This window comes from Dermochelys coriacea, chromosome 9 (genome assembly GCF_009764565.3).
Source record: "Dermochelys coriacea isolate rDerCor1 chromosome 9, rDerCor1.pri.v4, whole genome shotgun sequence".
NCBI classification, from domain to species: Eukaryota; Metazoa; Chordata; order Testudines; family Dermochelyidae; genus Dermochelys; species Dermochelys coriacea.
Window position 1 is genome coordinate 27196067 of NC_050076.1, and position 72089 is coordinate 27268155.

General features: G+C 45.8%; 1 protein-coding gene and 1 long non-coding RNA gene across 2 annotated transcripts; one reads left to right on the plus strand and one right to left on the minus strand.

Moving 5' to 3' along the window:
- Nucleotides 1–39800: 39800 nt before the first annotated feature.
- On the minus strand, nt 39801–45614 carry SUCNR1 (succinate receptor 1). The gene is made up of 2 exons (XM_038416320.2): nt 45474–45614; nt 39801–41861 (listed from the first exon to the last, which is right to left on the minus strand). Exons 1-2 carry the CDS (start codon nt 45474–45476, stop codon nt 40878–40880), a joined length of 987 nt encoding a protein of 328 aa, XP_038272248.1. The 5' UTR covers nt 45477–45614; the 3' UTR covers nt 39801–40877.
- Nucleotides 45615–58411: 12797 nt separating this feature from the next.
- On the plus strand, nt 58412–71728 carry LOC119861311. The gene is made up of 3 exons (XR_005294866.2): nt 58412–58658; nt 69597–69783; nt 70866–71728. It is a non-coding gene; the product is annotated as an uncharacterized LOC119861311 (long non-coding RNA).
- Nucleotides 71729–72089: the final 361 nt, after the last annotated feature.

Sequence of the window (72089 nt, forward strand, 5' to 3'; positions counted from 1 at the left end):
AGCTTTCATGAGCTACAGCTCACTTCATTTGCATTGCATCCGATGAAGTGAGCTGTAGCTCACAAAAGCTTATGCTCTAATAAATTTGTTAGTCTCTAAGGTGCCACAAGTACTCCTTTTCTTTTTGCAATACAGACTAACATGGCTGCTACTCTGAAACCTTACAGGATTGGTGTTTCTGTTCTTTTATCTATTACAGTAAAAGGTCTTTTTTTGTGTGTGTGGAAACATGATTGTTCTAACTGTGTCCTCTAGATCTGGTGCAAAGAAGATCCAAAAGTCTTTTTGTGAAAAATTACAAACATGTTTTCATTTCAAATGGTTCTAAAGAGAATCTAAATTTCACAGAGTCTGTTGTGACAAAGCTCTGTCCTTGCCTCCGTGGGTCCCACGTTTCCTGGCAGGTTTTGCTAGCCTCAGAGGCTCACTGTGACCCTCCACATAACCCTTCTTTCTCTAGAGACAAGGGTCACAGTCTACTGAGCCATTTTCATCATAAGCCAGCAAGGGAAAGGAGACATTATCCTTCCTTGCACAGTCTCTGTTGTCTCCCAGTCTCAGTGATTAATTGGGGGGGCAAAGGTGGGGGGGAGCCCAGGCCCACCCTCTACTCCAGGCCAGACACCCTAATAGTATTAGCTGTGATAGCTGACCTTTTAGAAACATGACATGTACAATTCCCTGGGCTACTCCCCCACAGCAGCCCTCACTTCCTCAAGCTCCACTTCACCCTTACCTCAGGGCCTCCTTCCTTGTGCCTGATATGGTGTGTACTACTCAGTCTCTCCAACAGTGCAATTTCCTCCCACAGCTCCTGACATGCACACCCACCTGACTAACTGGGAGGCTTTTAACTACTTTCAGCCAGCCCCTGATTAGCTTCAGGTGTCCCAATCAACATAGCCTTCTCCTTGCCTTCTGGAAAGTTCTTAATTGGCCCAGGTCTTAATTGACCTGGAGCAGCTGCCATTTCACTGATCCTGGTACCAGGGATTGGTGTAGCCTAAAACGAATCTCTCTCCTCCTGCTGCTCTCTCATAGCCTTCTAGCTTGGAGGGAGGTGGGAAGCTGCTACTCCTGCTAGGCCCTAAGCTCCCTGCTACTCCAGCTGTCCCCTGGCTGGGCCAGACACCCACCCCCCCATTCTCTGCTACTTAGCTGCTGGACCCCCCACTCTTGGGTGCTACTACTGCTCCAACTGCAGCCCTGGAGTAGGGGGGCTACTAGCCCACTCCCCAGAGAGGAAGAGTGAGGGACCCCAGCCACTGCTGTTGTGGACACCACCACCACCACCTGAGAGGGGTCCTTTCTGCCTGCCTGGACTACAACCTGGAGTTCCTGGAGCTCCTGCTGCTGCAGAGGCTGCTGTCTGGAGCTGCTGGAGCCCAAGGAGGAGAAGAAGAGGACCATCTACCAGTGGGGGAGCACCTAGAGACTTTGCAGACCACCGTGGAGGGGGCCCTAAGACTGAGTAATTTTCAAACTGTGCTCTTGTGGTGGGGGTTTTGACTGTGTTTGTAGAGACACAGGGGGTGTGGCGTGGAGCTGCCCCCCGATCCATCTGAGTGTGCCCCCCAACCCCCACCACTACTACCACCACCGCTGCCCCCTCCACCACCCCACTGGCTGTATACCACCTGCCTCAGCTCCTGCCTCTGGACTCAGCTGCTTGCTTGGCTTGCCACACCCTATTTCCACCCTTTGGGCCAGAAACAGCAGCCAGCTTAAAAAAAGACTTGTGCAAGTGCACGTGGGCACATGTGCCCCCCCGGAATGCCTACCCCCAGCTTGCCCTTTACTACCTGCCCCATTTGGCACTTGTAGCTTTGCCCTCCCTTTTGTCCCAGACCCCTTACTAGCTTCAGTTTGTTTGCCTGCCCCCCCATTTCCTTCTGCAGCCTTGTTCATTTGCCCCGCCCCAGCCTCTGAAGCTAGCCCCTTGGTTTCCCTGCCCTAACTCCAGACCGCTTAGCCCCTCGCTCCCTGTGCCCATGCCCCCTCCCATGCGCTTGTGCAACTCCCCATTTTAGTTTCAACTCCTTTCACTGCACCCCTAATGTTGTTGTATCCCCCCCTCCCCTAGTGCACCAAGAGGAGCCGGAATTCCACCTGTGTCGGTGACTGACCCCTAACCCGATTGTCCCCCATCTAGCCCACCCCTTTTGGCGCCTCCTCCCTGCCTGCAGCCTAGTGGGGAGGAGTGGTCGACCTGCTTCCCTCTCCATCCTCCTTTTGGTGTCCCCCCCTTTCTCCTTGCTCATGATGGCGGGGGATGAGACGGGTGGGACCCCTCCAGCAGCCCGAGCTCCCCCTCCCCGCCTGCCGCTAGGTCATTTCTCCAGCCCACCACCTCCGCTACCATCTATAGCGGCCGGGGCCCCTTTCCCACCATGACCAGGAAGCATGGCGTTCGTTGCCTCCTGGTGCCCACCTCGCCCCACGTGGAGACCTATGTGGGCGTTGGCGAGGGTGGTGGGGCCCACGGCCATTGTGGCGGCCTCCAAAATGTATGGCAAGGTCGTCGTCTTCTTAACATCGGAGGCCGCCGCCCAGGAGGCGGTGGAGAATGGCCTGGCGGTAGGGGGCGTTTTTGTCCCCCTAGAGCCGCTAGAGGACCTGGGCATCCGCCTGGTCCTGACCTCCGTTTCTCCCTAATGCCGCCCTGTTACCCGCCCTTTCTACCTTGGGGAAGCCCATCTCTGTCATCAGCCCTCTGTCGTTGGGCTGCAAAGACCCCGCCCTCCATCACGTCCTCTCATTCCGCCGGCAAGTGCAGCTTCAACTGCCGCGGCGGCACGTGATGGAGAGGCGCTGGAGGGGTCCTTCCTAGTCCCCTACCAAGGGGCCCGTTACCGGTTGCATTACTCCACGGGGGAGGCCCGGTGCTACCTCTGCAGGACGATGGGGCACGTCCGGAGGGACTGCTCCCTGGCCCGGGAAGGAGGGGCATCCAGGACCCTCGAGCCCCGGCAGGGCACCGGCCCCGTCATCGCCGACACCCCTGGCTGCCCAGTGCCCGAAACCACCCTTCTCCTTCCCAGTCCACCATTGCTCCCGCTCGGGCCCAAGGGGCACCTCCCCAACTATGCCCAGACGAGGGGAGAACCCCGCCCCCGCTGTTTGCAATCTGGCGGGGCCTGTGAAGGAGGGTGGGGCAGGGACACCGCCAAGCATGGGAGAGGGCCCGCCCCAAGGGGAATCTTCCCTCCCTTGTGCTGCTCCACCGTTACCCCTCGAGTCCCTGAGCCATCGCCTCTGCCCCCTGACACAACCCCTGCTAGCCAGCCCCTGGATGATGCCATGGAGGGCTGGGCTCTAGTCCAGGGGAAGTGGGGCAAGCGGAAGGCTCGAGCTCCGCTCCTCCCATCTGATGCGGAGGCCCCCCGGAAGACCAGGAAGGGGGGCACTGATGCCGAGCCTTCCGCTCTACCCACGGGTGTGTTCCATCCCCCAGAGCCGGCTGGGGAAGACGTGTCAGCACTGGAAGGCAGTATCTCCCTCCATGGGAGTCCCTCCCCTCCAAGACCCCGAGGCACCATGTGAAATCCCAGTGTGCCCTGAAGTAACCGTCGTGTCAGGTGCCGGGGGAGAATCCCAGGGTAGCGGAAAACAATTTCCCGTCTATATATGAGGAGATCGAGGCCCTGGGTCTGACCCTGGTCACCCAGGGGGAGGACGATCCTATGCCAGGGGCCTCGATCTGGGCGACTTCACTCCAGCCCCCCTTTCCCCATGTTCTCTCCCCTAACCGTTGCTTCTCCTCCCACCTCCGAGGAGCCCCTGGATCCTCTCAACCCGGCTGCAGAGGGCACACCGCTGAGAGCCGCCGAGCCAGTTGAGGCAACGGCCAGTGCCACGCGGCTGGAACCTGAGCCACCAGGTGCATCCTCGCTGGTGAGGAGCATTCGCCCTTCTTCCGGGAGAGGACCCTACAGAAGAGAGTCCACCTCCTGATGCCGTGGCTGCCAAATCCACGAGAGAGCTTGCGCCCGGCATCAGTGAGAGCCCTCTCGACCCAGACTTTCACCTCTACCCCTGCCATGCCCTTATCCCGCCACCTCCCGAGATATTATTGCCACCCCTGGGACTGTCTCCTTCCCCTTTCCAACAGATGACTCCCAGGGAGTGGCCTTTGTGTTTACCTGTCCCGACCCACCAGGGGCTGCTATCCTCCCTCCGCCGCCCCTATTGCCCCAGCATTCAGGTCAACCCATCAGGAGCCCCGTGGGGAGTCCGCACCCTGTCTGCCCGTCTCGGTGGGCCACGGGGCCGTACCAAGGGCCCCGTCGGGGAGTAACCAGACCATAACCCCAGCCCCCATGAGCTGCGAGAGGAGTTGCGGGAGTTTCTAGAAGACATCCGTGGCTCCCGCAGCCCTCCAGCGATAGGGGGACTTAAATCAAATCCTCCGGGCCGCAAGGGCCCTCCTGGGGAGGGGGAAAAGGACGGGAGGCAGGGCGCCGCGGCCTACCAGCGGGTCCGCCACTTCCGTGACTCCTTACTCACCTACAGGGTGGGTCACGGACTGCTGCGCGGCCTGCCGGGAGCCACGAGCATCCTGCCGGCGAGGATCCCCCCCAGCCCTCTCATGGCACCCTTTACCATCGCAACATTGAACACCCGGGGCTGTAGGATGGGTCTCCGCAGGTCCCAGGTGCTCTCCTTCCTTCGAGAGGGGAGGTACTCTGTGGTTTTCCTGCAGGAGACCATACGGATCCGACCGCTGAAGACAACTGGTGGCTGGATTGCGGGGACAGGGTCTACTTTAGCCATCTCACAGTTCGTATGGCTGGAGTGGTGACCCTGTTCTCCCCGACCTACGGCCCGAGGTGCTGGGGGTCACCGAGGCTGTGCCGGGTCACCTGCTGCACCTCCGGGTCCGCATGGAGGGGCTCGTAGTCAACCTTGTCAACATCTAGTCCCAGCAGCGAGCCGGAGCGGCTGCAATTCTATCAGCAGGCATCCGCCTTCCTTGGCACCTTGGATCCTCAGGAGTGCCTGGTCCTGGGAGGGGACTTTAACATCACCCTTGAGGAGCGGGACTGCTCGGGGACCGAGCAGAGCCCAGCTGCCATCGCCGTCCTCCAGGAGATAGTTGAACACCACTCCCTGGTGGACGTCTGGCGGACACCACCCGGATGACACTTCCACGTTCACCTTTGTCCGGGTGGAGGCCATCGGTCGCGCCACTCCCGGTTGGACCACATTTATTTATCACGCTTTCTTTCACGAGCCCACTCTCCAGCATCCGGCCCCATTTTCTGACCATCATATAGCCACTGTGACAGCCTCCCTCTGCGCGGAGAGGCCGGGGCCGGCCTATTGGCATTTTAACAACAGCTTGCTGGAGGATGCGGGCTTCGTGGCGTCCTTCCGGGAGTTCTGGCTGGCTGGTGAGGGCAGCGGCGTGCCTTTCCCAGCGGTGGTGGGACTTAGGGAAGGTGCGCGCCCGGCTCTTCTGCCGTGACTACACCCGGGGCACCAGCTGACGGAGGGATGCAGCGATAGAGCAGTTGGAACAGGAGGTCTTAGAGCTGGAGAGGCGTCTGGCTGCCAGCCCCGAGGATCCACCCTCTGCGGAGCGTGCCGGGAGAAGCGGGAGGAGCTCCGGACCCTCGAGGACCATCGGACCGGGGGCCTTTGTTCGATCCCGCATCCGTCTCCTTCGGGAGATGGATTGCGGATCCCGCGCTTCTACGCCCTGGAGAAAAAGAGGGGGGCTAAGAAACGTATCATCTGCCTACTGGCAGAAGATGGCACCCCCCTCACGGATCCGGTGGAGATGTGCGGGAGGCGAGAGCCTTCTACGCAAGCCTATTCTCCCCGGATCCGACCGATCCTAACGCTTGCAGAGTGCTTTGGGAGGAGCTCCCGACGGTCAGTGTGGGCGACCGAGACTGGCTAGAGCTGCCTCTTACTCTGGCCGAGTTCTCGGAAGTCCTCCGTCGCATGCCCACCAATAAATCTCTGGGCATGGAAGGGCTGACCGTGGAGGTCTACCGCGTGTTCTGGGATGTCCTGGGCCCAGACCTAGTCACTGTCTGGGCCGAGTCTTTGCAGAGCGGGGTCCTCCCCCTTTCGAGCAGGCGAGCCGTGCTGGCCTTATTGCCGTAGAAGGGGGACCGCCGCAATTTACGAAATTGGCGTCCCATCTCGCTCCTAAGCACAGACTACAAAGTCGTGGCAAAAGCCATCTCACTGCGGCTAGGGTCCGTGCTGGCGGACGTGGTCCACCCAGACCAGACCTACGCCATCCAGAGCCGCAGCATCTTCGACAACCTATGTCTGGTCCAGGACCTATTGGAACTTGGTGTAGGGATGGTCTGTCGTTCGCCCTCCTGTCCTTAGATCAGGAGAAGGCGTTCGACAAGATGGATCACGGGTATCTCCTGAGCACTCTGCAGGCATTTGGCTTCGGACCCAGGTTTGTGAATTTTTCCAGGTGCTGTACGCTTCCGCAGAGTGTCTGCTCAGGCTCAACTGGACCCTGACCGAAACCGGTCAGCTTCGGGCGAGGAGTATGGCGGGGATGCCCCCTCTCAGGCCAGCTGTACGCTGGCGATCGAGCCCTTCCTCTGTCTCCTCCGAAGGAGGTTGACAGGGTTGGTGCTGCGGGAGCCGGAGCTGCGGCTGGTCCTGTCGGCGTACGCTGATGACGTGCTCCTCGTGTCCAGGACCCGGGCGACTTGGTGCGGGTGGAGGCTTGCCAGGCCATCTATTCGGCAGGCTCCTCTGCGCAGGTCAACTGGGTCAAGAGCTCTGGCTTGGTGGTAGGGGACTGGCGGCAGGCGAGCTCCTCCCACCCGCGCTTCAGGCCATCGGTGGAGCACGGGTCCGCTGCTCTATCTGGGCGTTTACCTTTCTGCCACGCATCCCTCTCTGCCGGAGAGAACTGGCAGAATTTAGAGGGCGGGGTGATAGAGCAGCTCCGGAAATGGACAGGACTATCCGGTGCCTCTCCCTTTGAGGGAGAGCGCTAGTGCTTAATCAACTAGTCCTGTCCATGCCCTGGTACCGGCTCAACACCCTCGTCCTGGCCGGGTTTCCTGGCCAACCTCCGGACATCAATTCTGGAGTTTTTTGGTCAGGACTGCACGGGTCCCTGCAGGGGTTCTTCATCTACCTCTGGAGGAGGGAGGGCAGGGCCTAAAATGTCTGCTTACCCAGTCTTATGTCTTCCGCCTCCAGACCCTGCAGAGGCTCCTTTATGGTGCAGGTAGTCCAGCGGGAGCATATGGCGCACGCCTTCCTGCGCCACTTCCGAGGGCTCCGATACGACCGGCAGCTCCTTTATCTCCATCCGAGAGGTCTTCCGCGGAGACCTTCCGGGCTGACGGTCTTCTACCAAGGCCTCCTCTGGACCTGGAAACTCTTACAACGACCAGGTCCGTGGCGGCCACCGAGGGGGCAGATCTTCGCTGGAGCCCCGCTACACAACCCCAGCTCCGTTGCAGGTGGCGGAGTCCCGCTCGTGTGCCAGAGGTTGGTCTGGCAGAAGTCACAGAGTCAGAGACTCCGGACTATGACCGGGGAGACTGGCTGGATCCCTGATGCGTCAGTGCATGGGCTTTCCGACCTTGTACTCCCGGAGATACTTCAGGAGGTGAAGGCCGCTTTGCGCCCGCTGCTCGGGTTATCTCAACCGGGCACGAGGGCACACCCCCCCCCCCCGCTACCCCAGGCCCGCCGGACCTTTTAATTGGACCCCTGCCCCGCGGACCCAACCGACCCCTTCACTAGAAGCCGGCTGCACGAGATGCAGCCGGTCTGCTTTCAAACCGCGCCAAGAAAACATCTCTACACGCTCGTGCTCCACACCCTTCATGCCCGCACCCTCGTGTCCTGCCCCGATACAAAATGGCGGGACCTCCTGCCACCTTTGGAGGGTGAGGAGCCCCGGTGGGCCAGCCTATATTGCACCTTAGTCCCAAGGCCCGCCGGGGATGTCAGTTGGCGGCTCCTTCACGGAGCCATGAGCACTTGGCTCTCCCAGACACCTGCCCCTTTTGCGGCGTGAGGGATACTCTGGCACATGTATACCTGGAGTGTGCCAGGCTGCAGCCCCTATTCTGGCTCCTCACCAATATTTTATTATGTTTTTGGTTGCACTTCTCCCCTCACCTTCTCATTTATGCACTCCCTATCCGTGGCCCCACAAAGTCACAGGATCTCCTGGTCAACCTCCTCCTGGCCTTAGCTAAAATGGCCATCTACAAAACCAGAGTAAGGAGGTTGGCCGATGGAGTCTCCTGCGACTGTGGGGCCTATTTCCGATCCTCGGTCCGTTCACGTATCCGGGCAGAGTTCCTCTGGGCGGCGTCCTCTGACTCCCTGGATGCCTTTGAGGAGCAGTGGGTACTGTCCGGGGTTCTCTGCTCAGTGTCCCCGTCCGGTTCCCTTCGTTTGACCCTTTGACCGCACTCCTATCCCTGTTGTTTTATTAGTTGTCCCCCGGAATTTTTTGGGCATCTAGGTCCTATGGATCCCTTTTTTAGGCTGGGGGGATCCTTTAGCAGTGGACAGGTTTCGCCCGCCCACTTCCCGGATCCCAATAAGACCAGGGATTTGTTTAGCCTGGAGCTAATATATCTATTTCCCACTACTTTTCTATAGCCGTCTGGCCTTGCCCCGTCACACTGTTTTTACTGTAAGCAATATCAAACACTGTTTTTTGTTTAACAAATTTATTAGAGCATGAGCTTTTGTGAGCTTCGAAGTGAGCTGTAGCTCACAAAAGCTTATGCTCAAATAAATGTTAGTCTCTAAGGTGCCACAAGTCCTCCTCTTCTTTTTGCGATATAGACTAACACAGCTGCTACTCTGAAACCTGAGGTTTGTTTGTTTGTTTGTTTAATGAAAACCAGGGATTTCAGTTTACCCCAAAACCTAGGTTTTGGAAAAATACGAATGTCCATATTTTTGGTAATGTTTTAAATAGCCAAAACTGGAAATAAGTCACATTTTCTATAAAGTATTATAGAATCATAGAAGATTAGGTTTGGAAGAGACCTCAGGACGTCATCTAGTCCAACCCCTGCTAAAAGCAGGTCCAACCCCAACTACTGTAGTTACATACAAAAGACTGTTTAATAAAAACAAAAACAAAACAAAAAATTGCTCACAAACTTTCAACCAGCTACAGTGGTCTCTAATCCTGGGTGCCCAAATTAAGACTACTTGGGCCTCATTTTAAAGAGTGCTGATTCACAGGTCCCTTTAAATTTTATAGTTAGTTCTGTGGTTCCTTGGTTCTTCAGAATGGGGGAACAAAAAAACAAAAAGCATAGGCATAGGTATTTTACACTGAGCACCCAAAAAATTAAGACATCCAAAAGCTTAGATAAACATGCAACTTATCAGACATAACGAAGAAATAGCTTTAAAGTGAGGACCACACCTTTTAGTTTTGGTGAGTTAGTTTCAAGTTGTACAACTCACTCTAGCCAGCATTACTAACTCAAAGTGAAGTTTATTTTTAGAACAGTTGCTACCATTCAAACATAGTTGGATCCTTTCCATGGTTGACTCAGAAATGCATCTATTCCTATTCCTGTTCCTGTTCTAAGTACTTTGTCCCCACCCAAAATGAAACAAAGGCTGTATTGGAAGCAAAGCCCTGTAACTATGCTTCCAGATGTCTGTGCTAGTGTGTCTGATTATGTTAAACATCTCATGATGTAGTCCTGTAAGCCAAAAAAGGGAAACATAGATGTGGTAGGGATTAGGCAAGTCAGGAGTAAAAGCTGATATGGCAGGAGCTGTAGCAGTACCCAGCTGACTCTGCTGGACAAGATGCAGTAACTTTGGTCATGTTTTTTTCACACTCACTCTGGCCAGTAATTCATAATTCAGCCTGTTTAAGATCCAAACAAATGCTATTTGGACTGTGTTTAATTTAATGTGAAAAAATTCAAATAAGCTATCTCAAATATTCAAAGCCTGTTTGCAGATAGTTCATTTATAGAAAAGACCAAAATTCAAATACATTTTTGCTTCCAACAGTTCTAATCACCACTGATCCACTTTCAGCTGCCCAACCTGCTAACAGGATGAAGTTATTTGAAGGAAGAGTCTCCCCACCTCCCTTTTTGCAATATACAATTGTCACAGGATAATCTATACACAGAAAAGACAGAAAAATTGAAGAGTTTCCATTGCACCGCCTCTTGAACAATCAAGATCAAAAGCTGCTACATATCTCAGAATATTTCAACTGTCATAATAATGCAATCAATTACATTTCCCCTTTAATGGATCAGAACCTTATTCAATGTGACAGGTATACTACAGCCTCTCCTGAATTGAAAAAACAAAACAAAATTACTTTTGCATCCTAATGCAATAAAACATATTCATGAAGAGGAGAGTCAGATTTAGTTTACTATGAATTAAGAAGTGATACACTGGCAAACTATGTGACCTTCTTTACATCTGAAATCACGTCCAGCATCAGTACAAAGACCAATACTGAGCTGAGTTTGTTTGATATTTGGCAGCCCATGAAGGGATAGTTTATATACTAAATCACTTAAATTACAATACATACTATTGTTCAAGTAAAATAAAAATTAGGATGGTTTAACTTTAATATAATTTAAAGCAAAGTAATGACAGGGTGTAGTAATATTTCTAATATAAGCACACATACGGTGTGTTTTCAGAAACAAAGCCCATGCCCTACAGTACTAGAGGTTTGGTGATACCAGACCAGTGGTTCTTAACCTGGGGTGCAAGATGCCCTTTCTGGGGGTGTGACACATGCCACTAGACAGTAAGGCCATGCCCTGCATATAGCAACCTTGGCATCCTGATACTTCCTGAAAGCAATATGGATTCAGTTTCTAAATTGGCATAGACTCATAGCCAATTCATCCATAGATAAATCAGATGTCAATAAGCTTTACATTACACTGGAAAACAAAATTAGAGCAGCCTAATCAAAGTAATCTCAATGGAAAGCAAAATGCTAAAGCAATTTGAGAATTGGTAGTAGTTTCTGAATACCAATTTCCTTCAGAAAGCAACTGATCTACTTGTCCATTATAATACTATGGACCTAGTTCTTCCTTTCAAGATAATTTTCATTAGGGTCTCCCATTTTTGTCTTTCCTCAGCACTGCCTCCTTGAAGATGTGTTATTTGGTACTAGCCTTCTGGTATTTCCACTATAGAGATGTCTGATGTTCACAGCCCTTGTCAATAAGGTTTCCGAAACACAAGTAGCAAAAATGGCAATGGATTTGGGTCTTATAGAGATTGCTGGTAAGCCAAATTTATGCTCTTTGATCACAACAAAAGAGTGATTGGAAACAATGCCCATCTGGCCATAAAATAGTGTCTTAAACCTGGGACATCACTTTTGTCCAATAACTCTGAAGCTGAAGAGTACTGACTTTTAAAAGCCATAAAGACACAATGACATTACTTTCTGCACCAAGTTCAGGGATAATATAAACATTGGGGTAAGTTGCACATTAAGTGTAAATTGGGCAGAAAGTAAATGTTTAAGTTTCATCAATTTGAAATTCAGTAGAGATACAAAGTCATCACAAATCACAAGCAAAGGGAGGCAAAAGGAAAAGCAATTAATAAGACCAAGCTATAGCTGTGAGAGTACAAGTTTGAACCGTTGGTTCAATTCCATTATCAGTGTTCATGTATAAATCAACATTAAATGCTTGATACTATAGATACATAAACAGGTTTAGAAAGATCAGCTTGAGTTGATCATCAAAAAGTCTACGTTTTTATTTTTAAGCATACGTCACCATCTGCACTGCCCAGTTTCAGCCACACAAAAGCAGAAGCATTTGAATACCATGAAACAGGCTATTCTAAGGAAACTCAAATGAAACTGAGAAGTACTAGAATCCCTTTTTTAGAGAATCGGACTTTAGTATGTGTTTATGTTTATCTGAACAGTTTCACCCACTGCTGATCTCTGCATCATGACTATGATGGCAAGTATACTGCTGCTTTGCATTCCCTGAAGTACTGTCATAATATTTGCAATGAGGAGAAAAAAAACAGGAACCAATGGCAGCACAGCCTGATTGGGAAATTCTGGTGGGGGAGTATGTTGATGAAAGATTGCAGCCTCTGACTACATCCAGAATGCACTGCTGATTGTTATTCAGAGTGACGACTGGCACCTCAAGGATGGAGACTGGACTATTTATAAACATATTTGGCAATGTGATATTCTGTAAACCAAGCCTATTGTAAGTCTGTTTTCATATTTTCCAATAAAACTGTATCATCATAAATTTTATCTTTAATAGAAAAAATACAACTTTTTGAGAGTTCAGTGCACGTAAATCTCTATTCGCAAGTTGTGAAGTAGAGGCAAACACCTAGTGGCAGAAGCAGACCTTCACCATCCTGTAATAAGGTTATGATAACCAGAAGTGCTGTTAAGATACATCTTGATTTCAGACCCAATTCACTGACACCTGTTAAGTCTCTTATTTCGTTTTACATAAAATGCAAAATAAAACAGAAAGACAACAAACAAACCCTACAACTACCGCCGCAAACTCACAACTACCTGAGTGGATCTCAAAGCACTTTACAAAGAGAAAAGTATCATATTCCTATTTTACAGAGCGGGAAAACTGAAGCACAAAGAGGGTGAGAGATTAGTTTAAGGTCACTGATCAGGCCAGTGGCGGAGCCAGCAATAGAATCCAGGTATCCCGAGTCTCAGTCCAATGATCTATCCCCAAGGCCACAATTTCTCTCTATTACAACCAGCTAATACCCCAAAAGTAAAATAACTAAAAGGGAGATTAGTGTGGATGATCTCAACCTCCTGACTGATGAGAAGATTGTTCTGCCTCTTATTGGATAGGTTTCAGAGTAGCAGCCGTGTTAGTCTGTATTCGCAAAAAGAAAAGGAGTACTTTTGGCACCTTAGAGTTATTTATTATATAAAATATATAAATATAAATAAATAAATTTATTTGAGCATAAGCTTTCATGAGCTACAGCATCCGATGAAGTGAGCTGTAGCTCACGAAAGCTTATGCTCAAATAAATTTGTTAGTCTCTAAGGTGCCACAAGTACTCCTTTTCTTCTTATTGGATAGTCTCTGAACCTCAATGTCTTTCTGATCTCAAGGGTCTCACACCTGATGCTTGTGTTTGCTGTTCCTAGGGGTTTTCATGTGCACTTTTTCTGTCTCCACAGGAGCATTCTCAATAGTATTCAGGAGCTTTTCAAGAACCCTGGAGCCAGTGCCCTCCAGATGGTCATGACAAGACTTTAAAGCCACCCTCGTACACATGCAGACTAAATTTTCTAGAAAATGAATTTCTCCAAGGGGTTTGGTGAAGTTAGATTAAAGGAATAGCGGGAGACACTGTTTCTGAGATGTTGGGGCTGTGAGTTTTGCCTTTCTTTGGAACACTTTGCCGCAAGACAAGATGACTAATAAACCTAAGATTTTCTGCATTGTTTCTGAAAGCCACAGGGCAAACAGCTTTTGACATTTCAAAACTCAGAGTTTGATGACATAAAAAGCAGCAGCTCCATCAATAGCAATTGGTGAATTAGTAGATTTATGACTCACTTTCAGTCTCAGAAACTGATTAAACCAATACTGGAGAAGACTGCTCTTCCCTCCCCATACTGTTGAGAGGGGGCATCTGTACTCCGTGCATGACCCTCTCACCATGCCCGGATGACTCTGGCTCTCCAAAAAAATCACTCCTATGCCAGGGGATTGGTAAATTTTATGAAAAGGCTCAGCCAGTCTAAGGAAATCTCAGGTGGTTTCCTCATAGTGTCAATTGGAAACCAGCTATGCTCAGGTGACTCTTGGCAGAGGAAGCAGTTTGAGGAATCAGGACATCATCTGCACTTTTTAGGCAGTCTCAGAAAAAGTCCCCCCCTCCATCACTTACACCTTCCAGATTGCAAGAAAGAAGGAGGCAGCTGATTGCCTGATGAGTCCAGCTGTTCCCCAGCAGATCTTCAGCACAGGCAGAGCTGCCCCAGCATGTGGCAATGAAGAGCCAATTCCAATGCTGATGGCAGAGTGCATCAGACCCTAAGATTCCTCACATGTGGGGCAGGAATGAAGTAATTTCTTGCTCACCTTACCCCCATATCCCCACTTTCTCCTCCCATTGTGACAGTTCATCTCACTCCCATCACCAAGAAGTCTTTAAAGCAGGTCAGATGAGCAAACTATGCTACTAAATAACAGGTTTCAGAGTAGCAGCCGTGTTAGTCTGTATTCGCAAAAAAGAAAAGGAATACTTGTGGCACCTTAGAGACTAACAAATTTATTTGAGCATAAGCTTTCGTGAGCTACAGCTCACTTCACCAAATGCATCCGATGAAGTAAGCTGTAGCTCATGAAAGCTTATGCTCAAATAAATGTGTTAATCTCTAAGGTGCCACAAGTACTCCTTTTCTTTTATGTTCCTAAACAATGCTTCACCCCCCACCCCAATTACTGGCTCCCTTTCCCCAGGAACAGACACCACCCTCCCCCCACTGGAGTGTGAGCCTAGAAAATCACCTCCGCACCATCATAACAGCTCCGCATCTTTGTCAAGTGATGTGTAAGAGGGATTAACTTGCCTCTGACCACATGGATATGGCTGCTGCTTCAGTTTCTCTTGCTCTCTGAGAGGCTATCTCAGCCAAAACAAAAATCCAGCAGGAATATGAAGTCTGATAAACAATCCACATCAAACCGAAACCATTCTCTGTCTCCCCACTCTCTAGGCCACAACCTTCTCTCAAGGGCTTGTTCAAGGGTTCACAAGTAGTTCTTTAGCCTACATCTCTCTCTCTTTTTCTCAGTGCTGCAGGCCACCATTGAGGACTGTGAATTTTTTCAACTTTCCAGGGTGTTACACCCTGTGCCTCAGGGCAAAAGAGACACTTCTACCATGCCTCTTCTGTGACCTGCAGCTCTGGCCACAGAATCAGGTCTCACTCCAAACTACCCCCACTCCTCTTTCCTCCAAGGCTACTTTCCATATTCTGTCCCTTCTCTAGGTATTCCAGGAAACCCTTTTGTTACCAGCCTTGCTCTAGCCTCCTGAGCATTCTTTAAAAATGCCCACATCAGTTTCCTCCTTCACAGAGCTCCTTAATCTGTAACCCAGGGCGGCTGGAACACTTTTTATAGTGGGCATGTGGATGATGGAAACCATGTATTTGGTCAGTTGTTTATTACTACTACTTCAAGCCAGAGGTGGTGGAGTTCCAGCACCATTGCTGCTGCCTGTTTTCTACCCTGACCCTTTCACAAGCTTTTTCTTACAATTCCTTCTTACAGGAAACCCCATCACAAACTCTACTCTCTCTCATGCTGCACACAGGGAAGTTATTTGTATCCCCACCCTTTTTCCCAGCATGCCTCTCTCTCAGGCCTATAGTTTCCATGCTCCTGAGGAGTTGCCTCCCCCACAAGACCTCTACGCTGTGCAGAAACCATCAGCAAGTCCTGGAACCTATTTTAAAGGGCCAGCTTAACCTGTAACAGCGGGTACTGTGGCAATGGAGTTCCAGCATTGGAGGATACACTGCCTCCTTGGAGGTAGGGGTGGGGAAATGAGAGGGAAAAAATTGACCAAAAACCATTGCCACTCTCCACCCACAGAAACCCCTGAATATTTCAATCAGCTAAATGTAGTAATAATGGGACTGGCATCTTTCTTGTAGGGTTTTAACTGGAAGTTGCTGTTTATCTTTGTTTCTTACATGTTACAAGAAACTCGCCAGTTAAAGATCAGTACTCCTCACACAAGTTTTGAGGCTGCTTCATCTGAACTGGGACTTGCTTTTTAAAGGATATATACTAATGCACTCAAAATGGACAGAGCTGCTCCAGCTGAAGTCAGTGACAAAACTCCAGTTGAATTGTGCAGGATCAGGCCCAAATAGCTGCCAAGTGCTTAGCCCCTGAATCTGTGATGTCAATTTGAGTTAAGGGTGAACATGCAGCACCTTACCACACTGAGGCAGAATTTCTTGTGCTAATCCTCTGGTTTGCTTTGTGACTTGTCATTTTGGGGGGATTTGGTGCTCTTTCCACCCCTACCTTTCACAGCGTAGCAGCTGGGTTTCTCATTACGTGGTGAATAAATAAAATCACATTTTGTTAAAAGGAAAGCCCCGTCTGTAGAGCTAGTATTTCATTAACTGCACCCAAAATTTAGTGCAGATTTTCAAAAGCAGCTAGTGATTTGGGAGTCTCAATATGGTACACCTTAAAGTGGACTGATTTTCAGAAAGTACTTCTAAGAAAATACTTAGTCTAAGACTTGTCATTGCTCAGATGGTGAAAATATATAGCTTGCTAAACAAGAAATAAAATGTTTCTTACTTAGTGAAAATTTGTCATAGTAAGAGATGATTCAGAAATGGACAGCTGCAGCAATATTAAGGATAGATAGATATACACAAACATATACACAGTACAGTTGGAGGCAAGAATTTTTTATTTCATACACATGCTATAGAGATAGAAAGAGAGAGTACATGTTGTGAGAAAGAAAGAGAGAGAACTCTTGCCTCCAAACTGTATTTTGCCAGTAAAACTGTTTACTTAGATTTTAACAAATATTAATGATATTACTACACTCTTGTTTCATTTGCTTTGGCTACAAAACTGTATTCCAAACAAACATGCTGCAATGCTGCTTTTTAACCACATGAGAGCATAAAGATCACATTTCTTGGATGTGAATTTTACAAGATTAACTGAAGCCACTGCCGCCTGCAACCTGTCTCCTAGATAATGACCTTTTCAAAACCACTGCAAATCTCTGCACCCTGCTGATCACTGGGAGGGTTCTTGCAATGTTACTCTGGGTTAATCGGAATATATTAAAACACCCAATCTCTTAGGCCCACCCCCCACACACACTTTTTTTTGCCATTATGTCAGAAGGTAAAAAGTCATTTGCATTTCAAAAGCTCTTCCTTAAACATTTCGACATATAAAAAGAAAAGGAGTACCCATGGCACCTTAGAGACTAACAAATTTATTAGAGCATAAGCTTTCGTGAGCTACAGCTCACTTCATCGGATGCATTTGGTGGAAAAAACAGAGGAGAGATTTATATATACACACACACACACACACACAGAGAACATGAAACAATGGGTTTATCATACACACTAACACGGCTACTACTCTGAAAACTGTAAGGAGAGTGATCACTTAAGATAAGCCATCACCAGCAGCAGGGGGGGGGAAAAGGAGGAAAACCTTTCATGGTGACAAGCAAGGTAGGCTAATTCCAGCAGTTAACAAGAATATCAGAGGAACAGGGGGGTGGGGTGGGAGGGAGAAATACCATGGGGAAATAGTTTTACTTTGTGTAATGACTCATCCATTCCCAGTCTCTATTCAAGCCTAAGTTAATTGTATCCAGTTTGCAAATTAATTCCAATTCAGCAGTCTCTCGTTGGAGTCTGTTTTTGAAGCTTTTTTGTTGAAGGATAGCTACTCTTAGGTCTGTGATCGAGTGACCAGAGAGATTGAAGTGTTCTCCAACTGGTTTTTGAATGTTATAATTCTTGACGTCTGATTTGTGCCCATTCATTCTTTTACGTAGAGACTGTCCAGTTTGGCCAATGTACATGGCAGAGGGGCATTGCTGGCACATGATGGCATATATCACATTGGTAGATGCGCAGGTGAACGAGCCTCTGATAGTGTGGCTGATGTGATTAGGCCCTATGATGGTATCCCCTGAATAGATATGTGGACAGAGTTGGCAACGGGCTTTGTTGCAAGGATAGGTTCCTGGGTTAGTGGTTCTGTTGTGTGGTGTGTGGTTGCTGGTGAGTATTTGCTTCAGATTGGGGGGCTGTCTGTAAGCAGCTCTTGAGGAATTCCACCATGATTTCAACAATTTCCATCCCACCATCAACCTCAGCCTGGACCAGTCCACACAAGAGATCCACTTCCTGGACACTACGGTGCTAATAAGCGATGGTCACATAAACACCACCCTATATCGGAAACCTACTGACCGCTATTCCTACCTACATGCCTCTAGCTTTCATCCAGATCATACCACTCGATCCATTGTCTACAGTCAAGTGCTACGATATAACCGCATTTGCTCCAACCCCTCAGACAGAGACAAACACCTACAAGATCTCTATCATGCATTCCTACAACTACAATACCCACCTGCTGAAGTGAAGAAACAGATTGACAGAGCCAGAAGAGTACCCAGAAGTCACCTACTACAGGACAGGCCCAAGAAAGAAAACAACAGAACGCCACTAGCCATCACCTTCAGCCCCCAATTAAAACCTCTCCAACGCATCATCAAGGATCTACAACCTATCCTGAAGGACGACCCATCACTCTCACAGATCTTGGGAGACAGACCAGTCCTTGCTTACAGACAGCCCCCCAATCTGAGGCAAATACTCACCAGCAACCACACACCACACAACAGAACCACTAACCCAGGAAGAAAAGGAGTACTTGTGGCACCTTAGAGACTAACAAATTTATTAGAGCAGACTAACACGGCTGCTACTCTGTAACCCAGGAACCTATCCTTGCAACAAAGCCCGTTGCCAACTCTGTCCACATATCTATTCAGGGGATACCATCATAGGGCCTAATCACATCAGCCACACTATCAGAGGCTCGTTCACCTGCGCATCTACCAATGTGATATATGCCATCATGTGCCAGCAATGCCCCTCTGCCATGTACATTGGCCAAACTGGACAGTCTCTACGTAAAAGAATGAATGGGCACAAATCAGACGTCAAGAATTATAACATTCAAAAACCAGTTGGAGAACACTTCAGTCTCTCTGGTCACTCGATCACAGACCTAAGAGTGGCTATCCTTCAACAAAAAAGCTTCAAAAACAGACTCCAACGAGAGACTGCTGAATTGGAATTAATTTGCAAACTGGATACAATTAACTTAGGCTTGAATAGAGACTGGGAATGGATGAGTCATTACACAAAGTAAAACTATTTCCCCATGGTATTTCTCTCTCCCACCCCACCCCCCACTGTTCCTCTGATATTCTTGTTAACTGCTGGAATTAGCCTACCTTGCTTGTCACCATGAAAGGTTTTCCTCCTTTTCCCCCCCCCCCTGCTGCTGGTGATGGCTTATCTTAAGTGATCACTCTCCTTACAGTGTGTATGATAAACCCATTGTTTCATGCTCTGTGTGTGTGTGTGTGTGTGTGTGTGTGTGTATAAAATCTCTCCTGTTTTTTCCACCAAATGCATCCGATGAAGTGAGCTGTAGCTCACGAAAGCTTATGCTCTAATAAATTTGTTAGTCTCTAAGGTGCCACGGGTACTCCTTTTCTTTTTGCGAATACAGACTAACACGGCTGCTACTCTGAAATCGACATATAAAGAGATAGCCAGTCCCTAATACTTACAATTCATTGTTATCATGTATTTGTGTGTAGGTTGCCTCTAAAATTCTATTGCATTATTAAATGGGATTCTTTATTTATGGGGCTTGTGTTTTTATGGCTGATTCTTTGTGCATAGTGAGATCATGTTTCTTGAAAAATGGAAGATCTTGTTTGAGTATAAATGGGTAGGGAGGGATTGATTGGGATTTTATTTTGTACTCTCAGATTACTTTGAATTATTCATATTAATGGTTTTTAATTATTGATAAAAGCTAATATTAAAAGAAATTATCAAAAAAATCTCTGTGCAGATTATGGGACGGAGGCCAAAAAGTATTTTTCCCTACAACACACATACCGGAATAGGCAAACTAAGACATGCTTTATCATTAAAACAGTTCCCATTGAAATTAAATGTTAATATAATATTAAATAGAATTAACATTTTATGGGATTAAATATGAGTCAATTTTAGGATAAAAGTGTTGTTAAATTATTGCATCTTTCTCATGCATTTCAGGTAAGCCACGAATACAGCTGCTGAAATATGGTACCTGGGATGAATTTAATAAAAGCATCAGGGGGTACCCGTGTTAGTCTCTATCTACAAAAACAATGAGGAGTCTGGTGGCACCTTAAAGACTAACAGATTTATTTGGGCATAAGCTTTTGTGAGTAAAGAACCCACTTCTTCAGATGCATAGAGTGAAAATTACAGATGCAGGCATTATTATACTGTGAAAATTACAGATGAAGGCATTATTATACTGACTCAGTATAATAATGCCTGGATCTGTAATTTTCACTCCATGCATCTGAAGAAGTGGTTTTTTTACCCACGAAAGCTTATGCCCAGATAAATCTGTTAGTCTTTAAGGTGCCACCAGATTCCTTGTTTTCATAAAAGCAATAACATTAGAAGATTTATGAAGCAAGCGATGAGAGATGCAAGCAGGTAGATCTAGACTTTCAGCAAAAGTATTTGAAATAGAAAAATATACAGGTTTTTTACTATGTAAGGCACATTCAAATAAAGGATGATGTTTGTTTATTTGATTTTAAGGGGCAGGAAGGGGAAAGTGGTCGTGCAAACACAGTCCGGTTCTTGGCTGGAACCAGCTCGTTTTTCTTATGCTGAAGGAGAGGAGGTTCTGTTTTATAACTAAATATAATCTACAGTGAATATTCATGCAAAAGTAATTGCTGTCACACTGAGAATGACTGAATGTGCTGATGAAGTAATGCTAAATACAGCCTTATGAACTTGTGAAATTCAATGTTTTGGTGGGACTGAAAGAACATTTGCTGCTTTTGGTTTATTTAAAAAGAAATATAAGACAGCAAGGAAGCAGTTTTTTTCCTTCTCCGTTTCAAGAATCTATTGCCTGATTCCTTTTAGCTCTGAAAAATACTCTTTATTAATGCTGGAATTTAAGCACATGCCTGCTAGTTAGTTTTATAAAATGCTATTTTTATCCACTCACATTTTACTTGTTCCTTTCTCAAATAGTAATTACTATGTATTATTTGTGCAGTGCCTCTAAATGTGCCAATCATTTTACAAACAAAGAAAATGACATGGTCCCAGCCCTGAAGAATTTACAGTCTAAATGTTTGATCATGCAGAGCCAGGTGTCCACACAAGCAAATATCTTTGTATGATCAGGGCCTAATAATGGACCATCACAACATATTACCATAATTTTATTTTTTAAAATCCTATTAGCCTTTTATTCACATCAGCTTCATTTTATTGGTTGGGTTTGTATAGTTTTGAATCAACTGTAGATTTTAGGCTAGAATATACATTGTAACAATTGCCTGTAGGTGGCAAAGTTGGTAATTACATGCTGCTTGAATTGGCAACCACATTTGCAGACGTTATGAGATGTTAGTTACAAGGAAAGTTGTGAAAAATCTGCATTAGAGAGAAAAGGAGGAAGATATAACTTGGGACATCTCTTCTTTCCTCTTATACTTTTCCTTCTTTTTGAAAAATTGTTAGCTGAGGTTCAGGAGACAAAGTCTGTGTGGATGGAAATCCCCAGCTCTTTTTTGTCAAGATGTAGATTTTCACCCACATCCTCTTTCCTCCCAAAGAATGGCCACTTAACCAGACTATGATCTATTTGATTTTGTTGACACCTGGCTGAGGAATTGGCTAACCTTTTGTCTCTAGGCACTGGTTTGTGACTGTTCCCCAGACTTAGAACCTGTTGTGACAGGGTCGGGCCAGATGGCTACAGGAGAGAGATTTTTGTGTGTGTTTTATAATTTATAATTGATTGAATTCAACAAGTAAGGCCACAGATTAGTGTATCTGATCATTACACAAGCAAGGCGAGTTAAACCACATTCCATGCTTGACAGTAAGTTCTGGGCTGTGCTGGAAGTTAAAGACCCTGACTGAAGTACAGTACCAGTTTAAATAAGGAGGGAAACTATCAGAAGGCAGATATATTAGCCCCAGGTTAGGCAGGTCCTTTTTCAGGGACAGTTCCAGAACAATCAGGAACTTGCTGGAACCAATTAAGGCAGACAGGCTAATTAGGACACCTGGAGCCAATTAAGAAGCTGCTAGAATCAATTAAGGCAGGCTAATCAGGTTTAAAAAGGACCTCACTTCAGTCACTGAGGGGTGCGCAAGGAACTGAGAGCGAGAGGGCGTGCCTCTGGAGGACTGAGGAGTACAAATGCTATCAAGCATCAGGAGGAAGGTCCTGTGGTGAGGATACAGAAGGTATTGGGAGGAGGCCAAGAGGAAGTAGCCCAGGGAGCTGTAGCTGTCACACAGGTGTTACATGAAATACTGCAGACAGCTTTCAGAGTAGCAGCCGTGTTAGTCTGTATTCGCAAAAAGAAAAGGAGTACTTGTGGCACCTTAGAGACTAACAAATTTATTAGAGCATAAGCTTTCGTGAGCTACACCTCACTTCGTGCATCCGATGAAGTGAGCTGTAGCTCACGAAAGCTTATGCTCTAATAAATTTGTTAGTCTCTAAGGTGCCACAAGTACTCCTTTTCTTTTTGTAGACAGCTGTGATCCACAGGGCCCTGGGCTGGAACCTGGAGTAGAGAGCGAGCCAGGGTTCCCCTCAACTCCCTATTGGATACAGGAGGAGTTGACCTGGACTGTGGATCCCACCAGAGGGGAAGGTCCCTGGCCTGTCCCCCGATCCACTAGGTGGACCAGCAGAGACTGTGGGGATTGTTCTCCTTCTTTTCCCCATTCTGGCCAGTGATGAGGTTAGCTGAGTGAATGGCAGGTTTGAGCCACTTGCAAAAGTGGCCAAACTGAGGCTGCTATGAATCTTTGAGGCAAGCAAATCCGCCAAAAAGCACAGGACCTACCAAGGCAGAGGAGGAACTTTGTCACAGAGTCTTTAGTAATATCATACAGTAGAATCTTGTAACTTTATATACAAAGTTGCCACACATTTTACCAGGACAATAATGATCAGTAAATTATGAGTTTTAAAATGATATTACACAGGTCATACTTTGTATGAAATTTATCATAGTCTTGTAAAAGGGGTGAACATAGGGGTACATGCTGACACAATGGTTTTGGGTGGAAATTGCAGTTCCATCTGAATTTTGTTTCGATGTTTTGAAGTTGTTCAACCCCAGTACCATAAACCGAACTTGTTGGGCAAGCATCCAGGCAAAAGATTTCCTACAAACATCTGTGGAATGAAATCATTATCTTTCATTCAGCTTTATTCACAAACATTGAAAGCATCTGGCATGTTGTTGCCTGGGTAAATATATGGTAGATAAGAAGTCAAGTAGATAAGAAAGAGAAAAAGAAGAAACCCTATGCTGTAATGGCCACAGGCCAGTTCTGGAAAAAAAATATTTAGGTATAAAAACAAGTATGTACTTAACAACTGCCTGGGTTAGGAGATATGTTTAGCCCAACATCTGGAAAGGAATAATTGTTGAGACAGGAGATTGGGGTTCCCAACAATGTTCTATTACTTTTTAATGTGACCATAGGTAAGACACTCGGGTCCTGATCCGACACCTACTGAAGGCAGTGGAAAAAACTCTCATTGGTTTCAACGTGCTTTGGATGAGGACCCTGGCTGTCTGTGCCTCAATTCCCAACTTCTAAAATTTGACTAATTGTGTCTATCTTTCTCACAGGGGTGCAGCTCAGTTACTACAGCGATCAGCATCACAGAAAAGCCATAAAGTCAAAATAATCACATTGTTGTTTCCATTGCTGTTCTCACTGGGGGAAAATATATAAACATAGTTACAAGAACAAAACAGATCCTTTCTACAGTGCCTCATTTTCTATATTATGATAATTTCCATGGATCAGAGTCGTCTGCAAGTTACTGTTTAATGATTTTATGTGGTATGTATAGTAGTACTTAAAATAGATGATCCACATTCCGTTGAAGCAGACTTCTTGTCTGATATAATATAAATGACACTTTTTGTTAAAACAGGATTTAACAAAATAAAAATTAGGCATTTACTTTTTTGTTGTTGTTCTCATAACAACAGAAATGAAGATTGAAAGAGGTAATATGGCCTAGTGTGTTTAATTGATATTAACCTGATGCCATGGGGAATATGAATAAAAGTAAATTATTGTAAAACCATTTGCTGTGTAACTGATATGACATGATTTTGAATCTTCATCCTGTAATTCACTAGTATAGAGAATAAAAAAGCTTAACAGTTGCCAGTCTATCCCTATCTTTGTTAAGTAAGAGCAATTATAATTGTTACAGAATTTCAGCTAAAGTAAATTTTAATTACCTATGTTCCAGTTAGGAAGTCTGCATTCCTTCAAAGTTCACAAGTCATTGATACTGTCAGTAAACCTGTTAGAAGAGTAATACCATGCTTGTTATAACAAACATTTGACTCAAGAAGGATATGATTTATCATTTTAAATGGTGTTAGGCTTTTCAGTATCTTCTCCAACTTATCATGCATTTTGTTGTCTTAAGTAGTTAAATTAATTCATTGGTACCTTTACAGAGAGGCATTGACTGGACTAATAACATAAGAAGATGCAATTTTTGAGATGCCACACAACAAGAACTTCTGGTTGGGTTTGAAACTAATTGGGACTGTTGCAGGACTCCACTAAATAGAACCCTGAGTGCTCAACGTTCCAGATCTTAAAAATGTATGAACTTATTTCCAATTTTGAACTACTTATCCAAGTATTGTAATAATAACATGTTTATCTTGTTCAGTCCTTTATATGAGACAGCTTTCCTATGACTTCACTTGGGAATTTTCTGCCCATATACACAATAATCTGGAATCAGATTTTATTCAAACCACCTTTACATATGTGTAACCCTTTGAGAGTATAAGAAGTTACTTATCTTATGCAGTAACAATGGTTCTTCGAGATGTGTCCCTGTGGGTGCTCCACTCTAGGTGTCGGTGAGTCCCTGAGCTGGAGATCGGAGATTTCTCACAGCAGTATTCAGTCGGGGGAAGGGCGGGCACAGGAGTCGTCTCATGCAGCCGTTGGCACCTCCTGTAGCGCGGGCTCCCCCGACCATCCCCTCCATTCCTTCTCTACCGCAGAGCTCAGCTGTGTGAACTCCAAAGTAGAGGGGAGATGGGTGGGTAGTGGAGCACCCCATGGGACACACATCTCAAAGAACCATCGTTATTGCACAAGGTGAGTAACTTCTTCCTCTTCTTTGAGTGGTGTCCCTGTGGGTCCTCCACTCTAGGAGCTTGTAGCGCAGTACCCCACCACGGGTGTTAGGGGTTCGGAGTCATGTATAAGTGTGTGATGAGAGCACTGTAAAGCCAACGATAGAGTCTGAGACAAGGCCTTGGGTGATAGCGTAATGCTTTGCAAAAGTGTGCTCCGATGTCCAGGTTGCAGATCTACAAATATCTATTAAGGGGACATTGTTCAAGAAGGCAATTGATGTCGCCCTGGCTTGCGCTGAGTGAGATCTGATGCCCGTGGGGGGTTCTTTGTGATGCAGGTGGTAGCAAGTTTGAATACAGGTAGAGATCCATTTGGAGAGTCTCTGGGTTGATATTGTAGAGCCCTATGCAGTCTGCCATAGAGACAAATAGTCTTGGTGACTTGCAAAATGGTTTAGTTCTGTCCAAGTAGAAGGCTACAGCCTTTCTGACATCTAGCATGTGCAACGTTGCTTCTTGAGAGTTATGTGGCTTGGGATAGAACAGGTATGCGGCCCATGGGGTTATTTTCTGCGGGCCGCCAAGCTCCCCTCCCCACAGTGTCCAAGTCCCCGCTCCTCTGCCTACCTCCAGGTGCTTCCCGCCACCAAATAGCTTAGCGCTTTCCAGTGGGGAAGAGTGAGGAGCCATGCACTCAGGGGAAGAGGCAGAGAAGAGGCGGGGCAGGAGCAGGGATTTGGGGAAGGGGTTGGAATAGGGGCTGGGAGGGTACGGAGTTGGGGGTGGGGACTTTGGGAAGGGTTGGAATGGGGGTGGGGAAGGGGTGGGAAGAGGTAGGGCAGGGGCAGAGCCTCATGGAAGGGGTGGAGTGGGGGTGGGCTGGGGGGGGGGCTTTTGTACCTTTATATGGAAAGGTGTTGCGGCCCTCAAGCCAATGTACTAGTCCTCATGTGGCTCTCTTGGTGATTCGAGTTTGAGATCCCTGGGATAGAAGGCAGGTAAGTGTATGGTTTGGTTAATATGAAAATTTGTAGACACTTTAGGTAAGAATTTTGTGTGAGGACGTAACATGATTTTGTCTAAATACAGTGTACAGTGGTTCAGCCATCAATACTCCTATTTCGCTGACATGTCTGGCAGACATGATTGCCACTAGGAATGCAACCTTCATTGACATATGAAGGAGTGAGCAGGTTGCTAGAGGTTCGAAGGGTGGTCTTGTGAGATATTTGAGCACAAGCTTGAGATCCCATGGTGGTGCAGGTTGGCGTACTTCTGGGTACATGTTCTGTATACCTGCTAGAAAGCGCCGTGTAATCGGGTAAGCGAATATTGAAGCTCCTATCTGTTCATGGAGGGCCATGTTGGCAGCGAGGTGTACTTTAATATTGCTTATGGCTAACCCCGTTTCCTTCAGTTCTAGTTGGTAGTCTAGGATCATAGATAGAGGCGCCTCTATTTTTGCTGACACCAAAGGGAGAATCTTCTCCACTTGTGGTGGTAAGTATTTCTAGTGGTGAGGTGATGGCTATTTAGTAATACCTGTTTTACTTTCTCTGAACAGTTCAATTCCCCATGTCGGAACCAGAGTGGAGCCATGCTTTGAGATGGTGTTTTTGCTGGGTCTGGATGGAGCGTCTTGTTCTGAGACAGGAGGTTCATCCAGAAAGGCTGTGGTTGTGGTGCACAGACTGCTAGACGTGAGAGGTATGGAAACCAAGTCTGTCTGGGCCATGTGGGGACAATGAAAATGAAGTATGCTCTGTCGAGTCATATCTTGCGGATGACCCGTGGTATCAGTGGTATCAGCGGGAAGGCATACATGAGTGACGCGTTCCACAGGATGAGGAAGGCATCCCCTAATGATCCCAGTGTCAGGCCTGCCCTGGAGCAAAATAGCGGACATTTGTGATTTGTTGCTGAGGCGAAAAGGTCGATTACTGGGTGACTCCATTTTTGGAATATTGTATCAAGAACACTGTCATGGATTTCCCACTTGTGTTCCTGTGAGAAGTGCCTGCTGAGGTTGTCAGCTGTAGTGTTTTGGCACCCTGATACGTATGATGCTGTGATGTTTATATTGTTGCAGATGCAGACGTTTCATAAATTCATAGCTTTTACGCATAGCGAGTGAGACCGGGCTTCTCTGTGGTGATTGATGTAAAACGTGCACGCCACATTGTCGGTGAGAATAGAGATTGAGGTTTCTCGTATGAATGGGAGGAAGTGTCTGCATGCATTATACTGTGCAAAGTTCCAGGAGATTGATATGTAGTCGGGTTTCCGTCACAGACCACTTGCCTTGTACATTGTGGTGACCCAAGTGGGCGCCCCAACTGATCAGGGAGGCATCTGTTGTAATAGTCACTGATGGGGGGTCTTGTTGAAAGGGAATCCCGGAGCATACATTCCCTGGCTGTGCCCACCATTGTAGGGAGAGGATAACCCTTGGTGGCAGTATCACACATCTGTTGAGAGAGTGTTTGGCGGGTGCATAGACTATGCTCGACTAGTGCTGCAGACAGCGCATATGGAGTTTGGCATACTTTACTATGAAAGTCATAGTTGCCATATGTCCCAGAATCTGAAGGCATGTCCTCACTGAAGTTTGTGGGCTGATGGTCACCGTGGAAATAAGATTGGTCAATGTAGCGAATCTGTGGTTTGGCAATATTGCCTGGGCTTGTATGGAGTATAGGTTGGCTCCGATAAACTCCAATCACTGGGCTGTGCATACCCTCGACCAGTACTTCAAAATTGTGGCTTAGATGTAGATGAACGGGTGGACGAGGCCTGGAGCTTTGTCATCTCTGAGCCCATTGTTTAGGTCTGTTCTGAGTGAAGTATTGTGGTTGTTGACGGTTAAACGAAGTGTCTCGTGACCTCTGGTATGGTGTAAAGTGAGGGCATTTGTGAGGTGATGGGTGTATGCCTAGGGTACGCAGCGTCGCTTGGGAGGCCTTCATGGTATGGAGGATGTCGTCTGTTTGAGACGAGAATAGTTTATCCCTATAGAAGGGGAGGTCCTCCACTTTTTTTAGCTGTAGTTCTTTTGGAATTCCCGAAGCCTGCAACCAGGATGTTCTTCTCATAACCACAGCTGTTGCAGTTGTTCAGGCAGCTGTGTCTGCTACATCCATTGAGGCTTGCAGCGCAGTGCGGGCTATTAACTGTTCCTCATTGATAATGGCATTGAGTTGAGGACGTCTGTGCTCGGGGAGGTCCTCCACGAGCTCTTGTATTTTACTATAGTTAGAGTAGCCATAATTTGCTAGTAGAGCAGAATAATTGGCAACCCTTAGCAGAAGGGTGGCTGATCAGTAAACTTTCCTCCCAAAGAGACCCAGTCTCTTGTGTTCGTTATCTTGTAGTGAGGAGCGGAAAAGAGGCTGTTTCCTGTGCTAATTAGCAGCCTCTACTACCAGAGAGAAAAGGAGTACTTGTGGCACCTTAGAGACTAACAAATTTATTTGAGCATAAGCTTTCGTGAGCTACAGCTCACTTCATCGGATGCATTTGGTGGAAAATACAGTGGGGAGATTTATATACACACACAGAGAACATGAAATAATGGGTTTTATCATACACACTGTAAGGAGAGTGATCACTTAAGATGAGCCATCCCCAGCAGGAGCGGGGGGTGAAGGAGGAAAACCTTTCATGGTGACAAGCAAGGTGGGCCATTCCAGCAGTTAACAAGAATGTCTGAGGAACAGTGGGGGGTGGGGTGGGGGGGAGAAATAACATGGGGAAAAGTTTTACTTTGTGTAATGACTCATCCACTCCCAGTCTCTATTCAAGCCTAAGTTAATTGTATCCAGTTTGCAAATTAATTCCAATTCAGCAGTCTCTCGTTGGAGTCTGTTTTTGAAGTTTTTTTGTTGAAGAATAGCCACTCTTAGCTCTGTAATTGAGTGACCGGAGAGACTGAAGTGTTCTCTGACTGGTTTTTTAATGTTATAATTCTTGACGTCTGATTTGTGTCCATTTATTCTTTTACGTAGAGACTGTCCAGTTTGACCAATGTACATTGCAGAGGGGCATTGCTGGCACATGATGGCATATGTCACATTGGTAGATGTGCAGGTGAATGAGCCTCTGATAGAGTGGCTGATGTGATTAGGCCCTATGATGGTGTCCCCTGAATAGATATTTGGACAGAATTGGCAATGGGCTTTGTTGCCAGGATAGGTTCCTGGGTTAGTGGTTCTGTTGTGTGATGTGTGGTTGCTGGTGAGTATTTGCTTCAGGTTGGGGGGCTGTCTGTAAGCAAGGACTGGCCTGGGTATGCAGTTACTTTTGGTAACCCTCAGTAGGATCAGAGGGTAATGGCTTGTAGAAAGTGGTGTTGGAGAGCTGCCTAGTAGCCTCTTGTTCATATTCCAACCTATTCATGATGACGACAGCACCTCCTTTGTCAGCCTTTTTGATTATGATGTCAGAGTTGTTTCTGAGGCTGTGGATGGCATTGTGTTCTGCACGGCTGAGGTTATGGGGCAAGTGATGCTGCTTTTCCACAATTTCAGCCCGTGTACGTCGGCGGAAGCACTCTATGTAGAAGTCCAGTCTGCTGTTTCGACCTTCAGGAGGAGTCCACCCATTTCCATCCCACCATCAACCTCAGCCTGGACCAGTGCACACAAGAGATCCACTTCCTGGATACTACAGTGCTAATGAGCGATGGTCACATAAACACCACCCTATTCTGGAAACCTACTGACTGCTATACTTACTTACATGCGTCCAGCTTTCATCCAGACCACACCACATGATCCATTGTCTACAGCCAAGCTCTATGGTACAATTCCTCAGACAGAGACAAACACCTACAAGATCTCTATCAAGCGTTCTTACAACTACAGTACCCACCTGCTGAAGTGAAGAAACAGATTGACAGAGCCAGAAGAATACCCAGAAGTTACCTACTACAGGACAGGCCCAACAAAGAAAATAACAGAACGCCACTAGCCGTCACGGTCAGCCCCCAACTAAAACCTCTCCAGCGCATTATCAAGGATCTATAACCTATCCTGAAGGACGACCCATCACTCACAGATCTTGGGAGACAGGCCAGTCCTTGCTTACAGACAGCCTCCCAACCTGAAGCAAATACTCACCAGCAACCACACAACAGAAATACTAACCCAGGAACCTATCCTTGCAACAAAGCCCGTTGCCAATTCTGTCCACATATCTATTCAGGGGACACCATCACAGGGCCTAATCACATCAGCCACACTATCAGAGGCTGGTTCACCTGCACATCTACCAATGTGATATATGCCATCATGTGCCAGCAATGCCCCTCTGCCATGTACATTGGCCAAACCTGACAGTTTCTATGTAAAAGAATAAATGGACACAAATCAGACGTCAAGAATTATTACATTCAAAAACTAGTCAGAGAACACTTCAGTCTCTCTGGTCACTTGATTACAGACCTAAAAGTTGCAATTGGTCAACAAAAAAACCTTCAAAAACATACTCCAACGAGAGACTGCTGAATTGGAATTAATTTGCAAACTGGACACCATTACATCAGGCTTGAATAAAGACTGGGAGTGGATGGGTCATTAGACAAAGTAAAACTATTTCCCCCTGTTTATTTCCTCTCCCCCACACTGTTCCTCAGATGTTCTTGTCAACTGCTGGAAATGGCCCACCTTGATTATCACTACAAAAGGTTTTTTTCCTCTCCTGCTGGTAATAGCTCACCTTACCTGATCACTCTCATTACAGTATGTACGGTAACACCCATTGTTTCATGTTCTCTGTATATATGAAACCTCCCCACCGTATTTTCCACTGCATGCATCCAATGAAGTGAGCTGTAGCTTACGAAAGCTTATGCTCAAATAAACTTGTTAGTCTCTAAGGTGCCACGAGTACTCCTTTTCTTTTTACTAAGAATCTAGTTACAAATACTAAGTTAGCCTTGCATGTTTTGTTTTATATTGCTTAGTAACTTACTTTGTTCTGTCTGTTATTACTTGAAACCACTTACACCCTACTTTTTAAACGTAATAAAATCACTTTTTTGTTTATTAATAAACTCAAAGGAATTAATACCTGGGGGAGCAAACAGATATGGGGGAGATATGCACAGCTATAGAGCAGACAATTTATGAGTTTACCCTGAATAAGTTTTATACAGCATAAAATGGATTCATTTGGGGTTTAGGCTCCTAGAAAGACTGAATACTGGGTGCAGGGAAAGTCCCTGTTAACTGAGAAATCCCTGGGCTAAGTGAATCTTAGTTTCTGTGAACTGCGGGCGGGGGTGGCGGCCCAGCTTTTTGGTCTGTGCTGGGTCCGACTGGTGTGTCTAGCTCAGCAAGATGGGAGTGGAGAGAAGCCTTTTCTGGCAGGGGGTTTGTTCTCAGTGGTATCCTAGCACATCTAGTGACTGTCTTGAGGAAGTTTCTGTGACCCAACCTGTCACACACACCTTGAATACTGTATGCAGTTCTGAATATCCCATCTCAAAAAACCCAGATATAATTGGAAAAGGTACAAAGAAAGGCAACAATAATTAAGGGTATGGAACATCCACTGAGAAGAGATTAAAAAGACTGGAATTGTTCAACTGGAAAAGAGACAGCTGAGGGGATACAATAGAGATCTATCAAATCATGACTGGTGTGGAGAAAATGAATAGGGAAGTAGTTACGTTTTCACATAACACAAGAACCGGAGGTCATACAAAGAAATGAATATGCAGCAGATTTCAAACAAATATAAGGACGTATTTCACACAACACATAATCTACACGTAGAACTCATTTCCAGGGGATGTTGTGAAGGCCAGAAGTATAACTGTGTTAAAAAAAGAATTAGATAAGGATATAATCACAGAATATTAGTTTGGATGAGACCTCAGGACATCATTTAGTCCAATCCCCTGCTCAAAGCAGGACCAACACCAACTAAATCATCCCAGCCAAGGCTTTGTCAAGCCAGGCCTTAAAAACTTCTAAGGATGGAGATTCCACCACCTCCCTAGGTAACCCATTCCAGTGCTTCACCACCCTCCTAGTGAAATAATGCTTCCTAATATCCAACCTAGACCTCCCCCACTGTAACTTGAGACTATTGCTCCTTTTTCTGTCATCTGCCACCACTGAGAACAGCTGAGCTCCATCCCCTTTGGAATCCCCTGTCACAGCATGAGGGGGAGTCCGGGCCCTGCACCCACACTTCCTGCAATTCACCATGACTCTCAGCCAGCCAGTAGAACAGAAGGTTTATTAGAGACAACAGGAACGCAGTTCAAACCAGAGCTTGCAGGCATAAACAGGATCTCGTCAGGCCCTTCTGCGGGTCAGGGAGATTAGACCCTAGCCTTGGGGCTCCCTCCTCTTCCCCAGCCAACTCCCCCATAACTGGAAACCCCTGCAGCCATTTCACCCAGCCTCTCCCCAGCTCCTACTCCAGCCTTTGTCCAGTTTCCTGGGCAGAAGCTATCACCCCGCTCCTGGCTCAGGTTCCAGGCTCAGGTATCTTCCCTCAAGGGACGTCTCCCATCCCCAATGAAACTCCCCTGCAACATTCCCAGGTCAAATCCGCCCCACTCCCTGCTGCGTCATACCCCTCTTCAGGTAGCTGAAGGCTCTATCAAATTCCCCCCTCACTCTTCTCTTCTGCAGACTAAATAACCACAGTTCCCTCAGCTTCTCCTCATAAGTCATGTGCCCCAGCCCCCTAATCAGTTTCGTTGTCCTCCGCTGGACTCTCTCCAATTTGTCCACATCCCTTCTCTAGTGGGGGGACCAAAACTGGACGCAATACTCCAGGTGGCCTCACCAGGGCCAAATAGAGGGGAATAATCACTTCTCTTGATCTGCTGGCAATGCTCCTACTAATACAGCCCAATATGCCGTTGGCCTGCTTGGCAACGAGGGCACACTGCTGACTCAAATCCAGTTTCTTGTCCACTGTAATCCCCAGGTCCTTTTCTGCAGAACTGCTGCTTAGCCAGTTGGTCCCCAGCCTGTAGCCGTGCATGGGATTCTTCCTTCCTAAGTGCAGGACTCTTCATTTGTCCTTGCTGAACCTCATCAGATTTCTTTTGGCCCAATCCTCCAATCTGTCTAGGTGCATCAATGGCTATTAGTCAAGATTGTCAGGAATGCCACCACATGCCCTGAGTGTCCCTAAACCTCTGACTGTTAGAAGCTGGGATTGGATGACTGGATCACTCAATAAATTGTCCTGTTCTGTTTACTCCCCCTGAAGCATCTGATACCAGCAACTATTGGAATATAGGATATTTGGCTTGTTGGACCATTGGTCTGACCCAATATTCTTATATTCTAACTCAAGTGGAGTTGCTCCTGATGTATATAGGTGTGAGAATCAAGCCCTATTTTTTAAAAAAACTTCTCCATATTACTGTACATGCAAGGAACTCTATATACTGTAAATCTTAGTTTGTGCTACTGTAGTTGGGAAGAGTTTACTCTGTAGCAATTCTCATTTCAAACAGTAGGCTGGAACAAATTTAAATGGGCCGTTCGGATCAACTTCATTAAGTACACTATCCAAGGGCAACTCTCAACTTGGGTATTTTCAGTAGGCTAAGACCAGATGGCAGAACAGAGAGTTCTTGTTAATTTCATTAAAAGTATGTTGCAACTTAAAATGTGTGATTAATATACCCTAATGAAAGAGACACTTTCAAATGATTGTTGTGGATGCCTTAATCTACTTTTCTTCTGCATGTACACATCCTGGTTTGAGATGTTGCATGAGCTGCGTGACCTGAATGTTGGATGAGCTGGTTTCTGGTGATTTACTGAAGTCTGAAGGTTTTGTTTATTTTCCCCTCACAGTAGGGAGTCCTTAGCAGCAAATGTAAACCAGTACATCACCGCACCCCTACGGTTTTCACTCATTTGAGCTTCTTTGAGATGTAGATTCTGAACAGACTCATTGTGCTAAAAATACTAACCTGGCAATTATGCAAATGAAGCGAGTAGACATGGAGACATGGAACTCTTCTCGTTATAACAGAAAATGTATCACCACTTGTTTTAAAAATGAAACTGAACACCACACCTTGGCTTCCAAAAGAAGAAAAAAAACTTTATCAAGAAACAAAACCTATTTCTGAATCTATGAAGGTGACCATGACAATGAGATCTGATCATTTATTTGTCACTAATTTGAAAAAAAGCATATTAAACAAAACTATTAGTATGAATTAGTGTATTCTAGAGCAGTTTATTTGACAGCCATAGAAAATGAAGTCTGTACGACATAAGAATGGCCATACTGAGTCAGACCAATGGTCCATCTAGCCCAGTATCCTCTCTTCCAACAGTTGACAGTCTGGATGACTGACCACAGTTCAGAAGAGTTTTCGATATCCTTTATGTATTGTGCATACATACAAGTTAGCAAATGCTAACGTTTACTCTGACTCTTTGCACCTGACCATTAACTGGTCAGTGATAGCTTGCAGTCTCCCATTAAAGTTGCAGAAAACTCCTTGCTAGCCTGTAAAATAAAAACTTTCCCACTGATTAGGGGCTGGAAACCAGGGCAACCCGCACTCTTATACTATTCGCCCAGAAGCTGTATCATCTCAAATATTGTCCTTCACATCTAGCCTATAAAAGAGTCTCTTTCTATTCACTACTGCCCTAAAAGCTAGATACTCCACTAGATCACCTTCACTAGATGACATGCTCTATTCAAAAGCCAGAGATCAGATTTTCACTGTCCACCCTGAATATACTGACCAGATGGATTCTGATACCCTATATTTGCTTATTGAGATAAAAGAATATCTTATGGCTAGAAAGGTAGATGACAGCATGCTCTAATGCAGGGGTGGGCAAACTTTTTGGATCGAGGGCCACATCTAGGTGGGGAAATTGTATGCAGGGCCATGAATGGGCTGGGGCAGGGGGTTGGGGTGTGGGAGGGAGTGCGTGGTGTAAGGGGATGCAGAGTGCAGGAGGGGGCTCAGGGCAGGGGGTTGTGGTGCAGGAAGGATTCGGGGTGCAGGATCCAGCCCAGCATCACTTACCTCAAGTGGCTTTGGGTTAGCAGTGGCGCGCAGCAGGGCTAAGGCAGGCTCCCTGCCTGCCCTGGCTCCACACCGCTCCCAGAAGCGGCCAGCATGCCCGGCAGTGGCTCCTGGGAGTGGGGTGGGGCAGGCGACTCCGCCGTATGCTGCCCTCACCTGTGGGTACCACCCTTGAAGTTCCCATTGATTGCAGTTCCCTGTTCCGGGCCCATGGGAGCTGCAGGGGGCGATACCTGTAGGTGAGGGAAGTACACACAGCCCTCTGCCCCCCACTCCCTCAGAGGCCTCAGGGATGTGGTGCCGGCCACTTCTGGGAGCAGCATGGGGCCAGGGCAGGCAGGAAGCCTACCTTAGCCCTGCTGCGCCATGGGGTTAGCAATCCGGCAGGCCTGATTGAAAGCCCTGATGGGTCGGATCCTGCCTGCAGGTTGTAGTTTGCCCTCCCCTGCTCTAATGCATAGAGCACTGGCCTAACACTCAGGAGAGGAGGTTCTATTTCACTTAACATCCGTGCCTCCATTGTCTGGCTATACCAGGAGCACAGGAGACACTGAGACATGCTTTAATTAGGCTACACCTTTATTGCTAAATGTCTGGAAGTATGCAGTAGATGAAGTACATTGCAGATAATTCCATAATCATTTACATATAGCTAGGTGGGGCTGCTGTCCGCCTTCCCCGTTTACCCATTCTGGTCCCCCAGCCAACCTGCTGCTGGGACCTCACCCCCCACTTCCCCTGGAATGAGCATTAAGGGGGGCTATAAAGGAGAAGGGGGTTGATTCCCTGCTGTACCAGCGAAAGAAGCCTTGAGGCCCTTCCCTCCTCTGTTCCCCACCCCAGCTTCCACTCCTTTAAAGAATACCTCCACCAATCTATTTTATCTAATCCCTGTATCTCTTCCATACAGAGTATCTGGCCATCCACCCCACACTTGCATAATGAGTTGTGCCATCATAATTTAACCCTCATTTCCTTTTTGCCCCAACTAAGCCCCCAGCCTGCTGTGGGGAAGGCAAAAAACCCATCTTGCCTTGGCCAATCTGGTAGCAAGGGATAAATTCCTTCCCAGACGTCCTAGAAAGGAGCGACTAGCATAAGGTCCACAGTGGAGCATGACAAAATCTGCTATTTAACTATCTTCATGGGTGGGAGTGTTGATACTGCTCTGCCTGGGCCAGAGACTGGTAAAAGAGACTTATTCTGCACTGGCATGAACATAAATAGTTCCCCCTTTTTTCTAGTCATGGGGGAGTGGGGGGAAGAAGGGTCAGCATCCCCAGCCTGACCAGGTATGAAGCTGCCACAGCAAGTCATTTTCTGGCTCTTAACAGGGCACACACATTCTTTCCGACAAGCCAGACAACGCACCCCACCCCCATCCCCCTCTTAATGTGTGGTGAGGTCATTCTCCCACCCTTTGTTTGTCTATTTAATTTGAAAGCTATTAGCGGCAGGGATTGTTTCTTACCAGATATTTGTAGAGTGCCTAGGATAAATGGGGGGGGGGAATTAATAAGCAGGTACAGAGTCTGTCATCCTAATAGTTCATATGTGCAACAGGGAAGACTTACACTCCTTTTCTGTGGCTAGCACTGTCATATCATTTTATGTGGTGAAGTGAAAGTAAGCGGGCAGCATTAAGGTTGATATGGGAATCAACTATTTCCAGGATGTTACTTAGGTTTTGTCTTAAACTACTGGTAAAAACAGTCCAACAGCTTGACTTCCACAACAATGTAGTGACAAAGTAATCAGTTATTTATATCTGTTTCATTCTTTTGGATTTAGATGAAATTGAATCAGCATGCCTCTGGGTTGCAGAAACCCTGAAACCTGAGTCAGAATTACATTTTAAATAACCCTGAAAACAACATTTTTTATTATGGCATGTACAAGCCTCAAGTGAGAATAGTTTAATTATGGGGTGGAAATAAAATCTTACCTTCAAATTGTATTATGGCCCTGCATCAACAGATGCAAGGCAATGTTCCATGAGCTGTATAGATCATTCAGAGTACATTTACTGCTGTTGAACACAGAGTCCCTTAATACTGTGTAAACAACTGAAGTCCACATCCTGCTTTAAAAACATCTGAATACATCAGCTACAGACCATACCAGTACCTTTCCTGGAGTTTGGTTTTTATTGGCAATTCATACCAGCAACAACAACAACCAAAAAAACCTTAAGTGTCACCTAAGCCTTCTGGCAAAGCTTAGGGTTTCTCTGCAGGACTCCTCTGATTCAGCCTCCAATTCCCCATGTCTGAAGAAACAGCCCACTCTTAATTATAGTTATTTCCAGTCAAGCTAACTACCAATGTGAGTTAGTAGTAATTATTCTGTATCTTTATGCAGAGTTTGAGCAGCCTGACACTCAGGAGGGAGGCTCAGTGGAGGAGCTCTGCAAACTCCGATCAATTACGTCTCTAATACAGCTCACCTAATGTTGTAGCCTGAGAAGCTCATTGCTGCTATTAGTCAGTCTACCAACAAGCTATTGGCTGCAGCAGCTTTGCTAATAAAGCAGTTATTAAACCTGTCCCTGGATTTCTTTTTATGAGACTGTAAAACGTTGCAAAGTTTGGCCTTGTCTCAGGCAGAGTTGCACTGGTTTAATTTAAGATTTGATTTTCAACCAATTTAGTTACACCACTGTGAGAGGCACTTCTTGTTTAGTTTAAACCAGGGCTAATTTTGTTTAGGAATCACTTCAAGGTGAACTGAAATAGGAGTGTCCATGCACTGGTTTAACTAAACCAAGGCAAGTTTATGTGTGGACAGAGCTTTAGGGCCTAGTCCTGTGGGTTACTTATTGCATTTGTAACAGCTAAATGCATTCAACTCCCATGGAAAGAGATGATTTGGGGGAAAGTCGGAGGAAGAGAGTTGAAAGCACTCAGCAGCTTGCAGGAGCCACTCAGCATCTCAGAACAAACCCATCTTTTGCAAGACATGTGAAAGCACAGACTAAATCAAAGTCTCATGAGAAGTTGTACAGGTGTTGTGCTTAGACTTTATTGCTGGACTAGTCAGGAGGAGAAGTGCAAAAACCGTTATTTAAAACAAGTGTCTTTCCTAACTGATGCTAATAACTTTTTTATATTAAAACAAGTGACATCTATGCCTGAACCTAACATTTGAGTGTTTTCCTTCTATGAAAGCCCCTTTTAAAATGGATAAATACCTATTTTAAAATGTAACATTTAACCACATTATTGGATATTTTGCATATAAACACTTGTCCTTTGGTCTGAGCATGTTTTATGTCAAGTTCCAGGCTCAAGTGAATAATGGCTGCTTAGTTTTAAGTATTGTGATTTTAAAACAAAACAAAACAAAACAAAAACAGGAAACTTTGATCATGTAAATGCAAGCAGTCTTATCTGTATCAAGGCTAGCATGCAGTGCTGCCATAGTTTATATGATGGATCTTTTTCCTCACTGATAAGGTGATTTGAGATTATGCAGATTTGTTACAAAATCAATGGGTCTCAACATTGATGTTTTATGTACAAAACAAACTAGTGTAGAGGTTTTATGCACATTATTCATTTCAAATCAAAACCTGTTTGGATTAGAGTGCAAATATTGTAAGATAATGCAGTGAACACTTAGTATACAGTTTACAGTGGCTATGCTAAAAATATGTATTTTACTTTTGTTTTAACGAACTCTTTCAAATATGGCAAACACATCTGTCTGTAAAAACATTCATAGAATGGGAATGGGAAGGAAGGATCAATGATACATACTAGAAAACTTACTGGAGGGGGGGAAAAGCTCCTGCCCTGGCTGGAGCTGGATTAGATTCCATCTCTAATAGCTATGCTCCTTGTTATTGGTCTCATTCAGCTGTAGAAGCCAATTTTCTTTTGATGATATTGAAAAAGCTATGACATCAGCAGACTAAAGTGGAATGCAGATTACTATCTCACCTGCAGGGGAGCATCAACTTCAGCTAGAGTTTGCTATGAATGAGGACTGTACAGTCTTCAAGTTATTTTTCCCCACAGTGTGCTTTGCAGAAAACAATTGTGAAAAAATTTCCTTCTTACGAGACTTTCCTCTTCTCTTTACCTGTCTACCGCAGATTCTCAGAGTGTGTTTTTGTGGCAGCAGGTAAAATGGGTTATCTATAAACAGAAATGATTATCTACCTCTCAAGCTTATTGCAAGGCTTAATTCATGCTTCTAAATAAGTTGAAATTCTTAGATGAAATTTACTTTGTAACTTTTCTGCAAAAGAAACTTGTTTAAGAACACCATGTGAATGAATAAAGCACGGAGTTTTTGCTCAGAGATCAAAAACCACCCTTTCTCCCCCAAATTACATTCTATGGGAGATGCTGATGGAGGCTGGGTGAAAATAGTTTCATGGTCCTGCTGAATTTCAAACCAAGTAGCTCAGTTCAATGCACAGGGTTGGGCATGGTTGGGCAATTTCCCAACCAATTATTAAGTATTACTCTAATACTTAACAGGGCATTGAGGGTGAGATCCTGTGCCGGTGTAAACTAACATTTACACCCATTGAAAATCTGGTCTGAAATATTCAAATGTGTCAAACAGGAGACAAAGGCAGAGATCTCAGACAATATTGTCCAAATGTACTTCATATTCAATACATTTCAGTTTTCATGCTGAGTTATTCAGTTTACAGGATTGTACTGTGTACTGAGAAATGCAGAAGTCATGAAGCTGTAGGAACGTACATATTAAAAGCAAAACACTGAACAGGTTTTTGAACTTTACATGCTGCATGTTTTATTATCAGACAGTTATGAAACAAATTTTAAAAATACACAAACTATATCAGATGACAAAATAAAACAAACTTTGAGCCATACCTTGACATTCTTACTTACTGGAGCGTCACCCGAGGAATACTACAATAAGGATTTAGCTCGTCTTGCATAACAACTCTTAGAGCCCCAGTGCTTTATAGGTCCACAACTATCAACAGCGAGATGCCATATCCTAAACCAGGCCATTTGGTTCCCAACAGAAACCATCTTTTTATGTACAGTACTTCATCATCCTGTGGAATGCATTAAAGTGAAATCTGGCTTGAGATTTGGACTTCTCTAGCCCAAGTCAGGTAACCGATAATACCTGGGCTCCAAAAGCAAGATTCACCATTTTTCAGTTATTCAACAAACACAAAACACCCTCCCACACACACACATATGATAATTTATTATAAAACTATTGAGCCCATCCTGGGATGCATCACTCCTCCCACAGTTCAACCAAGAATTGAAAGTGGCTCTGCCACTTACTTTTAAAGGTGAATGGTCTCCAGCCATACAGAAACCATGTGAAACAAGAACAAAGAGAGGGCCATGGGGTGAATGTTGAGTGCGGGGTCTAGTTCTGCTACACATGTCACAGGTGCGTAAGGTCAGCACTCTGTCAGTATGTGGAATGTGTCTGCCAGGACAGCTGAAAGGCTAGTCACTAAAGTCCTGGGACCAACACAGCTACAATACCACTGCACATATTTTCTCTGCCCTCTGACAGACACCATCAAGACATTAGATTTCCATTAAGTTAAAAACAGAGAAGTGCATAAATATTATATTCTTCTATCATATAGCAATACTTAGTCCAGTCCAGTGACCCTTATTAATATAACCAGCTATTGAAGCCAGTGAGAGTTTTGCCTAAACAAAGATAGTAAGATAAGGTCTATGATGCAGTTGCTTAGTAATGGATTCATTTTGTATGTACTAACCAGCCCTAAATAAAGCTCGCTACATAAAACCTTGATATACAGCAGTAAAAGCTGTCCCATAAACCAGGGTCCTTTTTTCCCTCAGGGTGTTTCTGTGTCCAAGTGCTTTGTCATTGCTTCATTTGCTGTGGGTGAAAACCTTTTTAAGAGTTGTCTTACTTTAGTCATCAGCATCTCCCTGAAGTAATCACCCATAAGGAAATAAAACACAGGGTTAATTACACTATTTAAAAATGCAATAGGCCTTGTGATAATATAAATGGTGTTGATGATGTTCTGCATACACAGGGATAACTTCCAGGATTCCATTCGGGAAGCAATCCTCATATTGCGCATTATGTGATATGGAGTAAAGAATAGTGAAAAGATAACCAGTGCTATGATGACTAAAGAAAGAGGTTTCTCAAGCGGCTGAGCAGCTGTGAGCTGCTCACGTTTCTTAAGAAAGATAACCATCTTCATGTAAAAGAAGCACATAACACACAGAGGTATTACAAACCCCAGAAGAGTCAGGCACATGCTATAGACCAGGTTTTTTGTTGGATCACCAGCACTTGCATAATCTGTACATTGGTTACCACTGGTAGTATTTCTAGTTTCTATGAAGGTGATTATTGGCACCAGTTCAAGTATAACAAGGATCCATATGGCAACAGAGAAAACAACAGCTATCTTCCTCTTCTGTAGAAAATGTTCTCTGAAAGGATATTGAATGAGCATATAACGATCAATGCTAATAAAAGTAAGAAAAAGGATGCTTGTGTATAGGTTTACATGCAGCATGTACCTGTTGCTGTGGCACAAAATGTTCCCATATGTCCATTTTCCTTTGGAGTAGCTTGTCACCAACATTGGAAGTGTGCATAAAAATACAAAGTCTGATAATGATAAGTTAAATAAGTAAATATTGCCACTTTTCCAAACTTTCAGGCAGAATATGTAGCCAAAGACAACAATGCTGTTTCCGATGATGCCAAAAATGAACTCAATGGTATACATGGTAGAAAGGTAATACTTTTGCAGGGTGTTATCCATCTCCAGGCAGTCACCTGTCTTATTCACATCCTGGGAAGTTAAAAAAGTAAAATCAATAATAAGAATACAATGACAATTACAGTGCTATTTTATTTTTTGATATCACAATGAATATTTCCAGTTCTGCAAAAAATGTGTCTTATAAACACTTGAAACAAAAAAGTTTAAGGTCTTGGTATCAAAGAGATGTAAAAACACAATGATAAAAACATACAGATGAAATCCAGAGAGAATTCTGCCTCAGTAGGAAATTGAGTAAGGACTTTGGGATTTTGTATAATAACATTTATTTTCCTAAAAAGAAAAGGAGTACTTGTGGCACCTTAGAGACTAACAAATTTATTAGAGCATAAGCTTTCGTGAGCTACAGCTCACTTCATCGGATGCATTTGGTGGAAAAAACAGAGGAGAGATTTATATACACACACACAGAGAACATGAAACAATGGGTTTATCATACACACTGTAAGGAGAGTGATCACTTAAGATAAGCCATCACCAACAGCAGGGGGGGGAAGGAGGAAAACCTTTCATGGTGACAAGCAGGTAGGCTAATTCCAGCAGTTAACAAGAATATCAGAGGAACAGTGGGGGGTGGGGTGGGAGGGAGAAATACCATGGGGTAACATTGTCATTACACAAAGTAAAACTATTTCCCCATGGTATTTCTCCCTCCCACCCCACCCCCCACTGTTCCTCTGATATTCTTGTTAACTGCTGGAATTAGCCTACCTGCTTGTCACCATGAAAGGTTTTCCTCCTCCCCCCCCCTGCTGTTGGTGATGGCTTATCTTAAGTGATCACTCTCCTTACAGTGTGTATGATAAACCCATTGTTTCATGTTCTCTGTGTGTGTGTATATAAATCTCTCCTCTGTTTTTTCCACCAAATGCATCCGATGAAGTGAGCTGTAGCTCACGAAAGCTTATGCTCTAATAAATTTGTTAGTCTCTAAGGTGCCACAAGTACTCCTTTTCTTTTTGCGAATACAGACTAACACGGCTGCTACTCTGAAACCTGTGATTTATTTTCCTGGGAGTCTTCCAGAAGATAGAGCACAAAAGTGATTTTGATTCTTAGTGTCCATTATGCAACAAGTGTAAACTAAAAGCATTATGTTATACTTACACAGCACTGGGCTGGAGGAAGTGCAATCAGAGGGGGAAGAGAAAAAATACAAACAAGTAAAATCTGTCTCACAACAGCATTTTTTGGAAATCATCTGCTTTTGTGCCTGTAGCTTTACTCCCACATTTTATTCACTGCTTACTAAGACAGAAATCCCATCATTTCCAATGGGACCTTTGCCCAAGTAAGGAATGAAGTAGTAGTACAGGATTGAGCCACTGGTATAACTATGCTCTGAAGAAGTTTCTATTAGTCATGGTGGTTTAAAAAAAAAAAGCAACAAACTTGTTTGTTAACCAATAGGAATATTGGCTATTTATAGATTCACAATAATAAACTAATGATAATCTTGTTTGTCAGAATTACATGGAAACAGTTTTTTAGAAGAAATATGTAGCTACAGTGTGTACTGCAGTTTACATGCATGTGTCTCAGGAATTCAGAGGCAATATTGAAGAAATGGAGATCTCAGGACTTGCAGTTTCATAGACCATAACATTATTTGTCTATTTTTCACAATACAAGCCAATGCTCAACAAATTAAATCCAAAATTCACAAATGTTGGCAGAGTCAGGGCCAGATCCAAATCCCACTGAAGTCAATGAAAAGACATTAGCTAAATTCAAGTTCAGAATAAAATTAGTGAAATTTCAGTGGTGTAATCTGTAAACTTTCATCAGTTCACAATTTTTGTAGCGAACATTTTACAAGTAAACCCCAGAGATCTATTCAGCTCTCTGTATGGCGTATTATTATAATTAATTATTTGTATGACAGAGTGCCCAGAGTCCCATTCTGTCGAGTGTGGTGAAGTTAAGAGACAGTCCCTGTCCTGGAGAACTTTCAGCCTAGTTTGTTTTCTGTATTTTAGCCAACATGTAACTATTCGATTGCTGCATGCTAAGGAAAATGCTTTATTAAGGGAATATAAGCACACAATTTTGCTTATTCACTCACTTTGCAAAGCTGTAAAAATACATTGTTCAGCACCCCTTTTTAGTGTAGGCCTATCTATAAATAATTACGTTTACAATTTTAATTCCCTGATAACATAATAACTCTAAAAAGACAAATTACCCAGGCTAATTGAGAATAACATCCATAGTTTATTACACCTTCTATTTGGTTATTTAAAATTGTTTATTATTCTCCTTTTAGATTTCAGAATAAAATATATCATGGTGGGCTAAATAGCCCTTGTTAAAATTCCAGAGAGGACTGGGATACTATGTCTCTGAAGCAGTTCACCCACCTCTCCCCAACAAAATGCAAATTAGCCCTTGGGCTCAAAAAATTGCTTTGCCTTTAAATGCAGTAGATTGCACCCAATATCAACTGGGGGGGGGAACAAATCTAGGGGAAGGATGCTTCTATATTCTCCAAATGACACAAGTTGACTATTGTGCGGTATCTTCAATGTACTCCATATATTTTTCAGGAACAAGAATAAACATTTCTACTACAGTGTACTTAGTGAAAGTTTGTTTGCCAAGCAGTTTTGCCTTCTTCATAGGTTACAGTTATGAGAAATTCTTTCTGTTTAAATGGGGAAGTACATTAACAGATTCTCTAGTTTTTCACCCTTCTCTCTCCCTGCATGTCAACAAACACACACATCTAGTTTGTGGGGCTTATTACAGGCTAAGGAGGGAATTTTTGAAGGAGCCCATTATTAAAATATTGGCAGCACATCACTGACAACATATGGTGGGAAAATGAAACATTAGAAAAATAGAAATTAGATTACAATTTAAGTTCAATGAAGTTTCAATTAACACTTCCTAAGAAGGGAAATTACATTGTCTCAAAATCTGCTATATACATGGTCCTTAAGATAGTTACATGCTCTTTCTCTGACATTCCTATTTTAAATGTTTTGTATATTTATTGTTTATATTGTCTAAAATATATAAAATCCATCACTGAATTATACGGGTAGCTGATAGCAAGATACTGTATTGTAGCAAGAAAAACAAACAAAACTTATTTTAAAGCTATGAGAGAAAGTAGTTATATGAAACAAAAATGTATACACAGATATCATGTACTAATAGATTCTTGTAAAAATATTGATAGAATCACTGCAAGTTATTGACTTAGATTAAAGCAACCCCAGATACTGCTTTTAGCTAGCCATTGCAATTCAAACAATTAGGAACAAACTCAAACCTTTTGTTTAAAAATAAAAAAGTTTAAGCAACCAGATCACTGCATACTACATAAGCATTCACATTCTGAATGAAAAAAAAAAGTTAAAATATTGAAAGCCCCATTGTTCCATGGAAATTCTGTAAACAGACTCACTGATCACCTTCAGAGCAATATTCAGGATACAGGTAACACAAAGGCAGAATGCGGTGCACTCTTCATTTAGTTGTTTTTATACGGTTAGCCACATCTTTAAATTTTGTTAATGAAGGGATAAAATTTTAACATTTTGTCATAAGCTTTAAAGAGTACAACACTGTAACAGTTTAATATGAAAGTCTAACTCACTAAAGATTACAACTTACCATTTTGTGGAATGAGTACTGTCTTAGTAGACACTCCTTCAACCATGACCGGATGAAAGCTTCTGGTTTACTGGAGTGCAACTAAACACAGTTGTCTCAGCTTATTTTGCATATCAGTCATGCAAAGGTGGTTAATTATTCAAGTGTACAAAGCAAATTGGCCAAGCTTGCTGTGTGGGAAGTTTCTCTGAAGTGGAAAGTATTGCAAAACTTATTCTGAGTCAACTAGAAAACTAATGAAATACTTCTTCTTTGCAGAGACCTATTCAAATCTGACTATGTGCGCTGCTGTAAGTAGCCAGAAATTTTAAGAAGAAAAGGAGTACTTGTGGCATCTTAGAGACTAACAAATTTATTAGAGCATAAGCTTTCGTGACCTACAGCTCACTTCATCGGATGCATTTGGTGGAAAAAAACGAGGGGAGATTTATACACACACAGAGAACATGAAACAATGGGTTTATCATACACACTGTAAGGAGAGTGATCACTTAAGATAAGCTATCACCAGCGGGGGGGGGGGGGGGGTGGGGAGGGGGAGGAGGAAAACCTTTCATGGTGACAAACAAGGTAGGCTAATTCCAGCAGTTAACAAGAATATCTGACGGGTTTCAGAGTAGCAGCCGTGTTAGTCTGTATTCGCAAAAAGAAAAGGAGTACTTGTGGCACCTTAGAGACTAACAAATTTATTAGAGCATAAGCTTTCGTGAGCTACAGCTCACCCTATCTATTCAGGGGATACCATCATAGGGCCTAATCACATCAGCCACACTATCAGAGGCTCGTTCACCTGCGCATCTACCAATGTGATATATGCCATCATGTGCCAGCAATGCCCCTCTGCTATGTACATTGGCCAAACTGGACAGTCTCTACGTAAAAGAATGAATGGGCACAAATCAGACGTCAAGAATTATAACATTCAAAAACCAGTTGGAGAACACTTCAGTCTCTCTGGTCACTCGATCACAGACCTAAGAGTAGCTATCCTTCAACAAAAAAGCTTCAAAAACAGACTCCAACGAGAGACTGCTGAATTGGAATTAATTTGCAAACTGGATACAATTAACTTAGGCTTGAATAGAGACTGGGAATGGATGAGTCATTACACAAAGTAAAACTATTTCCCCATGTTATTTCTCCCCCCCACCCCACCCCCCACTGTTCCTCAGATATTCTTGTTAACTGCTGGAATTAGCCTACCTTGCTTGTCACCATGAAAAGTTTTCCTCCTTTCCCCCACCCCGCTGCTGGTGATGGCTTATCTTAAGTGATCACTCTCCTTACAGTGTGTATGATAAACCCATTGTTTCATTTTCTCTGTGTGTGTATATAAATCTCCCCTCTGTTTTTTTCCACCAAATGCATCCGATGAAGTGAGCTGTAGCTCACGAAAGCTTATGCTCTAATAAATTTGTTAGTCTCTAAGGTGCCACAAGTACTCCTTTTCTTTTTGCGAATACAGACTAACACGGCTGCTACTCTGAAACCAGAAATTTTAAGGTATGCTTATTTATCATATTTATTTTTAAATGGCTGGAGAATGCTGAAAGCATCTTTTAAAAAGATTTTGAATTCAGTAAACAGATGTTTAAAACTACTACTATTTCCTAATACTAATGAAATATTCACAGCAGGAGGATATGTATGGCCTTGTGGCTGAATCGCAGGACTAGGAGTCAGGAGATCTGGGTTATGATGATATTTCTCTCATTCATTCACTGACCTTGGGTAAATCAACCCACCTCAGTGCCTCAGTTTCCCCATCAAAATAAGGAGAATGACTCTCTCCTACCTCCTGAAGATGTTATGAGAATTAATTCACTAATGTTCGTAATGTTCTTTGAGATCCTTAGATGGAAGGAAAGTTTAAACCATTGTATGTTTTATTGCCAGAATAATTTCAGTTTTCTAAGGATCAAGGAAACATTCATCATGTTGACAGTTAAAAATAAATGCAACACACAGACTAATATAATCCTAGCATTAATGACCAACTAGTCCCCCATATTCTTTGTCTAAGTTATTACAATTTACACTATGAGAGCAGAAAACATTTTAATACTTCCAAAGCTTTTTATTTTGCACTCCAGTATTGTAGAACAGTGTTGGATGTATTTTCTGAATCAGGGATAAATAATCTGCTGCTGTAGACTCACTGAAGCTAATATACTTGAGCTAATTTATACCAGTGAATAATTTACCCCTCAGTTTCAAAATATGCAGTTCATTTTTCACTCCAAGATATCCACACATGCTGATTTACATGACTAAATGTTTCACATGAAAAAACCCTCAGCTATTTATCTTTAAGCTTGATTTTCATATATATATTGGATTGTTGCACTCCTTTAATTTTATTTTCACACAAATTTACTTTGCAAGCAAAAGTTTGAATGTTTTAGCATGTGCAAAAATTTGGTCATGATAGACAGCGTGCACAAAAATTAACAGGTTTCAGAGTAGCAGCCGTGTTAGTCTGTATTCGCAAAAAGAAAAGGAGTACTTGTGGCACCTTAGAGACTAACAAATTTATTAGAGCATAAGCTTTCGTGAGCTACAGCTCACTAAGGCAGATTAAAGTAGATCAATAGTTTTACAGGTCAGGTTGGCACCACTCAAACTTTTGGCCCTGTATAGTGAATCAGGAATAGCCAAACTTGGTTATGTAAAGATCAACTGTCACTGAAAACTAACAGTAAACTTTTTTTTTTGGTATGTTTAAAAATAAGTTTGACTATAAGACCTATAGACCTGTCTCACACCAAAAAAGTACCATTAATTTCAGATTATATTGTACATGAAGGTTGCAGGCCCAGGTTCACAATTATTTATTTTTAAACCCGGATGTTTTTGTGAAGAAGTTCATTAGGTCTGAATTTCATGTAAACAAAGAAGAATTACTTTTTTTTGCCCAGTTAATGGCAGCCTCCCAAGAATTACTGACTGGCCTTAAATCAATAATACTCCACAGTGGCCCAAAATTTATTTATTGAGATGGGGAGGGCAGTATGAAATCAAAAAAATAATTCTGATTCCTCCTCAGGAAATACTATAGAACTTTCAGAACATTTGTGCAATAAATTCTCACAGATCAGTAACATATGTACAGTTACAGAGCACTGATTGCTTGTAACTAAGGCTAAACTTTAAATGATCAAAATCGGATTGCGACATAAACAGGATAATCATTGCAGTATTTCTTAGACTGATGGTATCTAATATTTGGATATCATTATTAGTGTACATGACACTCCACTACGTGTACTGTGTCAAAACAAATAATAAGTCCATGACTCAAGGAGCATGCATTCTAAAACCAGAGAGTAGTGTGTGATATCCTCACCAGTGGCCTTGGCATGTCCTCTCATCCTTCTCTGCAGAGAAAAATCAACAGAGTTTTTGACAGCCTCATTGGCTCTACAGAAAATGCACCACACCTCTCTTCTTTACAGTTTGTCCCTGTAACTTCAAATGGGTCCCTGAAAGTACTAGGGAAAGTTCTTCCTCATGTGAAGACGCTCACCTATAGAGCCCCATGGAGTTCAGTTCAAGCACACATCCTATTCAGGTAAGATTGTTGAGGCTATGGTGTCATCAGCAGGATAATGATTCCAGCTCTAAATCCCTTTTTCTTCCAACAAACTCTACTGCTCAATTGTCTGATGAAAACTGGAAAGAAAGCTAGCTTAAACCCAGGAAAGGTTAAAAGGGATGTTGTTAGGAAGAGGAAAGTATTATGAAGAAATGGGAATGCTACAACCACATCCAACATCAGAGAAAACTGGAAAGAAGAATGTGCCCCAGAGTAAGTGTTCGTACATGAACAATGCTAACGGAGAGAGTAGTACTGGGAGGACACCAATTGTTCAGGAGACCCCAGACACTTGCATAATCACAAAACAACTTGCACTTGGTGAATCCAAACTCATAAGAACGGCCCTACTGGGTCAGACCAAATGTCCATCTAGCCCAGTATCCTGTCTTCCGACAGTGGCCAGTGCCAGTTACCCCAGAGGGAACGAACAGAACAGGTAATCATCAGGTGATCCATCCCCTGTTGCTGATTCCCAGCTTCTGGCAAACAGAGGCTAGGGACACCATTCCTGCCCATCCTGGCTAACAGGCCATTGATGGACCTATCCTCCATGAATTTATCGAGTTCTTTTTTGAACCCTCTTATGGTCTTGACCTTTGCAACATCCTCTGACTAGGCGTTCCACAGTTTGACTGTGCATTGCGTGAAGAAACTTTTCCTTTTTATCTTCACCATTTACAACCTTCCTTGTGGTTAATGCCAATGAAGCAAACAAAAGAGCAGTCACGTTCACGGCACATTTAGTGATAATACTCACTCAATTTCAGTTCCATGAAAGAATTCTTGCTCTTTGTAGGAGACATTTTTGATAAACTTTTCTAAATTTGTTTTTAGAGGTGCTCTGTACCCAAACATGTAATCTAATCAAAGTGAAAGTCAAGGATGACAGGATTGGGCTCTAAATCTTTGTCTCTGCTTTATCACTGTATATTTTCCCTGGTTATGATGACAGTCTTGTTTACTGAGCTGAGAGAAGTTGTGGTTCTAATACTTTGCCTGCTAGTGAATAAATGTGGATGTTACTGTGTATTTGTTGGACAGGATGGCGGCCAAAATCAAGAAAGAGATACTGTACGGTATCAGAAAATTACCACCCATATCATTCCTTCACCTACACACATGCAATACTAAAGGTATTTGTACTTAAGGGAAGGATGTGGTCCTACACATTTCGTATACCATATCTTTGTATCCTGTTTTTAATATTAAAGATATCAGGTGCAGCCTTAAATGTGAGAGACTTGAGCAAACACTCAGTGTAAAGAAAATTATAGGCCACAGCTGGAGGTGCATATGAATGTTTGTCCATAATTAATTTTTGGAGGCTCACCTTGAAAACTATAGCCAGGCTGTGATGGGCAAGTTAAGTATAGGGTAGATATTGAGAAAAATAAAATAATATCTGCAAGGAAAGGAGGGTGGAAGTGTAAAGGTACAGAAGAAACACCATCCATGCTTCAGGAGGCACTGACGTAGCGCCAACTATTTTATTCAACATTTTTCAGCTGCGTCATGATCCCCTCAGAAAATTCACACTAAGGGTGTTTTCTGATGAAGGTAGCAGTCTGTTCAAAATGTATCTATGGCCAAGTCCAGCTAGAGAGCCCAAAATGTGATCCTTACATAGCTATTACCTAGGCAGACTTAGGGGGAATAGAGGGAAAACAACAAAAAACAAGGGAAAAGAGAAAACTGCTCTTGCAGGACAACCTTATTGATAAAGAATGCAGATCTGATGATGCCTTGGAAGAAAAATGGGCATCAGTTTCTCATTGCTTTTCTTTAGTCTAAGGCCAAGCTCTCCCCTTCTTACCCCTCTCCCAGTGCCTCTTTCACCCTGGCAGGCCTGCTCTTACCAACTCCTCCCACTCCTTCCCAGTGCTTCAGGAGCTTCCTGAAAAGAAAGCTTCCTTCTTAACTATTTTCAACTTTAGGACGTTGTTCCCATAAGCTTTCTTGGACAGCCATTTGCCTTGAATTAAAGGCCTACCCGAGCTCCCTCAAGGGTACAGAAGGTAATTTGGTTTCTGATTCTGGCAATTCCACTGACAGGAAAATGGGTGTAGTACAGCACCCCCATGGAATACTTTCCACACCTGGTCACTTTCATACAGGGAAACATTTGAGGAGTTCCCATCAGAAATAAAAATTGTGAATTCTTTCCTTAGACAATTAGACTGGAACCGAAGAGTTTGACAGATCTCCCAGAGGTAGGACAGATCGTGAGAGAGCAGGAAGAGTTCCTCTGAAAATAACTGAAGAAACTGAGAGACTAAAGTGGTTGAAAGATCTAGTCAATAAGTACAGATACTATCTCACGTGATTAGATGAACAACAAGTCTCCCATAAGCTTCCTAACATGCACTGACCATCACAGATACCATCAGACTGGTAAACAAATAAGGAATAGGGGAGAAGCCAAAGGGCATTGCCTGGAATTGAAAATAGGTCTCAATCTCACAAAGTGCAGGCAGCATTAATGGCACAGGCTTCCTTGTAGGACAAGAGATTTCTTTTCAGGGTTTTCATTATCAGAAAGGCCCAAATGCCATGCAGAAATGGGCCTTGCAGCCCATCAATCAGCCTGGATGGAACTAGCACTAGTGAAATTTGTCTCTTCTCTCCCCTACCATGAAAAGACTTGAATTTATCACCTTAAAAAAATACTCAAAATCTGTCTCATTGCAATTTTTTTCACTCAGGAAAAAACAAACAAAATCTCTCTTTCCTTTCCTTCAATCCCACCATTCTTGGGCCTATATTTAACGAGGTCACCATTAAAAGAGATGCCTGTCAACAGTTACTTCACTTTTCCCCTGTACTTAGGGCAGGAAACAATAATACATGCAGAATTGTTTGTAGGAGCAGGGCCTTACTATGCTGTGTGTAAGGGCATGATCCTGCAACTTTTATTCATAAAAATTGCCCCACCAATGTAAAGGCTATGGGATCATGAGCAGACTCACATAATGGAAGGTGCTCCACGCTATACATACCATACCTGTTGGCAGTTAGGGACTGCTAAATAGAAAGAGATTTAAAGTCAGTGGAAATTAACAAGTCCTACAAATACCGTTTACAATACTATTTATTCAATATTCACTGTGTCAAGATACAACAGTGCTTCTTAGCTCCCAGCATGTAAGGGTTTTGAGGGAGAGTCCAGGTCCTCTTCCTGTCACATGGGGGATCTGGATACTGCTGCTGTAAAAAGCAAAGAGGAAACTGCTGCAGTGGAGGCTACTTAGGGTGAAGGCGGTATCCTCTCCCCTCCCAGCATGCTGACAGCTGGAAAGGCCTCTGCTATTTGTTACCAAAATCCATATCCTCACAGGTATTTAGGCATCCGACTCCCAGTAAATCAACGGAAGTTAAGTGCCTAAATACCATTGCGGATCTGAGCCCAAGTGTTCTGGTCTGTGTTTTTGGTTTTTGAATCTTCTTTGTGTTAAAGACAAACCTGAGGAAAGGCACTTCTGAACTGTATTTTGGGCCTACATTTTACCATCCCCAGCTGGCATATCTGTCCCTGGCTTACATGCAGCAACAATGAACTCAGTGCTGTACAAGATAAAGTTTAAGTCAGCCCCTACCTTTAGTAGCTCATAATCTGAAGAAAAGGTACCAGTACTGTAAACAAGATCCCTGGCATGAACACATGATATGGTACAAAACTTAACATATGAACCCTGGTAGGAATCACCAAGGGAAAACTGAACTATTGCTTAGATTTGCCTCAGTTTCATCGCACCAAATTTATGTCCCTTTGGGGATTTTAGTAGGTCACTTTACTATTTGTCAACTTTGTTTGGAAATATTTGTATTACAAATGCAAAGTACACCAGGAAGAAAGAGAAAACACACAGAGAAGAGAAGTTATTGACATCTGCATGTTCAGCATTTTTGAATTTAAACCAGTGTTTGCATGCCTCTTCTTTAAAACATGAGTTTAAAGAGAATGAAGTCATATAGTAAAATTGCTACTATGTAGGTAGTGTGACAAAGTTCTGAGCCTCTATTGGTGGGTCCCACGCTTCTGGGCAGATTCAGTGGCCTCAAGAACTCATTAAGGCCCCAATGTGACCTCCATTTCTCAGTGTAAAAAGAAAAGGAGTACTTGTGGCATCTTAGAGACTAACAAATTTATTAGAGCATAAGCTTTCGTGAGCTACAGCTCACTTCATCGGATGCATTTGGTGGAAAAAACAGAGGAGAGATTTATATACACACACACAGAGAACATGAAACAATGGGTTTATCATACACACTGTAAGGAGAGTGATCACTTAAGATAAGCCATCACCAACAGCAGGGGGGGGAAGGAGGAAAACCTTTCATGGTGACAAGCAGGTAGGCTAATTCCAGCAGTTAACAAGAATATCAGAGGAACAGTGGGGGGTGGGGTGGGAGGGAGAAATACCATGGGGAAATAGTTTTACTTTGTGTAATGACTCATCCATTCCCAGTCTCTATTCAAGCCTAAGTTAATTGTATCCAGTTTGCAAATTAATTCCAATTCAGCAGTCTCTCGTTGGAGTCTGTTTTTGAAGCTTTTTTGTTGAAGGATAGCCACTCTTAGGTCTGTGATCGAGTGACCAGAGAGATTGAAGTGTTCTCCAACTGGTTTTTGAATGTTATAATTCTTGACGTCTGATTTGTGTCCATTCATTCTTTTACGTAGAGACTGTCCAGTTTGGCCAATGTACATGGCAGAGGGGCATTGCTGGCACATGATGGCATATATCACATTGGTAGATGCGCAGGTGAACGAGCCTCTGATAGTGTGGCTGATGTGATTAGGCCCTATGATGGTATCCCCTGAATAGATATGTGGACAGAGTTGGCAACGGGCTTTGTTGCAAGGATAGGTTCCTGGGTTAGTGGTTCTGTTGTGTGGTGTGTGGTTGCTGATGAGTATTTGCTTCAGATTGGGGGGCTGTCTGTAAGCAAGGACTGGTCTGTCTCCCAAGATCTGAGAGAGCGATGGCTCGTCCTTCAGGATAGGTTGTAGATCCTTGATGATGCGTTGGAGGGGTTTTAGTTGGGGGCTGAAGGTGATGGCTAGTGGCGTTCTGTTGTTTTCTTTGTTGGGCCTGTCCTGTAGTAGGTGACTTCTGGGTACTCTTCTGGCTCTGTCAATCTGTTTCTTCACTTCAGCAGGTGGGTACTGTAGTTCTAGGAATGCATGATAGAGATCTTGTAGGTGTTTGTCTCTGTCTGAGGGGTTGGAGCAAATGCGGTTATATCGTAGCGCTTGGCTGTAGACAATGGATCGAGTGGTATGATCTGGATGAAAGCTAGAGGCATGTAGGTAGGAATAGCGGTCAGTAGGTTTCCGATATAGGGTGGTGTTTTTTCCACCAAATGCATCCGATGAAGTGAGCTGTAGCTCACGAAAGCTTATGCTCTAATAAATTTGTTAGTCTCTAAGGTGCCACAAGTACTCCTTTTCTTTTTGCGAATACAGACTAACACGGCTGCTACTTTGAAACCTGTGATTATGCAAGGCACTGAATTTAGCCGTATAGAGTGGAAATCTGTCAACTTCATGAAAAAACTCGCACAGATACAGACAGACATCATCTTCCTCTCCAAATGCAAACAGATGGACATCATACCGAAAGGACTGAAGGTAAAAAATCCATTACAATCTACATACCACACAGACTATGCTGACAGCTTGTGCCACACACTCTCAAGGAAACTGTGGAACCACCTGATCAACATCCTCTACAGCAAACAGGGAAAGATTAAGAATGAGCTCTCAAAACTGGATACTCTCATAAAGAACCAACCTTCCACACAAACTTCCTCGTGGCTGGACTTTACAAAAACTAGACAAGCCATTTACAAAACACACTTTGATTCTCTACAAAAGAAAAAGGACACTAAGCTATCTAAACTACTATATGCCACAAGGGGCCACAACAATGGTTCCCGTAACCCACCCAGCAATATTGTTAATCTATCCAACTATACTCTTAGCCCAGCGGAAGAATCTGTCCTATCTCGGGGCCTCTCCTTTTGCCCCTCCACCCCCACGAACATGATACAGTTCTGTGGTGACCTAGAATCCTATTTTCGACGTCTCAGACTCAAGGAATATTTCCAACACACCTCTGACCAACATATTAACCCACAGAGACCTTCCTGCCAACACTACAAAAAGAAGGATTCTAGGTGGACTCCTCCTGAAGGTCGAAACAGCAGCCTGGATTTCTACATAGACTGCTTCCGCCGACGTGCACGAGCTGAAATTGTGGAAAAGCAGCATCGCTTACCCCATAACCTCAGCCATGCAGAACACAGTGCCATCCACAGCCTCAGAAACAACTCTGACATCATAATCAAAAAGGCTGACAAAGGAGGTGCTGTCGTCATCATGAATAGGTCAGAGTATGAACAAGAGGCTACTAGGCAGCTCTCCAACACCACTTTCTACAAGCCATTACCCTCTGATCCCACTGAGAGTTACCAAAAGAAACTACAGCATTTGCTCAAGAAACTCCCTGAAAAAGCACAAGAACAAATCCGCACAGACACACCCCTGGAGCCAGGACCTGGGGTATTCTATCTGCTACCCAAGATCCATAAACCTGGAAATCCTGGACGCCCCATCATCTCAGGCATTGGCACCCTGACAGCAGGATTGTCTGGCTATGTAGACTCCCTCCTCAGGCCCTTCGTTACCAGCACTCCCAGCTATCTTCGAGACACCACCGATTTCCTGAGGAAACTACAGTCCATTGGTGATCTTCCTAAAAACACCATCCTAGCCACTATGGATGTAGAAGCCCTCTACACCAACATTCCACACAAAGATGGACTACAAGCCGTCAGGAACAGTATCCCCGATACTGTCACGGCTAACCTGGTGGCAGAACTTTGTGACTTTGTCCTGACCCATAACTATTTCACATTTGGTGACAATGTATACCTTCAAATCAGCGGCACTGCGATGGGTACCCGCATGGCCCCACAGTATGCCAACATTTTTATGGCTGACTTAGAACAACGCTTCCTCAGCTCTCGTTCCCTAATGCCCCTACTCTACTTGCGCTACATTGATGACATCTTCATCATCTGGACCCATGGAAAAGAAGCTCTTGAGGAATTCCACCATGATTTCAACAATTTCCATCCCACCATCAACCTCAGCCTGGACCAGTCCACACAAGAGATCCACTTCCTGGACACTACGGTGCTAATAAGCGATGGTCACATAAACACCACCCTATATCGGAAACCTACTGACCGCTATTCCTACCTACATGCCTCTAGCTTTCATCCAAATCATACCACTCGATCCATTGTCTACAGCCAAGCGCTACGATATAACCGCATTTGCTCCAACCCCTCAGACAGAGACAAACACCTACAAGATCTCTATCATGCATTCCTAGAACTACAGTACCCACCTGCTGAAGTGAAGAAACAGATTGACAGAGCCAGAAGAGTACCCAGAAGTCACCTACTACAGGACAGGCCCAACAAAGAAAACAACAGAACGCCACTAGCCATCACCTTCAGCCCCCAACTAAAACCCCTCCAACGCATCATCAAGGATCTACAACCTATCCTGAAGGACGAGCCATCGCTCTCTCAGATCTTGGGAGACAGACCAGTCCTTGCTTACAGACAGCCCCCCAATCTGAAGCAAATACTCACCAGCAACCACACACCACACAACAGAACCACTAACCCAGGAACCTATCCTTGCAACAAAGCCCGTTGCCAACTCTGTCCACATATCTATTCAGGGGATACCATCATAGGGCCTAATCACATCAGCCACACTATCAGAGGCTCGTTCACCTGCGCATCTACCAATGTGATATATGCCATCATGTGCCAGCAATGCCCCTCTGCCATGTACATTGGCCAAACTGGACAGTCTCTACGTAAAAGAATGAATGGACACAAATCAGACGTCAAGAATTATAACATTCAAAAACCAGTTGGAGAACACTTCAATCTCTCTGGTCACTCGATCACAGACCTAAGAGTGGCTATCCTTCAACAAAAAAGCTTCAAAAACAGACTCCAACGAGAGACTGCTGAATTGGAATTAATTTGCAAACTGGATACAATTAACTTAGGCTTGAATAGAGACTGGGAATGGATGAGTCATTACACAAAGTAAAACTATTTCCCCATGGTATTTCTCCCTCCCACCCCACCCCCCACTGTTCCTCTGATATTCTTGTTAACTGCTGGAATTAGCCTACCTGCTTGTCACCATGAAAGGTTTTCCTCCTTCCCCCCCCTGCTGTTGGTGATGGCTTATCTTAAGTGATCACTCTCCTTACAGTTTCAGAGTAGCAGCCGTGTTAGTCTGTATTCGCAAAAAGAAAAGGAGTACTTGTGGCACCTTAGAGACTAACAAATTTATTAGAGCATAAGCTTTCGTGAGCTACAGCTCACTTCATCGGATGCATTTGGTGGTGCATTTTTTTTCCACCAAATGCATCCGATGAAGTGAGCTGTAGCTCACGAAAGCTTATGCTCTAATAAATTTTTTAGTCTCTAAGGTGCCACAAGTACTCCTTTTCTTTCTCCTTACAGTGTGTATGATAAACCCATTGTTTCATGTTCTCTGTGTGTGTGTATATAAATCTCTCCTCTGTTTTTTCCACCAAATGCATCCGATGAAGTGAGCTGTAGCTCACGAAAGCTTATGCTCTAATAAATTTGTTAGTCTCTAAGGTGCCACAAGTACTCCTTTTCTTTTTGCGAATACATACTAACACGGCTGCTACTCTGAAACATTTCTCAGTGTAGTGGCAAGAGTCACAGCCTATTGAGTTACTTTCATCACCAGCCAGTATGAGAGATAGGAAGCAGGGGGGAGGAAGAGATAACACCACAGTCTCTGTTGCTCCATAGAGCTCAGTAGACCCAGTTCAGCCTCCTGCCTAGACCAAGTCCTGCTTCCCTTCTCCAGGGGATCTCTGTAGTGGGGGGAGGGGAGAGAACCCAGGCCCACCCTCTACTCTGGGTTCTAGCCCAGGGACCCTAATGGTAGCAGCTATTGGTGGCTTTGATTCCCTGGAACACTTCCCCATCGTCCCCTTTTCCAAGCTTTACTCTTACTTCAGGATTCAACAATACTTCCTCTCACCTCAGCTCCCCCTCCCAAGGGGGAGAGGAGCTTTTAAGCAGTATGAGTGAGACCTTAATTGGTTCCAGCTGTCTCCATTAGCCTAATGGCCTTAACTGGCCCTTTGCCAGTTAATTGGGGTCAGGTGCCAGCATTAGCCTAACAACCTTAACTGGTTAATTGGCATCAGGTACCTTTATATCTGGAGTAGCCTTTGTTTGGCTATTCAGGGAACAGGGACTTGCTCATTCTGAGGCTGATATACTTGTCTTCTACTCTTCTGAGATTGTGTTGCTGGCTGGTTGTTCCCCTGGCTGCTGCTGTGGGGAGAACCCTGCTGGTGTATCCCTCAGAGGGTAGTGCAAGGCCCCACTTTTTCTATCATTTTTGGGGCCTCTTCTGGCTACCCTTGCTGCTGCCACTAGAGAGCTTGTTGTTGCTGCTGGAGCTCAGGAGGGAGTGGAGGAGACCTTGTTCTGTGGAAGGGGTTTGTAACATCTTTGCTTCTGGTGGTAGGTGCCTGTGCTGTGGGGACCTGGGGGAGTGGCATAGAGCCCTCCCCTTAGGATGCCCCTTTCCACCTACCTTCTGGCTCTATTCTCCGCTCCCCAGCCCAGCAGTTCACTCTGCCTTTCTATCCCTCCTGAGACAGCAGTGGCAGCTAGTGGGCACTTGTTTTTTGGGCACCTATGGGTGTGCGTTTCCTTTCCCTTTCCTTGGCTTTGTCCTCCCTCCCTGCTGCATTTGGCCAATGGGTTCCCTTCCCATCTGCCTTGCACGCTGCCCTGTTCTTGCAGCTGGTTGTCCCCTTCCGTTTTGCTGCCTGCCCTGCTTGCCCCCTTCTAGCTGCCCTGTTTGCTCTGTTTTGCCCTGCTCTGTTTTTTTGGTCCTTGGTTGGTTTTGTTTGCCCCACCTTTGTCCTGAGGTACAGGTGTGGTTGCTGGCCCCACTTCTCCCCCTTTGGTTGGGTTGCTTTTGAACCCACCCTGTTGTTTTGCTCCATGCCTGATGTGACCCTCCCCTTCATTCCAATCCTTTGCTTCTCACCCCCTCTCCTCCCCACTCTCGGTCTGCCCTCATTGCCTGCGTGCCCACGTTCTGCTGTTGGCGCTTGAGATTCCCCCCTGTTTTCCCCCTGTTAATCCCTTCACTGATGCACACTCCTCCACGATGTCTTAGTTTTCCCTTTCCTTAGTGCAGCTGGGGAAGCCAGGTTTTTTTTCATCTTGTGCTGGGAGTTGTGTTCTTTGTTTCCCTCTGTCCTTTTCTGTTGACGCCCCCGCTCTGAGCCTAGTGGGTTGGGTGTAGTAGCCATTTCCCCACCCCCCCACCCTTGCCCTTTCCTACCCTCTGTTCCCCCTTTACCTGCCCCAGTGGCTATCCCACTCCCTCCCTTTCTGTGGTGGGTGGTTCGGGGAGTGGGACTTCCCTGGCCACCGTGCTGCTCCCCTTCAACTTCCCCCCCCCCCACGCGCCCTTCCCAGAGATGGCTGCCTTGACTGCCACTTCTGGGCTACCTGTCAGCACTCCAATGAGGCACCAGCAGCGGCAGGCATGGATGGGGACTCCCAAGAGTCTGCTGCTGCCGCGACCTCTGCCACCTCCACTTCCAAAACCGCTCCCTTGGCCAAAAAAGGGCCGAAAAAGGGCAAGGGCCCCGCCCGGAAGGCGAAACCTCCTGTGGCGGTGGATCCCTCTCCCGCTGTGGCCCCATCAACAGCCACAGCCCCCCCTTCTCCCTTACCTGTTGCTCCCTCCACCAACCCTGGAGGTGCCACTCCCTCTGCCCCCAGGGCATACGCCCAGGTGTCTGCGACCTCGATGCCTTGCCATCTGCTCCAGCTGCCTCCTGGAATACCATTCCCAGCGGCTGGGGCCCCTTTTCCACTCTCACCAGGGAGCATGGCGTGTGTTGTCTCCTGGTGTCGGCCTCGCCCCACGTAGAAACATATGTGCGGGCATTGGCACAGGTGGTGGGGCCTTAGAGGTGGCAGCCTTTAAGATGTTTGGGAAGGTGGTGTTCTTCCTGGCGTCAGAGGCCGCTACCCAAGAGGCAGTGGAGAGGGGCTTGGCGGTGGGGGGCATTCATGTCCCCCTTGAGCTTTTGGAGGACCTCAGTGTACGGGTGGTAGTCTCGTCTGTTCTTCCCATCCTCCCCAATGCCGCCCCTTTGCCAGTTCTCTCCACCCTGGGGAAGCCCCTTTCTGTCCTTGCAGCCCAATGGTAGGGGGCTAAGGACCCCGCCCTCTGCCACATTTTGTTGTTCCGCTGGAAAGTGCAGGTTCAAGTGCAGCCTGTGGCACGTGATAGGGAGGCTCTAAAGGGGTACTACTCCTCAGGGAGGCCCAGTGCTTTCTCTGCCAGGCGGCAGGACGTGTACAGAGCGACTGCCCCCTGGCCCAGCTTGGAGGGGCATCTGGGACTCCCGATACCCAGAAGGGCATCGGCTCCACCATCACTGGCGGCCCTGATCGTCCGGTCCCTGGGGTTGCCCCTCCTCCATCCGTGACCACTGTTAACTCGTGTCTCAGGTGAGGCCCTCCCCCACATGTCCAGATGAGCGTGCAGGCCCTGCTGCTGTGGTGGGTAGTAGACCAGGGCCTGTGGAGGAGATGGTGGCAGGGCGGCTGCTGAAATAGAGTGGGGCTTGCCTCAGGAGGCGTCTGTCCCTTTCCCTGTTGTCCTGCCCTTGTCTTCCGTTACCCTCCCTGAGCGGCAGCAGGGACCCCGCTTTGCCATCTGTGCCCCCTGTATGCGCCAAAGTGGCTACTACCCTGGCTGCTGTCGAGGAGGACCCCATAGAGGCAGGTGGAGACTTTGACTATTTTTGACAAGATCGAGGCCCAGGGCTTGACCCCAATCACCGAGGGGATGGATGCCCCCCAGGTAGAGGGCCTCAGTCAGGGCTCTTGCCATCTTTCACCCCTCCCCCCATTCCGCCCACCTCAGGCGGTTGCCCCCGTTTTGGCCTCTGCAATGCCACGGGACCTGACCATCTGCCCGGCCGTGAATGGTAATCCGGCTGACGCTGCCGTGCCGAGTGAGGCGATGGCTGATGCCGAGCGGCCGGGCTCTGAGCTCACGGGTGCCCTACCCTGTGAGGTGGGGCCGCAGTCCCTGCCCCCTTCCAGTGCTGTAATTGTGGGTGCCTTGTTTAGTAGGGCATCTGAGCCTGGTGCTGTGGGGGCACCCCAATCCCTTGCTGTCCCTTTGCCCACCATGCTGGGTCGAGATGCACCGTGTCCCGGTGGCTCTGCCACTTGAGCCCCTGATTTTGTCCATGTTCCCTGCCCTGACCCTACTCCTGTCCTAGATTTGTGCCCTGTCCCTGACCCCGTTGCAGCCCCTGAGCCTGTCCCTACCCTTTATTCCCTCCCTCCCTCCCTCCTGTTGCTGCTGCCCCCAGGTTGTCTCTCTTTTTTTTATGAGGGCCCGCGGGAGGCATTTTTTGTTTTTCCCTCTCCTGGCCCATCCGGGGCTGCAGTTCTCCCTCCGCCATTGTCCCTAGGGCCAAGTACTGAGTTGAGTGGCCTGGCGCTGGAGCGACAGGCACCGCAGTGGGGATCTGAACCCTGATTGCCCATCTCAAAAGACCACGGGGCTGGGGGTTCCATTTGGGGGACACCCAGGGTCTGTGCTCCTAGTCCCTGCCACATGGAGGAACGAGATGCGCTGTTTCCTGGAGGACCCTCATGGCTCCACGAACAGAGTGCATCTCGTTCTTCAGCACTGGGGTGATTTCCATCTTGTTCTCCAAACCATTGAGGGCCATTATGGGGGAGGGCAAAGGGACCAGGAAGCGGGATGCTGCAGCTTACCCGTGGGCCTGCGGATTCTGTGACACCCTGATGGCTTTTGGGGTCTCACTTTTTGCTGCAGGGCCCAATGGGGACCGCTAGCACTACTGTCTGCAAGAATCATCCCCAGCCCTCCTTATGTTGCCGTCCATCTTTGCCACTTTAAACATGTGGGGCTGTAGGCTGGGTCTCCGCAGGTGCTCCCCTTCCTTCAGGAAGGGGGGTACTCTGTTGTTTTCCTGCAGGAGACCCATATGGACTCAGACTGCCAAAGCGAGCTGGCAGCTGGAGTGGGGGGACAGGATCTACTTTAGCCACCTTTTGGCCCGTCAGGCTGGGGTGGCGACCCTGTTCTCCATGCACCTACAGCCCAAGGTGCTGGGGATTACCGAGGTCATGCTAGGTAGCCTGCTGCACCTCCAGGTTCGGGTGGAGGGGCTGATGTTGCATCTAGTCAAAGTCTATGCCCTGGCATCTGGCCCAGAGCAAGCATGTTTCTTTTGGCAGGCGTCTGCCTTCCTTGGTGGTTTGGATCCTCGTGAGTGCCTGGTCCTGAGTGGCAATTTCAACTGCACCCTCGAGGGGTGGGACCTCATGGGGATCAAGCCGAGCCCGGCCGCCACAGACGTCTGCAGGGAGATTGTAGCCCATCACTCCCTGGTGGATGTCTGGTGCGACCATCACCCAGACAATGACTCTCTGTTCACTTTTGTCTGGGTGGAGGAACAACGGCTGAGCTGCTACCGGTTGGATCGCACCTACTTCTCTCTGTCATCTTTTGCAGGCCCACTTCTCCAGCATCCAGCTGTCCCCGTTCCCGTGATGGCCTCTCTTTCTTCGGAGAGGCTAGGGCCGGCCTATTGGCATTTCAATAACAGCCTACTGGGGGATGTGGGATTTGTGGTGTCCTTCCCGGAATTTTGGCTGGCCTGGCAGGAACAGAGGCATACCTTTCCCTCAGTGTGGCGGTGGTGGGATGAGGGGAAGGTGCACGCCCAGCTCTTCTGCCATAGCCACACCTAGGGTGCCAGCTGGCAGAGTGATGTGGTGATAGAGCAGGAGTTATTGGAGCTGGAGAGGCATCTGGTCACCAGCCCCGGGAATCCACCCCTCTGTGGAGCATACCAGGAGAAGTGAGAGGAGCTCTGGGCCCTCAACCATCTTCGGGCCCAGGATGCCTTTGTTCAATCCCGCATCCATCTCCTGTGGGAGATGGATTGCACCTCCCGCTTCTTCTATGCCCTGGAGAAGAAGAAGAAGAGTGGGGTGAAAAAGCACATCCTCTGCCTTTTGGCGGAGGACAGCGCCCTCCCCCACAGATCCAGTGGAGATCCCTGAGAGGGCCAGGGCCTTCTATGCTGGTGTTTTCTCCCCGGATCAAACCAATACCCATGCCTGCAGAGTGCTTTGGGACGGACTTCTGATAGTCAGCACGGGCGACCGGGACCGGCTGGAGCTGCCTCTCACTCTGGCTGAGTTCTCGGAAGCCCTCTGTCTCATGCCCACCAATAAATCTCTGGGCATGGACAGGCTGACCATGGAGTTCTACCACATGTTCTGGGACGTCCTCAGCCTGGACCTTGCCACCGTCTGGGCCAAGTCTTTGGAGAGCGGGGTCCTCCCTCTGTCATTCAGGCGAGTGGTGCTTGCCCTGCTGCCGAAGAAGGGGGACCTCCGATCTCTGGAATTGGCATCCCATCTTGCTCCTCAGCACGGACTATAAGGTCATGGCGAAGGCCATCTCGCTGTGGCTGCGGTCCGTGCTGGTGGACGTGGTCCACCCTGACCAGACCTACACCATCCAGGCCATAATATCTTCGATAATCTTTATCTTGGTCTATCATTCGCCCTCCTGTCCTTGGATCAGGAGAAGATGTTTGACCGGATGGACCATGGGTATCTCCTGGGCACTCTATGGGCATTCGGCTTCGGGCCCTGGTTTGTGGGGTTTCTCCAGGTGCTGTATGCCTCCGTGGAGTGTCTGGTCAGGCTCCACTGGACCCTGACCGCACCGGTCAGCTTCGGGCAAGGGGTGCATTGAGGCTGCCCCATGTTGGGTCAGCTATACGCTCTGGGCATTGAGCCCTTCCTTCGTCTCCTTTGCAAGAGGTTGACAGAGTTGGTGCTGCATGAGCCGGAGGTGAGGCTGGTTCTGGCAGCATACGCCGATGACATGCTCCTTGTGGTCCAGGACCCGGATGATCTGGTGTGGGTGGAGGCCTGTCAAGCTGTTTGTTGGGCGGCCTCCTCTGCCCGGGTCAACAGGGTCAAGAACTTTGGCCTGGCGGTCAGGGTCGGGTGGTGGGTGAGCTCCCTCCCACCCGGGCTTCAGGCCATCCGGTGGAGCACGGGTCCGCTGCTCTACCTTGGCGTATGTCTTTCTGCCATGCATCTGTGTCTGCCAGAGAACTGGCCCAGTTTAGAGGTCAGGGTGACTGGGCAGTTGCAGGGCTGGATGAGACTGCTCTGGTGTTTCTTCCTCCGGGGAAGAGCACTGGTGCTTAATCAACTGGTCCTGTCCATGCTCTGGCACCGACTCAACACCCTGTGCCCGCCCCCAGTGTTCCTGGCCAATCTCCAGAGGCTGGTTCTGGAGTGTGTGGTTTTTTTTTTTTTTAAGCCGGGACTACACTGGGTCTCTGCAGGGGTTCTTCATCTCCCTGTGGAGGAGGGAGGACAGGGCCTGACATGTATGTGCACGCAGGTCCATGTCTTCTACCTCCAGGCCCTGCAGAGGCTGCTTTCTAATGCAGGTGGCTTGGCATGGAGCATATTGGCACATGCTTTCCTCTGCCACCTGTGAGGGCTCCAATATGACCGGTAGCTTTTTTTTTTTTCTTCATCCAAGAAGTCTTCTGCAAGACCTCTCTGAGCTGCCGGTCTTTTACCAGGACCTCCTCTGGGCCTGGAGGCTGCTTTCAGAGACCAGGTCCTTTGTGGCCACTGAGAGGGTAAATCTCCTCGTGGAGTCCCTGCTACACAATCCCCATCTTCTTGTGCAGGTGCCGGAGTCTGGTCCTGGCAGGAGTTACTAAGATCGGAGACCTCCTGGACTACAACCTGGGGAGTTGGGTGGATCCCCAGGCGCTCGGTCAGCACATGGGGCTCTCCACCCTTGTGACCCCCCCCTGGCATATACCTCAGGAAGTGGAGGCAGCCCTGCCTCACGTGGCTTGGTTCTTCTTTGAGCAGGTCCTGTGAGAGGGTGCGTCCCACCCACCCCTCACTCAAGGCTCTCCACATCTTTCCATTGACCCCATGCCCAGTGAGCCTTTCCGGCCTCCCCTTCCTCAAGCCTGCTGCACACAATGCAGCCAGTTCGTTTCCACACCGTGCCAAGGGACCATCTATACGTGCTCATGCTGCACATGCTCCATAACCCCACCCTTGTGTCCCACCCTGATACCAAGTGGCAGGACCTTTTACCAGCAATGGAGGGTGGGAAACCCCGGTGGGGCCAGTTTATGTTCCATCTTAATCCAGCAGCTCACCAGAGATATTAACTGGCGGCTCCTGCATGGAGCCGTGAACATGGGCATGTACTTGGCATGGTTCACTTCCGTCCCTGAAGCCTGTCCCTTCTGTGGTGTGAGGGAGACCCTGGCGCATGCGTAATTGGTGCATCAGGCTGCAGCCTGTCTTCTGGCTCCTCCAGAATCTCTTATTGAGGTTCTGGCTGTATTTTTCCCCGCACTTGGTTATTTATTTAAGCACACCAGATGCGAGGCCCCACAAAGTCATAGGACCACCTTGTCAACCTCCTCCTAGCCATGGCCAAGGTGGCCATCGTAACACCAGGGAGAGGAGGTTGGCGGGGGGGGGGGCCCTGCAACTGCAGGGCTGTCTTTCGTTCTTTTATCCATTCACACAGCAGGGCAGAGTTCCTCCTGGGCAGCGTCCGCTGGCTCTCTCGATTCCTTCGAGGAGCAGTGGGCGCTGTCCAGGGCTCTCTGCTCAGAGTCCCCTTCTGGTTCCCTTGTTTTGGCCCTTCATGCCTGTTCCCAATATTGCATTTGTTGTCCCCCAAGCTCAGTTGGGTTCTGGGTTTAGTAGCCCCTCCCTAGGCTGGGGGAGGGGCTTTCAGCAATGGACTACGCTCTTATAACCTTCTGGTATGAGTCTGTCACAGTAGCTTTATTCATGCTCAATATTTTACAGCTAAGACAAGCAAAATAGACAGAATTAAATGACACATTAGCTTCCACCACTTTTCAAGTTTTCAAAATAAGCAGTACACAAATGCATTCAGTGTTACCTCACCTTGGTAAAGCGTGCAAACCAAGTCTAAAAAGTATCTGCTATAAGGAAATTAAAGAGGAAAAAAATCAGGATACAAACAACCATTGAAACTGCTTATTGGTCTGTTCTGATGGATTTACATGGAACAGCTGTCTTTATTTATTTTAAATCGGAGTATAGAAGCTAATCTCACACTTCTCCTAGCATAGTAGGGACAGCAAGGAATGGAAAACAGAACTAAGACAGTGTAAGTGGTTTCAGCTTTCTCAAGGTTTGTTTTCTTTGCTGTATGATTTGCAGTACTTGCCTGACAAAAACATAGCTGAATATCAATACATATGAAGTGAAAGTGGAAATCCGCAAAGATTGATACCATGCTGAAAATAAGTGTGAAAGCTGTATCTGTCTCTTGAACTGTTATATAGCCTTTTTAAACATTTTTACCAGAGGAGTTTTAACTCAAGGCCATGACCAAGAAAAATACAGGTATGACTAATAGCAGAGTGATCCACAACTTTGTATAATAACAGCATGCAACTTCTTCAAAAAGCTCTGCTGATTTCACTAGATAACTAAGAAGAATATAATGGCCCCTCTTACATAACTAGGAAATAAAATCATTGTACACGCATAGTAGTATGGACACAGTATCTGGCCAACTTAAATATAGACAATCTCTCCAAAGTACCAGATGTCATGACTTATGCAATATATAACACCATCAATGGAACCATGGTAACAAAGCAAATGTGTCAAAAGCAAATTGACCAGGAAAATATTACTTGACTGCCATTATTTCATTGTAAATGAATTCATGACTGAAACCACAGGATTCACAAGCCAGCTTAGTGCATATCAGGTGTCAGGCAATAGAGTTTAATCCTCATGTACAAAATTGATTGAGGAGTTACTATTCAATATGAGGACTAGCTTTGATTCACAGAGGTTAGAAAATGAAAAGGCTTAAGATAAATTTCCCTTAAATGACTAGATCTAACAGCAACATAAAGACAGCATATTATACCTAACCATTTTTCACAGCTATTTTGCTTAATTTCAATTTCATAGAGAGAGTAGATGAACTACACTCAAATCTACACATCTTTGGTACAACTGAACTGTAAAATTCAGCATAAGATGTATTCATGGACTCTGCAAGACATTGTGCCAATCCTGATGATGGGTGCACGTTAAACACTTTTGCAGCATGTGCACATTAACACTTCTTACACAGTCCATTTCCAGTTGACAGCCAGAATTATACTGGACTGATAATGTTATGACTTTCCTGTTCATAATGGGATCTGCTCAGCTATTTACCCCTCACTCCTTTGTCACCTTGTGTGTTTGTTTTAAAAGAGGGGTGTTTTAATAACAAAGCAACATGGCCCATTTGGTGGCAGGACTTGTACTTTGCAGTCTGCATGAGGAGTACCTCCTCCATAAATGGCAGTCAAAAAGCTTGTCACTCTAAAGCTGCAGTCAAGATCTTTGTGGTATCACATACATCAAACAATTTGTTGAGAGTCTAAGATGTTGGCAGAGTTAAAATGTTTTGGCTAGGCTCTCCACATTTACATTTGGAGTCATTTCTCAGATTCCACTTGGTCACATTGTCACCAGTCTTTCCTTTCCCAGCTCTCACTCAAATTAGATATACCAGTGTTTTCACTTGAGGTCAGTGCCTGAGAGGTGTTGTTCTGAAGGAACCACTCTCTAAGATTATTGGCATTTCCCACCATTTTGTTGCTTTGGAGCCTTTCACAGTTAAATTTTGGGGGGAAGGGATTTTGAGAGGAAAAGCTATTTCTGGACTTCGGCTTCCTGGGTAGTGGAATGTGATTGATATATTGGATCATTCACCTGTTCTTCCCCCCGCCACACACTTTTTACTGAACACATTCCATCTCCCTGAGGGTCATTTTCAAAGTCCCTGAGATGATCCTGCAGCATTGACTGAGTTCAGTATCAGTCTATGTGCCCGGCTCAAGTGTGACCCTACTGAGGTACAGTACTCCGCAGTTGAGGAACAAAGGGCGAGAAAGATTGCTTGGAGTGTTTTGGGGTCAGCTCCCCATTTTGTATTGGCCAGTTTCTACAGTACACCATTCCTGGAGTTCACTTTCTTTTTCAGCTTCCTGATGTGGTCTTTAAATGTCAGTATTTGGTCTAATGTGACCCAAGGTATGGTGAGAGCTGGGATGGATAGACAAGTGTCAGAGTCAGGCTGAGGTCAGAGCTGGAGACTAGAAATAGTTACCAAGATGGAATCAGGAGGTAAGAGTCAGGCTGGATCAGAAAGAGAGGGGAGGGCTAAAGTCACAACAGGCCAGAAGTCTATATGGGTGCCCAGACCACTTCCTGGGGCACCCTCCAGAGTTAAATAATGAGCATGGCCAATCAGAAGACCAGATGGTGCTGTCACTCTGGATGCTGTAGGCAATAATTCCTGTGTTGCCTAATCTCCAAAGTGCTCCTTGGATATAGCACTACATGGCCTGGCAGTAATGATGTGGGAATGTCTATTGTCCCTTGCTCTGTGGCCCTAATTACTAAAGTCTCATCTATACTCTTCTATTTATTGGGAAACTGATGTTAACATGATAAATAATATTTCCTAGAAACCTGTTCTAGTAGAGAATGAATGTCTTTTGCTGCATGGTGTGGAGGGAAGCAAACACATTAACCACAGTGGCATGTGACCAGGGGGCACAGAGGGCAGGAAACAGACTTCACATACGTTGGCAGGCTCTAACACTACTCCTGTCTGGTTATCCACATCCCCAATGTGTATGTAGCATACCCTGTGTATGGCAACAATGCACGTACTGCAATACATACATGAGGGAAGTGGCCAGTCACATATGCATGCTCGCAGAACAACTGGGGCAAATTGTCCTGATAACTAACTTCCCTTCATTGACTTTTGCCACCATTTATAATATCATGCAGCCATAGATGCTTTTTGATGTTCACAGCAATATACAGTCCAGATTTTTAAAAACTTAATTAGTGGAACAGAACTTAAGAGGAAAGAACATTCATGTCCTTTTTCCCTACGCATACAGCAACTGGGGCTTTCCCAGGTCAGTGTATGCGAAGCTGTGGTTCTCCTTACTGTCCTCAAAGGTTAAGTAGCAAGGGAAGGGAGGTGGCCCCTGGTGTCATGTGGAATGTTGAGAGGAGATGGAGGGAGGTGCTGTAATGGAGTTCTCCATGGGCTGCACAGTGAGGTGGGTCACTGATTGTTTCACCTGTCCATAAGGTCCACAAGAACCTGCAGAATCTGTATTTGCTGCTGGAGAAGCCCCATTATGTACTGGTGCATCTCCCTCTCCTTTTACTGCTGGGATTCCTGGCCCTTTCCCATCTGCTCTTTCCTTCTCCAGGTTGTCGGCAATGTTCACCCTCCAGGCCCTTTTGCTCGCAGTCTGATGCAGCATTGGCTTGCCGGATCTCATTGAGCATGTGTCACAGTTGCACAGGATCGGTGCTACGTGCTCATCTTTGGAACAGTCTGCAGGAGGAACCCCTTCAGTGTGCCAGACCCCCTATGAGTCTCACTTTTCCTCAAGGGTAAGCCATGTGGTTTCACCACCGCCTTAGACTACACCTTTGGGCCTTCAGCACTCCCGCTTCACACTGTGAGCTCCATTCAGCGAGTCCAGCTGAGGTTGACTCCTGTTGGAAACTTGTACACTCCTCAGGGATTAATGCACTTCACCAAACATTTGCAGTGACAGCATGGGCAAAACAGTTGGGTTTATTTGTTCACAGGAACACAGCATAGGAAGTCATTTGGGGTAGCCTAGAAAACTGAAGGTTAAAACATAACCCAAGTCCATTCTGGTTAGCCCAGAGCCCAGCCAAGGTGAGGTGAACTTTTTGGTACAAGATCTTTCTTTCCCTCCATCGTCAGACTCTAGGTAAGAGCCCTGTTACCTTCCAGCAGACAACTGTTATCCCCCACATCTCATACCTCTCCAGTCCCTTGTTCCTGAGCTGGGGATGGTTGTTCAGCTTCCTTAAGGAGAGGCAGGGAAATCCATATCCTTCTGGGTCATTGGTTGCTAGGTGTAAGTGTCCAAGCAATTGGATTTGCAAATACTTCATTCATATAGGAAGCTAGCCCCAGATAGCTAGGCAGCACCCACACCTACATTTCCTAGCCTGCCCCAAGAGCAAATAGTCCCTTTCCACACCCCCACCGGATAACAATACAGTATACAGGGGAAACTGAGGCACAAACAGGACTCAGAAATGTTACCAAAATATTCCCACTTCATCACAACATGTCATCCCAAGTCCTCTTCATTCTCCTTCTTGCCTGGCTTAGGCGTTCTACAGGTGTGGAGTGGGAACCCCTCAAGGCTGCAATGGCAGCAGCTACAGATAAAACACAGAGGTACGATTGTCAGTATAGTCACAATGGAAAGTGAAAGTTAAGATTTAGAACTCCCTTCCCTTGCTCCCCTAAAGTGTTAAACAAGACATGCCTATTGACACTTCTGCTTCAGAGTGCTTGTGCATGGCATCACTCAGAGCACTAGCCATGGCGATTATGGCCCTCCAGGAAATGACAAGAGAATTGCTCAGTTGCATGAACCTATGAGTACAGGGCAATGGCAATGAATACTAACTAGCTCCTTTTTCCACAGGTGGTGGTGATTTTAGCCGATATCTCACCCCTAAGGGTAACAGAAGCACAGAGAGCACAACTACTGCTGGCATCCCAAAGCCCTCCATTGCAATGGTGCCTGACGAAGGGATAGTGTTCTACGATGGAGGAAGAAATAAGGCTGCCATCCCTAGAAACCTTTGGGGGAGGATTGCCAAGTAATGAAAGTTTCATCGAGATCTCTCAGGGGGCTGCAAGGGACATCCCTGTGCACATAAACAAAATGCTCCACCTGGCCTTCCTTATCTAATTCTACAGAGGAATGAAAAGCAGATAACTCCACCTCTCTTCGTTGTACCGCTATCTCATTTAGTACAAGTAAAATAATGAAAAGTTGATGGCTGTGTCCTGTTAAGTTGGGGGTGCAATCAGTACATACATCGTTGAAATGATGCAATTGAAATACAGTTACACACTTACCCAAGTTTCCTTCCCCTGCATCGGGCTCACCTGTGCTCAATTGCTGGGACTGACTGGATTGTGGTGGAGTCTCAAAAAGGTCCTGGCTCATGGCATAGCTGGACCCCCATCCTCCTCCTGTTTCTCCTCCACCTCCTCCTCATCATCCTTGTTGTTCACACCAAGGGCTTGTGGCTCAGGCTTCTCAGAGGTATCCAGGGTGGTTTGCGGGGCGGGGTGCAGTCTCTGGCAAATAGTGCGTGCAGTTTTTTGTAAAAGCCACGGGTCTGTGACTCAGCACCAGATTGACCGTTCACCTCCCTGGCCTTCTGATGGCTGCCACAGTTCCTGCACTTTCATGCAGCACTGCTGCTGGTCCCTGCCATACCCCTTCTCCTTACCTCTATCCCCAGTGCAATTTGCTTGCAGATGTCCATGTTTCTATGGCTGCTCCATAGCTGTACCTGCACAGCCCTTTCTCCCAAAGGCCCAGGAGATCCAGTATTTCCTGTCTACTCCAAGCCATGTCTGGAGTATAGAGCCAGCTCAGGCAGCTGGGCAGTTTCACACAAGAATGGAGAGCTGCTAGGTGTGCTCTCCAAGCTGGACAATCAGAAAAAGGGATTTCAAACATTTGCAGGGCCTTAAAGGGGAGAGAGGGCCTTCTGTTCTCCATGATCCCGGGCAGTGGAGTTCACAATTGTGACCAGACTGGTCTGTCAGGCATTGTCGGACAGCTGCTGGCAGACTGTTAGGGTCAACATAAGTAACACAGTGTCTACACCCAACCATGGCTCAATGCCGC